We start from the raw sequence: 72089 nt of genomic DNA, 5'->3' as shown, positions 1-72089 counted from the left end.
TTGCTTCATACCTGACCACACCTTAATATGCACATGCAACTGTTACCATGAAAGGGCTCTGTGACATTTCTTATGGATCAGAAGCAAAGAAAACAATACGTTTGACTGAGTTCCTAATTTTCCACTGTTTATAATATGGAATGAATATGATTATACATAGATTTCGAAAAACAATCTAACAATATATTTGATCAGTTTCCAAATTTTCTACTGTTTATAACATGTAATGAATATAATCTTACATAGATTTTGAAAAATAGTGTGACAGTTCCTTAGGATAAATTCCTAGAATCGAATTGGATTCAGAATGGGAGACATCCACATAGCAATAACCAGAAGCCACAACCTCTGAAGGAAGCAAGGACTAGTTGAAAAACACGAGATGGCTGTGGAGGCATCCAGCAACCTACACAGCTTCGTTTGCTTGGATCTGAAACAGAATGGCAGACGTTGGTTTGGAGATGGGGAAGCAGAGAATTAGAGGAGGAAGTCAGAATGAAAGTCTTTGAATATTTCACTGGGGATGGGTAGGATTCTCCAGGCAAGAAAAGAAAATTGTTAGAACAAAAATAATTAAAAAAAAAAAAAGTTTAGAAAAAGAAAAAGAAACCTGCCAGAAAAATTAAGTTTCTCATAATTTCTGACAATCTAGTGGTTTTGGACAGGGTTTTGGAGACCTGTACACATCAGAAAAAGGGGGATCTTGGCCAGTAACTGTTACAATGAATGGGTTCCATCACATCCTCATGGATCAGAAGCAAACAAAACAATATGTTTGATTGGTTTCCAAATTTTCCACTGTTTATAATATATAATGAATATGATTTTACATAGATTTTTGAAAAACTGTGACTGTTCCTTAGAATAAATTCCTAGAACATAATTGTTGATTCACATAGCATGAATATCCTAAAATACGTATAATAGATATTGTCTATTTGCATTTTAAAGATTTTCAACAATTTATGCTCCAATAACAGTACCTAAGGAACTCTATTTTTTGATTCGTTACTCAAATCACTTATACCCAGCATTTCTGAAATTTTGTTAATTTAAATTTCGTAGAACAGAGGAAATTTCTTTTTGATGTGCTTTTTGTTTATTGACACTTCCAATTGTATGTATTGTATCTTTATATCTTTGACGACTTTTAATGGGTTGCTTAATTATTTCTTTTTTATTTTGTTGGTATTTTACATAGAAGGTAAATAAATCATCCTCTTGCAAATATAACCTCCTTTTGTCTTTGACATTCAACTTCATTTTATGCGTTTTTTTGCTATTCAGATTTTCTTCACATTTGTATGTACTCAAATGTCTCACTTTTTTTTTTTTTTTTTTTTTTTTTTTTTTTACTTTGTGGCTTTTTAGTTTTGGTTTATACTGAGAAAGACTTTACCATTCCTAATTATTTATGCTTGAAATCATGTTTTTATTCCCTTTATAATCCATTAATCATTTATTTTGATCTAAGAACTGAGACGGCCATCCAGTTTTCCTGACAATTTTCTCATGATTATAACATCTATTTTTACATACCGACAATGAATATCAGTCAGGGTTCCAGCAGTAAAACAGAACCAGTGGCATACAGACAGTGAGGTCTATTGCAGGAATTGACTTACGCCATTCCAAAATCCATAAAGCTGGCCATCTGGAGTGGCAGGCCAGAACTCTTAGGCACCAGCTAGAGCTGATCCACTGGCTGAATTTCTTCTTCGGAGGAGTTTCTGCTCTGCTCTTCAGATCTCTCAAATGATTGAATCAGATCCACCCACATTAATCTCCCTAATGAGTGTCAATTGATTGTGGACTTCAATCACACCTACAAGATCCCTTAACAGCAACACCTGGTTGAAGGTTGCACTAACTAGGAACTGTAGCCTAGACAGGTTGACACATAAAATTGCCCTTCACACTTACCTGTGCTACTTTCTAAGGGACTGTCATTTGTTATGATTCTTATTTACTATCTTTGCAATAACGTTTACAAGTAAGATATTCTATTTTGTTTTGTGTTTATTTTTGCATTTTATGCTGGGTTAACTTTTAAAAACAAACAGAAAGAACTTGCATAAAAATGAAATCATCTCTAAATTGGAAAGTTTTAAAACTTGGTTTGGTCTTTGTAGGAGTCTGGGTCTAATCAAAGATAAATCCATGCAACAGGTTAAACAGGGAAGTTTAATACAAAGAATTACTAACTACTACAAAAGAATAACTGATGTAAGGAAACTCTCCGGTACCCTAGAACCAAGAGAGTGTTCCCAAGTAAGGAAAAAGTTGGAAGGGAGGCAAACTTTGTTGGAGAAGATAACAGTTTAATTCCCTGGGTGGTGGAGAAGTTCATAGTTTAGACAGGCCCAAGTTGGCCAGCCGTCTCTGGGAAAGCAGGAGGCCTCCCTCTGAGTGCGGGATGTGGGTCCGGGGAGAAGACTGTCCCAGGGCAGGTGGGAGGGTGCACAGAGGGAGTGAGTGAGAAGCGGGTGGGGGCCAAACTTGGACGACTGCATCGGGAGTGGGAGGGAAGAGACATGGGGCGGGGAGGTGCTGGGCAAGGGACAACTGCTTTTTGTGACTGTCTGGACACAGGTGCAGCAAACAGTCTGCACAACACAGGAGTTTGCTGAGATTGTCCAGGCAGCATGGGGCAAATGTTAGTCAGTGCCTGCGGGTCATTGCCTCCCAGGCTGGGGATGTGCATAGGGGTGCGTTCAAGCTGAAGGCTGGGGCAGGCTCCCTGGGTGTCCTCACACCCCCAGACCAAAGGCCCCGCCATACTCAGGGAATCACAGAAGCCCAGCTGCCTCGCATGGCCCCTGCAGTGTCTCTATTGCCTAACACCCCTGCTCACTTTAAAAGAAAAGGAATCCCGCTGCGGGTCTAGTAGGTGCCTTTGGATCTAAGAGGCAATAAATGGATGACTGACACAGCCACATTTTGGAGAGTCTGTGTTAGTTTTCTCCATAAATATTTTTCTGCCTAGGTTTCCTTTCTCTGCATAAATCAATTTTGTGATAACCTAGAAATTTATTAACTTTACATGATCTTCAATTTGTCTATGTAGTTATTGTTTTATTAATATAATTAATAACTTATACATTTTATTAATATAATTGTTAATAATTATTGCATAATATCATTTTATAATTTGATTAATTTTTGCTGAGGCTACTTGCCCATAAATTACCTTTTCACTGGGGGCCACAGCCCACCTGCCACCCTACTCAGTGCTCTGGCCTCCTCTGTCCATCCTGCTCTCCAGCTCCAGGCTCGGGTCTTTCAAGCTGTTGTCTGCTCTGCTGGGAAGTCACTGCCTGTCTATGTGATATGATTTGGCTCTGTCCCCATCCAAATCTCATCTTGAATTGTAATCTCCATAATCCCCACATGTCCAGGGAGGTAACAGGTGAGAGATGATTAGATCATGGTGGTGGTTTCCCCCCTGCTATTCTTGTGATAACAAGTGAGTTCTCATGAGAGTTGATGGTTTTATAAGGCAGTTTTCCCTGCTCTTGCTTGCTCTCTCTCACCTGCCACCTTGTAAGATGTGCCTGTTCCCCTTCAGCCATGATTGTAAGTTTCCTGAGGCCTCCCCAGCCATTTGGACTGTGAATCAATTAAATCTCCTTTCTTTATAAATCACCCAGTCTCGGGTATGTCTTTATAGCTGTGTGAAAATGAACTAATACAGTAGATCTGTACCAGGAGTGGGGCACTGCTATAAAGATACCCAAAAATGTGGAAGCGACTTTGGAACTGGGTAACAGGCAGAAGTTGGAACATTTTGGAGGGCTCAGAAGAAGGCAGGAAGGTGTGGGAAAGTTTGCAACTTCCTAGAAATTTGTGGAATGGTTATGACCAAAATCCTGATAGTGAAATAAACAATGAAGTCCAGGCTGAGGTGGTCTCAGATGAAGATGTGGAACTTCTTGGAAACCGGAGCAAAGCTCACTTTTGCTATGCTTTAGCAAACATACTGGTGGCATTTTGCCCCAGCCCTAGAGATCTGTGAAACTTTGAACTTGAAAGAGATGATTTAGTGTATTTGGCAGAAGAGATTTCTAAGCAACAAAGCATTCAAGAGATGAAAAAGCATAAAAATTTGAAAAATTTGCAGCCTGACCATGTGATAGAAAAGAAAACCCCATTTTTTTCTAGGAAGAAATTCAAGCCTGCTGCAGAAATTAACATAAGTAATGAGAAGCCAAATGTTAATTGCCAATACAATGGGGAAAATGTCTCCAGGGCATGTCAGAGACCTTTGTGGCAGCCTCTCCTATCACAGGCTCAGAGGCCTAGAAGAAAAAATTGTTTCCTTGGCTGGGTCCAAGTCCCCTGTGGCTCTGTGAAACCTTGGGACTTGGTGCCCTGCATCCCAACTGCCAGGGTTGGCCAAGGTACAGCTTGGGCTGTAGCTTCAGAGGGTGCAAGCCCCAAACTTTGGAGGCTTCCATGTGGTGTTGGGCCTGCAGGTGTGCAGAAGACAAGAATTAAGGTTTGGGAACCTCTGCCTAGATTTCAGAGGATGTATGGAAATACTTGGATGTCCAGGGAGAAGTCTGCTGTCTGGGCTAAGCTCTCATGGAGAACCTCTGCTAGTGCAGTGTGGAAGGGAAATGTCGGAGACCTCTCACACTATCCCTACTGGGGCACTGCCTAGTGGAGCTGTGAGAAGAGGTCTGCTGTCCTCCAGACCCCAGAATGGTAGATTCACTGACAGCTTGCACAGTGTGCCTAGAAAAGCCGCAGACACTCAACACCAGCTTGTGAAAGCAGCCAGGAGGGTAGCTGTACCCTGCAAAACCACAGGAGTGGAACTGCCAAGGCTGTGGGAGCTTACCCTTTGTGTCAATGTGACCTTGATGTGAGACTTAGAGTCAGAGGAGATTATTTGGAGTTTTAAGATTTAATGACTGCCCCACTGGATTTTGCATTTGCATGGGGCCTGTAGCCAATTTATCCCACTTGGAGGGGAAGCATTTATCCAATGTCTGTACCCCCATTGTATCTTGGAAGTAACTAACTTGCTTTTGATTTTACAGGCTCATAGGTGGAAGGGACTTGCCTTGCCTCAGATAAGACTTTGGACTTGGACTTTTGACTTAATGCTGGAATGAGTTAAGACTTTGGAGGACTGTTGGGAAGGCATAATTCTGTTGTGAAATGTGAGGATACGAGATTTGGGAGGGGCTTGGGAGGAACGGTATGGTTTGGCTCTGTGTCCCCACCCAAATCTCATCTCAAATTGTAATCCCCATAATCTCCATGTGTGGAGGGTGGGAAGTGACTGGATTATGGGAGTGGATTCCCCAATGCTGTTCTAGTGATAGTGAGTGAGTTCTCATGAGATTTGATGGCTTTATAAGGCAGTTTTCCCTGCTCTTGCTTGCTCTCTTTCACCAGTTGCCAAGTAAGATGTGCCTCTTCCCCTTTCACCACGATTGTAAGTTTCATGAGGCCACCCCAGCCATGTGAATCTGTGTCAATTAAACCCCTTTTATTTATAAATTACACACTCTCGGAACTATCTTTATAGCAGTGTGAAAATGGACTAATACACTATGTCTGCATAGTTCTCTATTTCTTGCAGGTCTTTTCTCAATGGCCACCTTGTCAGAGAGAATGTGACCACCTAACTGGATCAAATATCATCCCCATCATGTTCTCTCCCTTCCTCTGTCTTACTTTAATCCTCAGCACTATTTGCTCTCTGACATATTACATGTATGTTGTCTGTTTGTATATCTCATCTACCTCTGTTACTAGGACATAAGTGAGATAAAGTGAGGACTCTGCTCCTGTTTACTGCTGTACCCTCAGTGCCCGAACTATGACTGGCACATGGGAGAGATACAATACATTTTTGTGGTTGAATAAATTTCACCTGCTCTTGGATCTATTGGGAGAACGGGGTGGATAAAAGCCATTTGGCAATATTCTATGTAATTAATTCCCTGGGGAAATTCATGAAATATTGCAGGAATAAAGGTGGTCCATGAGATGTGGCCCTAATTGTTGTGCTGATGGTTGGAGAGGAGCTCCGGGAAGCCTGATGTTGCTTAGTGCCAGGCGTTCTTAGAAGTTAGCAACCCTTTACATACACAGTGGGGCATTGTGTCTATGTACCAACCCGGTCAGACCTCGCAGCCTCTGAGCTCCTGCGTTCCCACCGTCATTTCCCTGACTGCTGCCTCTCAAGCTGTCAGAACACTCCCTTGCCTCTGTGTTTTTCCCTGGCCCCTCACTCACATTCACCCCCAGTAGCTACAATTTAGCCCTTCTCTAAAAATACCTGTGGGGCCATCCTATGGTCTGAATGTTTGTGTCTTCTCCAGATTCATATGTTGGATATATTGAATACCCAATACGATGGTATTCTGAGCTTGCCCCTATGGGAAGAAATGAGGCCATGAAGCTGGAGCCCTCATGATTGGGATTTATGCCTTTGCCAAATAGGGAAGTCCCTCACCCTGAGGCAGCAGTCATCAACAGAGAAGAGAGCTCTCTCCAGAACCTGACCAGGCTGGTACCCTGATCTCAAACTTCCAGCCTCCAAAACCATGAGAAATAAATTTCCACCATCTAGAAGTCACCCTGTTTATGGTGTTTTGTTATAGTGCCCTGAACAGACGAAGACAGGCCACAGAAAATAAAAGCACGAACGCTATTCTTGTGTGTCCTCTGTATTAGGAGAATCTCCATGGTTGGTGCTGCATGGTCTCCTCTCTCATTCATTCCCTGACCTTTCCAGCCTATGAAGCTTGGGAATATGTGTGGCGCCAGGCCTCCTGGTGAGTGAAAATTGCAGAACAGGAGTCTGGTGAGCTGTGAGCAGCCCGACAACTTCGAGGAAGCAGCACACACTGGGGCGTTTCTCCTGGTCTTCCCTCCCCAATCACCCAAGGCTGCAACTAATGTGATTTTGGAAAATGCTCTTGTTTTACAGTCCAAAACATTCACAAAAGGCATAAAATTGACTTGGTGGCTTCCCCCCATCCCTCCCCTGCTGGGAGATTCCTCTTTAAAAACTTACATATGTTCCATCTTATTGTTTTACTTCAAACAAGGGAATTTGAACTTAGGGTATTATAATTGACTTTAAAAGCTCAACTCAGAATTATTTTTATACACATATTAAACTAATTTACTCGCTGAAAGGTCTTGACCGAAGTGGCCCAGAAGAACATTGATTTTTTTTCCCACTTCAATTTCCCTCTCATTAGAATATTTCTGTTTTCTTCTAAGCAAATTATATTCAGAAGAAAATTGCAACACTATTTTCAAAATCATATTAATCAAGCATACCTAGTTTTGCTGTCTTAATTTCCATCTTTTTAGATGCATTGTAAAGATGTGAGATGCTAGCCTCACAAAACTGGGCATTGGATAAAACTTGATTTGAATTAAGCATCCGTAAGTTACCTCTAAGTAAACTGTAGTACTATTAGGTTGGTGCAAAAGTAATCGTGGTTTTTGTCATTACTTTTTTTAGAAAACAAAACGGTAAAAACTGCAATTACTTTTGCACCAACCTAATAGAATCGTAGAGTTAGGGAATTTTAGAATTCAGAGAAGAATGCTATAAAGGATTTGTGAGCTCACCTAATTCAACTTTTCATTTTACTCAGACAAGATCAAACCTTTCTCGAGCAGTAAAGGCCATGCATCCCCCACATTTCTGTCCCAATGGGTATGAGTTTGAACTGCAGATGGAGAGTAGGGTCCCAGGCCTGAGTTGGGCATATGTGCACGGGCAGGGAGGAGGTGTGTGGGAGGTGGGGACAATTGGTCTGCACAGCCAAGAGCCCAGTGTCATCCAGGATGCAGCTTGACTGACAGCCAAGATGATGGATGGTGGCCATATGTGCCCGGGACTCCTGGGAAGCCTCTGCCTGTGGTGCTTGCAGTGACATTTGAGTGGAGAGTATTTAGCACCAGGATTCCAGAGTACCTGATGGCTCAGACCTCCACAGAAAGCCCACATTGAACACACACACACACACACACACACACACACACACACACGTGCACGCATGCGCGTGGGCGCTGCTATTTTGCTCTCTGTTCTCTCCCAGACATCCCCATAACCCTCTCCAGTGGGTGTTTTCTGGTCTTCTGCGAGGTGCTGAGAAGGAAGGGTGGTGACCTGGCCTAAGGAGATTCATTTACCCAGATGTCAATGGACACAGGGCATATTCTGATTCCTTTGGCCAGAGGTAGGGATACTGTGGTCAGTAGACCCAGAGTGAGGAGCCAAAGGCAGTGTCAGGGTAGAAGAGGACCACAGGGGCCAGGCCACACAACATCAGGTCCATTTATCCAACCTAATGGCCTAGGGGTTGTGTGCTTAGTGGCCTCAAAACTTCTGGTCCTCCCTTCCCTGTAGGATGACAACCACAAGAGCTGGGGATTGGAGACCCTCAGAACACACCTTGCACTGAGGTTGAATCGGTGGGAAATGCCCATCATGTCATTGCCAGTGCCCTTGAGGAAGCTGGAGTCTGCACTGGCAATAAGGCCACCGCATCCAAGTGAAAGGACCATCTGGTGTGTAGAGTGCTTCCAGAAGGGCTGACTCTAGAGAGGGCAGGTTTTATCAGCCAATGCCCAGACAGCCAAAGCCACTGGCCTAAGGACACACAGCTGATGAGTGGTGGCCTGGGCCCTACAGAAGCTAAAGGTGATGAGCAGGGGTGGGGGCCATTCATAAACTTGCAGGGCCCATAATGAGAATCTATTAGGCTGGGCACAGTGGCTCACGCCTGTAATCCCAACACTTTGAGAGGCTGAGGCGCGCACATTATTTGAGGTCAGGAGTTTGAGACCAGCCTGACCAACATGGTGAAACCCCATCTCCACTAAAAATACAAATCAATCAATCAATCAATCAATAAAATAAAACAAAATCAGCCAGGCATGGTGGCTCATGCCTGTAATCCCAGCTACTCAGGAGGCTGAGGCAGGAGAATCGTTGGAACCCAGGAGGCGGAGGTTGTAGTGAGCTGAGATTGCACCACTGTGTTCCAGCCTGGGCGACACAGTGAGACTCCATCTCAAAAAAAAAAAAAAAAAAAAAAAAAAGAGAGAGAGAATATATTAATATAGAGGCCCATTTGACAAAAATAGTTGAAAGTTATAAAGCACACCAATAAATTGTTAACTCAAGTAGATTTGATCCACCAGTCTTAACAAATAAAACTTCATAATGTAGATGAAAAATTGCATGATTTTCATATAACTGAAATTCAGCAAAATATTAAAGATGACTGAATTTCATTTTTGCGTGTCTGGGTGTTTCATTGATAGGATGATGATATTTCAAAAAGTAAAAAGATAAACACAGATAATTCACACAAATTTAAAAGATGGTTTGCTCTCTAATGGTTGCCTCAGTTTCCCTCCCATAAACAGATGATGATACACATTAGCTCACCCACTGACCGATGCTGACTATGTCAGAAGAGGTTGCACATCACTTAATGTTGTTGTTGCAGGTATTTACAAGGTGATCAACATACCAATTTTCTTTAGACTTTGTTTATAGTACTTTTAGTCATGAAAAAGTTATTTCTAATTTTGAAAAGGGTGAACAATATGAAATATCAAAACAGCACAAAAATATAGACTCTAAAAGAGTACTGAAAGATAGGGAGGTTGACAAATATGACAATGGAATGAATGGAGGAATAAACAGGCCTATGGGCATAAGATGCTGTATTGTAAGAGTGGCAGAGGTATGGTACATTTGATAAATGTTGGGACAAAGACCATTCAACTGGGAAAATCTTCAGATTGCTACCTCATGTTTATAAGTCATGGAGAGATTAAAGGGTTAATATCTGCAAGTAAAGATAATTTTGCTCATTCCTTTGAATTTTATATGCTTTTACTGCTTCTCTAATTGAAGCAGCTAGTGATTGTGTTAAACAACACTGATAGCATTTCACTTTATGGGTTTTTAGCCAATATTGTCTAGAATGCTTCTAGTGTTTCCCCATTAAAAGATATCAATCATTATTTTAAGAAAATATCTATCTATTCCAATTTATCCATGTTGATAATAACTTACAAAGTTTAGGAAATGTATTTTTAGTGTCTATGGAAATTTCCTATAAAAGAGATTATTGGACCCTCAGGGCAGTGGTTCCCAATCTTTTTGGCATCAGGCGCTGGTTTTATGAAAGATAATTTTTCCATGGATGATGGGAGGCTGGGGCGATGGTTTCGGGATGAAACTGTTCCACCTCAAATCATCAGGCATTAGATTCTCATAAGGAGTGTGTAACCGAGATTCCCCACCTGTGCAGTTCACAATAGGGTTTGTGCTCCAATGAGAATCGAACGCCGCCACTGACCTGACAGGAAGCAGAGCTCAGGTGGGAATGCTAGCTTGCCCAGCACTAACCTCTTGTTAAGCAGCGTGGTTCCTAACAGGCCAGTGCCCAGCACTGGACCCCAGCTTGGGAGTTGGGGACCTCTGCTTTAGGGTATATTTACTTTTGAAGACTTTGAAATTTATTTCCAAAGATTCCTCCAGAATTCTAAATCAGTCTACATTCATGTCAAATGTTTCCAATGCTTTAGGTTTAGAAATAGCTAAATACTTTAGATGTCTGAAGTTTATTAGACATAATGTATTTTGATGTATATACTCTTCCCCTTGTCTGACTACACAACACCAAATAACTACCAAGTTTTCTGGGGAGATTTTTCTTTAAACATAGTAAGATACAAATGTGTATATGTATTTCTACCCCTTTGTACAAAACAGTTAAATGTATATTTGAAATATTTTTGTTTGTACCTATAGAATATCCTCATTATGTGTTTTTACAGCAGGATAGAATTCTGTGAACAGAGGCAATACAAATTATTCAAACACTACTATTGATGGGCATTTAGCTGGTTTTCAGTACCCTGCTGAAATGCAGCTGCAGATAATTCTGTAGGTACACCATTTCACATGCGTGGAAGAACTCGGTCAGAGAGCATGTGCATTTGACAGTCTGATGGCCATTGCTGGATTGCCCTCCAAAAAGGGTTCAAAATGAACAATGCTCCCATCCAGATATAACTGTGGTCGCTGACACACACACTTGTCCAAAATATGAGGAAAGTTTTGATATGCACTAATTCTGCTTGTAAAAAATGGCACCTTCAGTGTAGGTTGTCATGTGACTCTTTTTATGACAGAAATAGGACAACTTTTCTGTGCTCAAGAGACATTCCCATCCTCCTCTCCTTGGCTCATGTTCCTGTTGTTTTGTTCATCATTTTATTAAACATTTCTTGGGTTCTCTGTGCATTACAATGCAAGTCTTTTTGTAGTAGGAAGAATAAATGCTTTTTAGTTTTCTCACTTTTTTTTTTTATTTTGTGTATATTGTCCTTTTAGGCAGAAGTTATATTTCTAGCCTTTCTTACTTAGTCGAATTTGTTTTCTTGTAATGCTGATTAATTTTGAGTTTTATCAAAAAGGTTTTTTTCAATACATAACTATAACGTTCTTGTGTTTCAGCATGTTTATGATTTCATTTTCATATTTAAATATTTGATCATTTTGAAATTATACTGCTATAGAGTTTAAGGTATGGTTTTATCTTTAAATTTTCCCTTAAGATATATGTTGCTCGAGCAATATTTTAAAATTTCTAAGTATTTTTAAGTAATTATTTTAAATAACTTTTATCTTTATTGCATTGTGATTAGAAAATGTTATCTATATGATTATTCTCTGTGAAATGATTTGGAATTTATTTGTGGCCTCATATATGACCATTTGTCCTGAATACTGGAAAACCTTAATATACCAGAGCACAGTTTGGTCTGTATAAATCAGATTTACAAAGTGCACATGGCGAAAGGCAGTGCACATGGCGAAAGGCAGTGCACATGATGAAATACAATGCACAGGATGAAATGCAGTGTGCATGATGAAAGGCAGTGCACAGGATGAAAGGCAGTGCACATGATGAAATACAATGCACAGGATGAAATGCAGTGTGCATGATGAAAGGCAGTGCACAGGATGAAAGGCAGTGCACAGGATGAAAAGCCATGCACAGGATGAAATACAATGCACAGGATGAAATGCAGTCTGCATGATGAAAGGCAGTGCACAGGATGAAAGGCAGTGCACAGGATGAAAGGCAGTGCACAGGAAGGAATACAGTGCACAGAATGAAATGCATTGTGCATAATGGAAGGCAGTGTACAGAATGAAAGGCAGTGCACATGAGGAAATGTGGTGAACACGGTGAAATGCAGTGCACAGGATCAAAGGCAGTGCACATGATGAAAGTCAGTGAACGTGGGGAAATGTGGCAAACACGATGAAATGCAGTGCACAGGATGAAAGGCAGTGCACAGGATGAAATGCAGTTCACAGAATGAAATGCAGTTCACAGGATGAAATGTAGTGAACAGGATGAAATGCAGTGTATGGGGGAAATGTGGCGAACACGATGAAATGCAGTGCACATGGTAAAAGGCAGTGCACGTGGCACCTGGCTTCTTGGGTGACTCCTGACAGCGTGGATGATGGAATCTGAAAGTTCAACGAGCCGAGCTCCTGTGGGTGAACTTTGACCATTTGAAGCTAGGCAGACCAATTCTGCCTCTTTCTTCTCCTCTCAGGATGGTTCTGAGGTGTAATTTCTCCTTGAAAATCTCCTTGAGAAGTATCACATGTCGAGTGAACACAACTGCCAAACACCTGAGAGGCCAGCACCGCCTTCTTGCCTCCTGCAGTGCTGAAAGCGTCCCTTTGTCTCACTGCTTTTTCCTCTCATTTTCACAGCCTGGGGCTTGAAACAATGTCAGCACGTTAATCCTTGTTTCAGGCTCATCTTTCAAGAAAACTCAGGCACAGGAAATAATCTTACTTATTTTTTATCCATTTGATATATCGTGGCTGGTGAGATAAAAGAGAGGAATTAGTCTTTTATCCTAGTATGCTTCCATTTCGTGCTGTATCTCTTGTAATTTCTACTTTGTAAATGTTGCTGATATGATACTTTATGTATAGATTTTCAAAACCGCTCATATATTTACTCAGCAAGCATTTTTATTGAGCAATTGCAATGTGTCAGAAATTCACCAAGGACTTAGGATGTAGTGATTAAGAAAGTGGTTCTAATCCCTGACCCTAAGTATCTAGATTCCAATGTTTCTTCATTGTGGAGAGTATCATTTAAAAATAGAAGCTCATCAACTTTGGGTCATTTTATATTTTGTGCAATGAATTCCATCTTGCCTGGCATTAAGATCATTACTACTGGTTATGTAATTCTTGCATTTACCATTATGCTATGCCCACTCGTTTAGTTTCAAGTTTCCTCAATCACTTTGCTTAGATGAGTCTTATTCCACATTATAGAGTTGGATTGTGTTATGTGTTTTCTGATGCTTTCTCAAAATTTTTTCTTATAATAGGAGAGATATGCCATTTACATTTATTGATAAGAAAAATATACTTGAACTTGCCTCTTTTGTTAGTCAGTTTAACCAGAAAAAACAAACCAGCAGCTCAGATATACATGAAAATATTTTTTTGTAAGGAATTGACGTATAAAATTGTGGGAGCTGGTGAGGCAAGTCCAAAATCTGTAGGTTAGGCCACCAGCAAATACAGGTTGTGACTCACAGAGCAGCTTCTGCTACTCACAGGTAGGATCTCTTCTTCAAGAGAGCGTCCGCTCTGCTCCTGGCACCTTTCAGTGCATTGAATCAGAAGCAGCCAGATCCGCCAGGGTAATCTCCCTAATTAATGTCAACTGATTGTGGACTTCAATCACATCTACAAAATACTTTCTTAGCAACACCTAAATGGCTGAATGACTGGGGACTGTAGCTTAGATAAGTTGACACAAGAAACCCCTCTGATATTTCATGTTACCTTTTCTGATTTGTTGTTAAAAATTGTGTGGTCTATTTTCATGATCATTTTTATTTTTTGTGGTTTTTCTAACACTTGGAAAAATCTGTGTTTTTCTTTAATGTTTACCCTTATTGCTAAACTTTAATATAACACCCCTAGTCTCTATTTACTTAGAGAGTATCTACTATTTTCTTACTGTAAACAATCTTGAAAATAATGTGTACTTTGCCCTTCTGGTCACTTTTCTCTGTTCAATCCCCTAATTTTAGTTCATGAAGTCTTTGTTAGTGTGGACTTTTGTCTTGTCAAATGTGCTTATACTTCTGTTATTTGATTTTTCATCTTTAAATGATACTCTCCAATAGCCAGCTATCACGGCTAAAGTCATCAAAAAATTGACTCTACCTCACCTTTCTTCTCCCTTTCCCTCCCAATTTTGTCATTTCTCAGTTGCCTAGGCGTATGAAATTTGTAGTTCTTTATATCTCAGTAATACTCATGGGAATTTCTGTTTCATGTCTACAGTTCATTCTATTCAATGTTCACCACTAAGGTGACAGTTTCCCCCATCACTTCTTGGCTGAAGTTCAACCTCTAGTAATTTTATTGTACGAATTCTTGGCAATACTGTAGTAATACTCCTGGTGTTCTTGTTTTTCATAAAGTTTGCCTATAGTTTTAATATTTGAGAGGCAAATTGGCTAGATATCAAATCATTGGTCCTCACATTTCTTGGAGGAGTCATGTAGGTGCTGCCTCACTTTCCTCTGGTATTAAAGATTTTGGGGGGGAAATGTGAGATTACATTTTTTCCCATTCTTATTGTGATGTTTTCCTTGGCTGCCCTAAGGATTCTTCCTTTATCTTTAAAACCATTAGCTTCATTCGTATAGGTCTCAAATTTGAACATTTCACATCAATGTCCTCTAGCACACAGTGAAGACTTTCCACACATAGATTCAAGTATTCCTTCATTTCATGAAAATAATTGTTTTATTTTATTTTATATTATTTTATTTCATTTTATTATTTTTTTGAGACGGAGTTTCTCCCTTGTCACCCAGGCTGGAGTGCAGTGGTGCGATCTCTGCTCACTGCAACTTCTGCCTCCTGGGTTCAAACGATTATCCTGCCTCAGCTTCCTGAGTAGCTGGGATTACAGATGCCGGCCACCAAGCTTAACTAATGTTTTGTATTTTTAGTAGAGACGCGGTTTCACCATGTTGGGCAGGTTGGTCTCAAACTCCTGACCTCAGGTGATCCGCCTGCCTGGCTTCCCAAAATGCTGGGATTACAGGCGTGAGCCACTGCGCCCGGCCAATAATTGTTTTTTAATAACATTAAATGTTTGTTATATTCTACTGTGGCAGTGTGTTCTATTACTTCTTTGGAGACTCCAATGTGTATGTTAGCTCTATTTTCTAGCCTTTTTTTGGCTATTATTTTCTTTCTTACCCTTTTTAGTCCTTTGTTTTCATTTCTATTTGTTTTAGTTTTGTGTGTTTTTCACATCTCTCATTTCTAGCCGTGTCTTTTGGGAGATTTTGTGAAGTGTCTACTTTCCCACATTTCATTTTTATGATAGTTCCATTTCTTTTCTTCTACTTTTGTTCTCGAGTTATACTAGTAACTTTTAAAAAAATCTCCTTTTATCAGCTTTCAATTTCTTCCCTCTAGTCTTGCATTTCTGAGCTGTGATCTTTCTGCTCAGATTAAACTGCTTCAGAGCCTTGTGGTTCATAGGGAAATGGGAACAACTTTCTTTTGCTATATGGCAATACTTTTTCTGGTAAGTAATTATGTGTCAAGTTTTTTTACATTTATTTATTGTTAAATCATTGCTGTGTGTGTTAACACTTAGCATTGAACAGGTTGGATTTTCTTAAGTCATATTTATAGGAATTTCTGAGAGTGGTGGCTCTCGGGGGAGAAGCTAAGACTGGCAGGCTGACAATCTAGGGTTCAGAGCTGGAAGGTTACATAGATTCCCACTGCCACAGAAACAAACAGGTTTTCTCTAATACCTCATGTGGTATTAGAGGTTATCTACCTGTTATCTTTGCCTGTTTATCTTTGCCCTGATTCAAAATAGATACAGAAACAATTATTCCACCCTCCTTGCTCTCCCCAGTTTCCCAACCCATTGTTGCCACACAGGCAGCAAAATGTGTTCTTTTTGGGGGACCCACTTGCCTTCAGGAGTGTCTTTTGCTGGCCTGTTCTAAGGTCACCTGCTGGGTCTCTCACTACCCCTGACCTTCCCCTCCTTCCTTCCTTACACCAGCGTTTCTGCATGATCTTGAAGGATTTGGGCAAGCTTTGTATGTATTTAGAGGTCTGTGGATTTATACGTATCTTCAAGTTCCACTAAAAGTGGAGATTATATGCTTGTTTTTGTTTTGTTTTGTCTTTTAATGTTCTCCCTGCTGCTTTGGTATAATGTCCATGGGGAGAACCGAAAAATGCTGACTTGTACCTGTGTTCATCCAGGAAGCTTCTTCAGTACTTTTGACACAAAACTTTCTTCACTCATATTATCTGCTGTGTAATGTTCCAAGGATTTAAAAATTTAAATTCCTCTTGTTTAAAGAAGTACTTTTTAGACTTTTTGATTATATCTTTAGATAAAAGTATAAGTTCACTCTACCCTGAGATCCATACATTTGCAAATATACATACACATCTATAACAAATAACAACCAAATAATTCTCAGTTTTGCCAGCATACTGCACTAATATTTTCTTTTTTCCTCTGTTCTACTTTTTTCAATGTTCATAATGGCTCATTAAATTCAGTTTATGATTCGCTAGTGGCTTATTATCCTCTCTTTGGAAAACTTTCATCTGGAAGATGTGTTTATTCTCTACCTAATATTTATTGAGAGTCTTCAGTGGCTGACATACTGTGCACCTTCCAATATAATTTCTATCCTCATGAAAATTTACAGAAAGGCAACTAAATGGTTGAGTATTAATAAGACAATTGTGAAGAGGATGATAATTGCACCATAACTACTTTACATTTACATAGTCTAATAGAGTTAATAATTTTATAATTTATATCTAATTAATTTTTAAAATTAATTAGATTTGGCAGGGATTATGCTGTTTCTCAACTAACATTTTTTAAGGCTCAGTAATGTTGTGACTCACTCAAGATCACACAGTCATAGGAATGAACTATAACATTTGTGCTTTGATTATTAGTCATTGCTCTTTATACCCCATTAAACACAGAATCAATTCCAACAATTAGCTGTCAGAGAGTATTAAACATAGATAAAATAAAAATTGATTTTAAAGGGTGAAATATCAGCATTGTATAAAAATATTTTTTATTCATCTTCAAACATTAATTCTAGGAAGCACACCTTAAAATGCTTGGGTAGTTAAGATAATAACACACACACACACACACACACACACACACGCACACACCCCCCAGAGGTGCTCTCTGGAATGGAGATATGGTTAGCATTTAAAGAAAAACTTCAGCCAAATTAAATTTAAAGGAGTTTGAGCAATGAATGATTCACAAACTGGGCAGCTCACAGAATCACAGTAGATTCAGAGACACTCCAGGGATGTCTCGTGGTCAGAACAAATTTGTAGACAAAAAAGAAAAGCAATATACGGAAATTGAAAGTGAGGTACGGAAACAGCTGGATTGGTTACAGGCTGGTGTTTGCCTTATTTGAACACAGTTTGAACACTCATCAGTCTATGAGTGGTTGAAGTATGGCAACTGGGATTGGCCAACACTCAGCTATTGTTACAGGCGCATACTCCTAAGTTAGGTTTTCCATCTTTTCTTCTACCTATTAAGCTAAGTTATGGTTCATCCACAGGGAGTAAAATATAGAAGTACGGAGTCCTTTACAAGTCATATTTAGTTCACTTTAACAATTGTGACTATGTTTCCCCAAGGATTGCTACCAGCTGACAGTAAATGCTCAAGATCAGTGGAGAAAATGGACTGAGTGATATGTTCTGTGGACATGTATTTATGGAAAGTAGCTTGAAGGAGGTAATGAGAGTTGGGGACCTTTTCTAATGTAGAGTTTGATATCAGCAAGAAGGCCCAGGCCTAGGCTCTGCTTCTAGAGTCTCAATCTTCTGGGAGTGTGGCTCCTTGGTGAATGCCATTGTAATAGAGACCGACCCAAGAAAGCTGACCTCAAGCCCTCTGAGGAAGACGGGCCTATTCGAAGGAGTGAAAATGACCACATATCTGAGCAGAGGGTCTTTTAGGGTCAGGGAATGTTTGATATAGGGGGATCAGGCTAGCAGAGCCAAGACACCTGCTTGGAAACTAAGGGAGGTAGTGGAGTGATTTTCGTTGGAGAGCTAAGACTTTCCGAGGAGCAGTAGACTCTGATAAGGATACCTGTCCCACCTGCTGTGTCAAGCTTCTTAGGCCTTCCAGATCTGACTGCCTCACTAACCCGCTCCCATGCTCACATCAGCTGTGTGAATTGACCAGTCATAGCTGGGCTTCCATCCTATTTTTGCCTAAGACCAGTATCAACTCCCACAAACCAGACACCCTTGAAAACTCTAAGCTGGTGTCCTCGGCTGTCACAGTCCATCGCAGTCTAAGAGAGATTTTATCCACATCTGCAAACTGAGCTGAGGGGTTGAAAATAAGGAGGTTATGAAAGAAAACAATAAAGCAAAGATTGAAAGGCTCTGCAGAAAAGGAAAAGAGAAAACAAAGGCTAGACACAGGTTGTGTTTTCCTTCAGAGAGCCTGCATAATCATCTCAGACTTCAGCAGGACGTCCAGATGTCGCCGAATAGAATACAGCCAAATGCAGTTCATGAACTTGCTCAAGTTTTCAGTGCTGCTGCAGATGTGACCTGGAATGTAGTCTTAAACTATGGCAGTGTGACTTTCAAGGGAAACTCGAACATTTAGTTACTGGCCAACAGCTTTTTGCCAGTGATTCATTCACAGCATGGGGCTGTCCTATTGAAGTGAAATTTTATTATTTAATTGATATAATCCCAAACTCCATGAAGAGTTCATTCATTCATTTACTCATTCGCAAATTAGTTTGTTCTTCTTCTAAAATGGAATTTCACAATTATATTCCCAGAGACAGGATCAGGATCTGGCACACAGTAGGCATGCAATAAATATTTTGTTGAACAAATAAGTGAATGAACTCAAGAGATTGTTGTAAAAGCCTTTATGTGAGATATAGCCAATTCAAAATAAACCCCATTCCCAGGCTTCCAGACATTAGGTATGGGAGGCAACCACATAACTCTAGAATACAAAAGGGAAGTGTTTCTTCTGGATACAATTTGGATTCGCGTTCCCTCCTAAATCTCATGTTGAATTATAATCCCCAGTGTTGGAGGTGGGGCCTGCTAGGAGGTGATTGAATCATCAGGGCAGATTTCTCATACGTGGTTTAGCATCATCCTCTTGGTACTGTTTTCATGTTGGTGAGTTCTCATGAGATCTGGTTGTTTAAAAGTGTGTGGCACCTCCTTCCTCTCTTTCTCTTGCTCCTGCTCCTGCCTTGTGAGATGCCTGCTTCCCCTTTGCCTTCCGCCACGATTGGAAGCTTCCTGAGGCCTCCACAAAAGCAGAAGCTGCTATGCTGCCTGTACAGTCTGCGGAACTGCAAGCCAATTAAACCTCTTTTCGTTATAAATTACCCAGTCTCAGGTATTTCTTTTTTCTTTTTTTTTTTGAGACGAAGTCTTACTCTGTCGCCCAGGCTGGAGTGCAGTAGTGCGATCTGGGCTCACTGCAAGCTCGGCCTCCCGGGTTCACGCCATTCTCCTGCCTCAGCCTCCCGAGTAGCTGGGACTACAGGCGCTGCCACCACGCCCAGCTAATTTTTTGTATTTTTAGTAGAGACGGCGTTTCACCGTATTAGCCAGGATGGTCTCGATCGCCTGACCTTGTGATCCGCCCGTCTCAGCCTCCCAAAGTGCTGGGATTACAGGCTTGAGCCACCACGCCCGGCCAGTATTTCTTTATAGCAATGTGAGAATGAACTAATACAATCCCTGTCGCAAAATCTCTCTCTGTCCTCCTTTTTGCTTTCAGTTAGTGTATTTGCTATTGTCTCTAAAATCTATAACAAAGTGCACACCGTTTCTGAAATCTTGACCAATGTGTCAGGCTTCCTGTAGGGTCCCTTTTTTTTTTTTTTTTTTTTTTTGAGATGGAGTCTTGCTCTGTTGTCCAGACTGGAGTGCAGTGGCATGATCTTGGCTCACTACAACCTCTGCCTCCCAGGTTCAAGCAATTCTCCTGCCTCAGCCTCCCCTAGTAGCTGGGATTACAGGTGTGTGCCACCACGCCTGGCTAATTTTTGTGTTTTAGTAGAGATGGAGTTTTGCCATATTGGCCAGGCTGGTCTCAAACTCCTGACCTCAGGTGATCCACCCGCCTCAGGCTCCCAAAGTGCTGGGATTACAGGGGTGAACCACTGTGCCCGGCCACTGTCCCCCCCTCTTTTTTTTTAAGGCTAAGGGTTATCAAACTCAAGCAGGTAAATGTTGATTTACCTGTTTTCACTCACTACCCAGATTCACTCAGAATTTCCGCTTCTCATTCAATAGCCTCCCACCCTCATCTAATTGGTCACTAAGTTTAGTTAACTCTATTTTGTTAAGTTCTTTCAGATCTCTTCTCTTCTCTTCATTCCCACAGTTACTCCCTTAGTTCCACCTCTATTATGTAAGTTTTACACCTGGTCAGACGGTCAGAGAGCTTCAGTGGTTTTCTAAGATGTTTGACCAAAATTGGTGTTCCTTCCATAATTAAAACATGTTCTAATTACTCATGTTGGGGAAGAGAGTGTGACAACCTTAGACTTTCTCAGGGGATCCCCGTTCTTAGAGATGGGTGCCCAACCAGGACAGGCTCTCCTTAGGGATAACAAACAGGAGTCCGGTTTTGTGCCTATTGAGCGTGGGACCTCGAAATTTCATACTCAGCTACATTAGGCCAACTGACCACGAGCTGCCATGAAAGCCACTTTCTGGTTTCATTTTCTATTTCTGTTTATCTTTGAATCACCTTGTTTCATCCACCGAGCTCTCCAGAGGGCTCTGCACACGTCAAGAGGGAGTGAAACAGTGGCTTTGACAGATTTTCACTTTCAGGCTCCTCCTGGGCCTGCAGAGCTTGTGTTTCTGGTTCCTCCCCTCACCCCCATCTATTTCAGAACTGAGAAAGCGCACAGAGTGCCCAGGCCTCCCCAGGATGCATTTGAAGTGCACACACTCTGCTCTGAGTCTTCATTACTTTAAGAAGGTCTTTGCATCCCTCAGCACTGTTGCCCTAAGATAATTTGCTGGCAGCTCTGGAACCAACAACCTGTGCAGAGAACACACACTGTAAGGATCCTGCTCTGTGGTTGCTCTGTGATTTAGAGTTTAAGCCTGAGATCCTGCATCTCTTCCTCGATAGGGCAAGAAGACAGATTTAGAGTTTAAGCTTGAGATCCTGCATCTCTTCCTGGATAGGGCAAGAAGACACTAACATTTCTTGCTGAAGTCACACCCCAGACACATCTTCTCTGCCTCCACCATGGACTTCTCTTCTCCTACCTGTCAGGGCACACCTGCCCTGTCCACACCTGTCTTATTCCATCTGTTTTTGCTAACAGCTATTATTCTTCATCTGTATGTAGTTTACATTTATAAAAATATAAATTATATATATGTAAATCAATATGTACTTTAAAAATTTATTATTTGATGCTTAATCAAATGAAAGTATTCTAAATTTTATCTGATTTTAATAGACAGAAGTCATTCATAATGTTTCTTGAGTGCCCCTCAAGGTCACGGACTTGTGTAGCTGCTGTGACTGAGAAGAGAAAAGTAGAGAAGGTCCTTGGCCTAAGAGACCTCGAGTTTAGCATGTGGAGGGGCAAATCAGTGGCAAGTAAGCAAATAAATAAGCTAAATTGTGGCAGCAAGGGACACATGCTATGATGGAAATGGAGGATGCCATGGAGGGGACAGGTGACAAGCACCTCAGTGAGTTGGCCAGGGAAGTTCCTGCAAGGAAAAGACGTTGGAGTTGAGACCTACATGATTCAAAGAACAGAAATACAAGGAAAGAGACTCCCTCAAAGGGCCTGAGGCAAAGGTGAACTTGAGGCGTTGAAAATTCTTGCAAAGTCTGGAGGCTGGGGCTGGACGGAAGAGCCGGGGGAAGTGCAATGGGAAAGTCGGCAGGCTAAGAGAGACTTTGGACCACAGCACAGAGAGAGAATGCTGTGCTGATTCCAGTGGGAAGCCACTGGGGACTGTGAACACAGAGTCAGGGGCAAGATCTGATTTATATTTCCAAGAAACATCCTGGCTGCTGACTGATGCATAAATGTTAAGAGTACAAGAGTGGAAGAGGGGACAGCACTGTGAAGCTGCTATGGAATTACATGCACACACGCTCACACATATATGTATCTATATTTTATTTTACTGGACTGGCATAAACCTAGATGTCATGGGACTTTATGAAAGGATTGAATTATTTCCAGTTGAATATAGGTAGTTAGTATTTCCACCATGCAACAAGCACAGAGACTTTGGCCCTATTCTTCTGATTAGGAAATGCCCATATCTTATTTCATGGGTCCTGCCTGACTTAGGTCACCTTTGCTGAATTAAGTTCCTTTGAGGTATCATAAAAAATGTCATCTTGCAAATTTATAGAGCAATTTTTTGGGGGGAAGGTATGTGTACAAATACTCCCCAGAAATGTGCTTAATGACAAGATTTATTCAAGAGCATCCTTCCCCAGAGATAGATTTTAGGTAAAATTCCAAGCTTATTGGATGGTTATCAAACACAACCCACATCTTCTAAATTGTTGTGGCTTTGATGTGATAGTTACAAAGTTAATGGTAAAAGCCAGGAGAGTTGGGTAGTGCTCAGAAATAGGATACATGAAGGAAGATGAGGCTTTTGCTGACACTGGTCGCTGAAGACTTTACTGGCATTTCATTGTAAAGAGGCGGAGCATGGAGCTATGTGGCACCAGCAATTCACAGGCACAGCCTGAATTGATGTTCTGGGCCTTGTCTCAAAAGAAAGAACACACTTGAAGGTGTAAAGCCAGGCTTGGCTGAGACAGAGAGATAGAGACAGATCTTCTAAGCACCTGAAGCAGAATCAGATTAATGTACCAAGATAAATTTTTTTTTAGAAAAGGGTAGAAAGGCAGGATGAGTGATTACAATTTGTCTCACTTTGACCAAAGAAATGTGGGAATGGATGCATTCTCTCTTTAGTGGTTTTTTTTAATGAATAAATTGAAATAATAAAATCTGGTTTAGTTCTGGTTTGGATAAGGTAAATGAACTCTCTTAACCTTGGTTATTTATGCCATTGTTGAATCTGTAAATTGTACCTATTTTGCAAGGTTTTTAGAACAATTAAATTATATACGATAAATGAAAATACCTTACATATCGTAAGGTACTGTGCGAATACAAGCTGCTGTTATGAGCTTCTCCCTGTGTTTAGTCTTAAAATTACATACTGGATGTCTCAGTCTGCTCAGGCTGCTATAGCCAAATATCTCAGACTAGATGGTTTCGACAACAGATGTTTAATTCTCACAGTTCAGGAGGCTGGAAGTCCAAGATCAAGGTTCTGTGATAGTTGGTTTCCACTGAGGGCTCGCCTTCTGGCTTGTAGATGGCTGCCTTCTCACTGTGTCCTCGTGCAGATGTTGGAGGGAGGGGAGGACAAAGGGAGACAGAGAGAGAGAGAGAGAGAACCCTGGAACTCTGACGTTTCAGTTCTTACAATGACAACACCACTATCTGATCAGGGCCCTTCTCTTAGGACCCCATTTACTCTCGGTTGACTCCTTAAAGGCCCTACCTCCAAACACAGTCACATTAGGGGTTAAGGCTTCAACATATGACTTTTGAGGGGGCACAATTCAATTCATAACGTTGGTCAAATTACCCTCCAAATATAAACCTTCCAAATACTTGAAAAGAAGATGTACAAATGGCCAACAAACATACGAAAAAATGCTCAACATCACTAATGATCAGGGAAATGCAAAGCCAAACCACAGTGTGACACCACCTTACTCCTGCAAGAATGGCCATAAACAAACAAACAAAAAAAAAATAGATATTGGTGTGGATGTGGTGAACAGGGAACACTTCTACACTGCTGGTGGGAATGTAAACTAGTACAGCCACTATGGAAAGCAGTGTGGAGATTCCTTAAGGAACTAAAAATAGAGCTACTATTTGATCCAGCAATCCCACTACTGGGTATCGACCCAGAGAAAAAGAAGTCATATGAAAAGGATACTTCCACACGCACAATTTGCAGCACAATTTGCAATTGCAAAAATGTGGAACAAACCCAAGTGCCCATCAGTCAACAAGAGGATAAGGAAACTGTGGTATGTGTGTATATATAGATGTATACGATGGAATACTACTCAGCCATCAAAAGGAATGAATTAATGGCATTTGCAGCAACCTGGATGAGATTGGAGCTATTACTCTAAGTGAATGAAGTAACTCAGGAATGGAAAACCAAACATTGTATGTTCTCACTCATAAGTAGGAGCTGAGCTATGAGGATACAAAGGCATAAGAATGGCACAATGGACTTGGGGGACTCGGGGATAAAGGGTAGGAAGGGGGTGAGAGATAAAAGACTACAAATTGGGTGCAGTGTATACGGCTTGGGAGATGGGTGCACCAAAATCTCACAAATCACCACTAAAAAACTTATTCATGTACCCAAACACCACCTGTTCCTCAATAACCGATGGAAATTAAAAAAAAGAAAAAATTTTAAAAAATAAATATTTGACCCACACCAAGTCCCAAGGCTAACTGGAGAGCCCCACTCTTTCTTTTCTCCAACTTCATTTCCATTCTTCCCAGCCCATCTCCACCACAATGCGAAGTAGTCCTAAGCAGTTTCCATTTGCCTTTCCCATTATGGACCAGAGAATCTGTGGATATGGAGGCTGACAGCAGGTATGAGCACACGGGGCATGTGGAGGTCAAAGAATCAATGCTCCTTTATGCTTAAAAACAAGTCATACCCACAAAAACCCAGTTAGTTCTTTGCTTTGTGTTTTTATAGATGTGCCCTCAAGCAGCCCAACAGTTGCCTATTTTAATTAAAATTAAGTACTTAATTACTGGAGTCATCTCTGTTAGTGTATTTTATCATTGTCTTTATAGGGCTATGTGTTTTAAATCCTACACGTTATCTGTTCTGATTAAATCCATTTCTAAATTAGAACTCTTTTATATATACAAAATTAATATGTTACAAGTAGGAATGATCTACAGACAGAAGTGTGGAATAGGCTAACTGATTGCATGCCATTAATCGTTAACTCAACAAAATAAGCCCCTACATATCAGTAATAGTGATGGGCACTGGTAATGCAGAGATGGACCAAATAGACATGAGCCCTGCCCTCATGTGACTACACTGCACTGTGATAATTCTTCAGTGAGGGAAGTACGGTGCTTCAAGAACATAAGGGGATGCATCCAACTCAAACCCCAACTTCCTCATTAAGAAGAAACACAATTTAATGGGCTTATACTTGTAAATTCTGCAAATTTTATTCTAGTAACATCTTATTTTTCTTTTTTATTTAATTTTTGTTTTTTGAGACAAAGTCTCAATCTGTTGCCTAGGCTGGAGTGCAGTGGCATGATTACGGCTCACTGCAACCTTGACCTCCCGGGCTCAATCAATCCTCCCACCTCAGCCTCCTAAGTAGCTGGGACTACAGGTGCATGTCACCATGCTCAGTTATTTTTGTATTTTTTTCAGAGACAGGGTTTTGCCATGTTGCCCAGACTGGTTTCGAACTCCTGGGCTCAAGCCATCTGCCCGCCTTGGCCTCCCAAAGTGCTGGGATTACAGGTATGAGTCACCGAGCCTGGCCTTTAGTAACATCTTAAATGCATCATTTTATCCTAGATGCACATGTGCCCAAACAAACTATAATATTTTAAAATTCTATTAATAAATTAAGAGTTATGCTACATAACAGCAATTTACTTGGGCAATGAGCTGTGGTAAATTTCAGATTCAGTTCAGCTTCAGCACTGTATATACCTAGTAACATGGGTCCTTATTAATTATATTTAGTTGCCACTCTCTTTCCTAAATGATAATTATATACACATCCATTCATTTAGTTTTTCTAAAGTGAAATGGCAATTAGAGGGAGATAAGTCTAGTTGTACAACTGCTGGAGACACAAAACTTCTAATGCACGGCTGAGCACAAATAGAAGGTGAGCTCACATCTTGTTGACTGGAAAACTACCTCTTCTGGAGCCTGGCAATGAGACTCCTGAACTTCAGTGTCTCAACCCTGATAGTGCACACAGTCACCTTCCACTTGTCCTTGCCTTACTGAACTTCCTTCTGTCCCATGAGCACACAAAGCTTGTCCTTGCCTCAGGGACTTTGTACCGGCTTATTGTGCTGATGTCAGCTCCAGTCAAACTCCAACAGCTTTATCCCGATCTTCCTCCGCGTTTCAATGTCATCACACTATTCTGGCTTCTTTGTGGCACGTAGGACTAGCTAATATGGCATTATGTATTGACTTATCTGCACACTGAATAATCTGCTTTCTCTAATTAAAATATAAGCTCCACAAAAACTAAAATGGTGTTTGGTACATGGTAGATACTTCAAATATGTATTGAATGACTGAAGGATAATAAGAATCAATGAAATGCTACAGCTGCATCCCTTTCTCGAATTCTGTCCGATGGTCCCAGTTGTGGCAGAAGTATATATTTCCATGACTGTAATTATTTGATTTTGTTTTAAAGAAGTCTTTACCCAACAGTTAGGGAATATGTATTTTTCTCAGGCACACAGAGCAATTACAAATATTTACCGCATGCTGTTTCTTAAACAAGTCTCAAATACTGAAGCATCAGGATCATTACATATATTATATTGCATATCTAAACGCAAATATGGCTCTAAAATATAATTAAAGGACAATTACAAGAAATAACCTAAGGTATGTTTAGAACATTTAAACCACACTTTAAAATTAATCAAAGAAGATTGCATAAGGGAAATCATATAATACTTGGAAATTAATGGTAAAAAAAATACTCTATTTAAAAATTGGAAGATATAGCTAAAACGGTATTTTAGGGGAAAAAAATGTGTAGTCTGAATTACATGCCAGAATAAAAGGCTGAGATTTCAGAAAGGAGTCAAACCAAAGAAAATAGAGGTAGTAGGGTAATAAGTAAAAGATGAAATATGCAAATGAAGATCACTATAGCCAAAATCAAATCTTTCAAAAAGATAGTAAGAGAATACTGTGGATGCCTGTCTGCCCTAAAATGGGCAACTTTCCATTATACAAACATCTCAAAACTACTATTGAACAAAATTAGGTCAAGGAAGAAGAGAAAACCCAACTAGTTTAATAATACATACTTAGGAAAAGAAATCCTTAGTTAATAATCTTTCTACAGGGAAAACACCACACCCAGGCAGTTTTCTAGTAGGTTCTATAAAATGTTAAGTAGATTATTTTAGTCTTACACAAAGTCTTCAAGACAATAGAAAATAAGAGAATACTCACTATGTCCATTTATGAGATGTAAAAATTTGAGCTTTCATATCAAAACCTTAATAAAAATTATGTAAGAGAAGCAAAATAAAAGTAAACTGCAGGCTATTTCATTCCTGAATGAGGATGCAAAAAGTTCCTTAGCGAAATATTGGGAAATTGAATCTAAGTAATATACATAAAAATACAATAGACCAGCCAGGCACGGTGGCTCAAGCCTGTAATCCCAGCACTTTGGGAGGCCGAGGCAGGCAGATCATGAGGTCAGGAGTTTGAGACCAGCCTGACCAACATGGTGAAACCCCATCTCTACTAAAAATATTAAAATTAGCCAGGCATGGTGGCGTGTACCTGTGATCCCAGGTACTCAGGAGGCAGAGGCAGGAGAATTGCTTGAACCCCGGAGGGGGAGGTTGCAGTGAGCCAAGATTGCACCACTGTACTCTAGCCTGGGCGACAGAGCGAGACTCCATCTCAAAAAAAATAAATAAGTAACACAAAACAAAACAAAACAAAACAAAACAAAAATAGACCATGCCAAATTTGTTATATTTTGGGAATTAAAGTTGAAATAACATTAGAAATGTGTTAATAAACTTGCCATATACATAGATGTCAAAAGGAAAAATATTCATAGTAGATGCAGAAAAATTACATATAAGATTCACAATCCACTAGTATAAAAACTGAGTACTTTAGAAATAGGAAAACCAACAATCTATAGCAAATATCATACTTAATGGTGAAAATATAGACAGTTCCTTTTACTCAGAAATTAGACAGTGAAGCACGTATCCCTGTTCTTATTCTACATTGCTCAGGAAGATAAAGCTGGCAAAGATTGTGCCCAGAATTCCACCTGCCCATCCAGCTCCCTGGGTGCAGCTCCTGGTCACAGCTCTGAGGTCTCAGTGCCTGGGTCCCAGGCCCCAGGTCACACAGTTCCAGGGTCCCAGGGCCCTGGTCCCAGCCATAACCAGGAAGGAGGTGACTGATTGAGCCCAGGAGGGGTGTTGGACCTCCCAACTGCACCCTGTTCAGGATCTGCTCGTCCTCTAGCCTCCAGATGAGCCATGTGGCCAAGATCCAAGGACATAAGCAGCAAGGGTTTGCTGTGGACATGACAGTTGCTAACTCCTGGTAGGTCCCAGGAAGTCCAAAGCACTAATAAAGCCTCTGCCTACCCATTGGACCTGAGCTGAGCCTGAAAGACTAAAGTCCAGGATGTCCAGAACTGTCTACACTTGGTACATATTTGAAAAGGCTCCTGTAGAAGCAATCCCTCAAATCCCTTGCAAAGCTGGAGCTGTCACATGGGGGCTTTCCCAGTTTAGGAGTGTGGAGGCCACAGTCCTCCTGGACCACTGTGCCCACCTGGTGCCGAGCACCAGCAAGAGCAGCCACTGGGGACCTGACTGTCCTCCAGGGCCGCTGCCCAGCTGGGAAGAAGGGGCGGTGGTCTTTATTTGATTGCCTTTTAATCATGTTTTGTATGTACAGACATGGAGTTGCTTGAATGCTGGAATCAGGTCCCATCTTGGTGTCCTGAGGCTAGTCCAGTCCAGGTGCATAGTGGATGGATTGGAGATCAAAGGATGACGTTTCACCTTCATGGAAAGTTCTCTATTCAATTCTTCCACAGAAGGAAGATCAATTGATTGGAAGGAAGGGATCACCAGGGTCTCCAGAACTAAACCCAGTGTAGTTTTCAGATTTTGGTACCTGAAGAATCATGAAGCCAGTACAACAATGACTCCTCTGCATCTCATAGCCAGGGCATGAACATGTCTTCCCTGGGCAACAGCTTCCTATTTTCGCCTGTCAATGCAGTGTGTACCTGCTATCTTCTAAAAACATCCCTCCCCACTATAAAATCCTTTGGCACCAACCCACACTTAGTTTTCCTTCCTGACTGGAACATACAAGGGTTGCCCAATCTGCCCCTACTCCTTTCCCATCTCAATCCTAATTAATTAATTAATCCTAACAATCCTGAATTAATTTTAATTCAAAAATTAAACCCCGACTTTTGCTAATTTGGGCATTTGTCCATTTGCTCATGGTGAAATCTGGCCAATTCCTGCATATTTTTGAAGATTGGTGAGACGGTGTTAACACACTTGGCTTTAGAACTGGATGGGTGAGGGATATATTTGGGAACACTTTTGGCCCGAGTTTTACCATTTGGAAAATGGGAGTAAGGCTACCTACTGCCTAGAATTGTTGAATTCTTAAAATCTCTATGTACAAACACACTTGCAAGGTGTTAGGCCGGAGTGTTCACCAGCACAGTGCAGTGTCTGGCTTATAGTACAAATCCAGCACATGCTGGTATCTTTCTCCTTTGACCCTCCACGCTGATGGGAGGAGTGAGGGCCGCCACCCCGACCTCCATGCCCCTCCCTCATACTCCACAGACACTGGAAAGCCCTCCCTCAACCACTGTCATCGTGCCTTCGTCTTTTCCATTTTAAGAAATCTCACACTACCACTCTTGCTGTTCTTTGAGGACAATGTCCCAGGGCTGTATATCTCCAAGGGTTGAAGCAATGTTGGCATGTACCTTGTGCATAGTAATTGTTTGTTGAATGAAATAAGGAGCAAACACATCTTCCCATTGGGTGAAGAGACCTTTTATCATGGGAAAGATTCGAGTCCTTGTGTGTCTGGCAAAATGTTATCAATACATTTTCACATAAAGAGCTTTTTATCCCTTGAAATTATAGAGTGGGTTAAAAGTTTCATAATGGTTGGTTATTTTTTTTCCCAAGATTTCCAAGTTTGGATGAGATGTTATTTTGGACAGTATTTTAAATTAAGTTCTTGAGTTGGTATAAAAATATCATGAACCTCAGATGTAGCAAAGAACGCAGCTATTGTCAAAGGGTAAGCACTTTAAAATGAAACAAGTGGTATCATCTCCAAAACTCTTGTGCTAATTCTTCCAGAGCGTGTTCTGTGGGGAGAAACACACTGCTATGGAAACCACTAAAGAGAAGCAAAAAAATTCTTTGTAACTAGGAGCTGGGGCCTTTAGCTTTGCAAATTAGTGCCAAAATACCACTTATCCATCTGCATCCCTGACAGTACAAAGATAGTAAAACATAGCACCTTATCCTGTACTTGCTCATGCAGATGGAGAAGTGTCTGAATGTGATAAAGACCGTGTCTAGGTTTCTCCTGGACACCAGGATCTGGAAGGACAACCCCACTGTGATAAGCAGAGGTAGCGAGCACTGCATGCAGGCACCTGAGATGACATTCCCAAAGGGCTTTTGCAAACCAGAAAGCACAGTGGATGCGATTTTTTTACCCTCCTGTGTGCTCTGCATCTAGGTTGTGCACCATCAAGCAGAATGCTGAAAGCAACCCTTGTGTGTCCTGCATTTTCTGTGAGGAAGCTGCACCTACATTAACTTCTCTAATCTCTACTAGCACAACCTGTGGAATAAAGCAGAGCAACATGAGCATAGTTTTTTATACATAGAAAGATGGGTCAGTTGCCAGGGTTTGCCTCCTCACTTGGAGCACATACTGGTGTCTTTGTGTTTCTTTGTGTTTTGCCTAATGCACAGGATGAATAACCAAATGGGAAACATAAAGATAGACATTTCATGGCTTGTCAGCCAAACAAATTAATATTCTTGCAAACATAGATGTAAGCATGACCAAAAATAACCATGCTAGCTGGGGCCACGTGGATTTCCCTCAAGTAAAAAGTACCAATTAAATTCTATGGAGGTTATTTTTAATTCCATAGTTTATCAAACTATTTTTTTTTTAACTTCCTCAGTCATTTCTCTCTTTCGAAATGTCCTTAAATCTAATAGGTCCAGAAGTAGGAGAGGGGGACCGAGGCATTCTCTCACTAATGAGTGGGAGGACAGGAGAGGCAATCCCTGCTATGGTTTGCATGGGGCCCCTCCAAACTTCAGGTGTGGAATTTTAATGGTCAGTGTGGTGGTATGAAGAGATGAGGCCTTTAAGACATGATGAAGCTTTGAGGGCCCCTCTCTTGAGAATGGAATTGAGGCCTTTGTAGAAGAGACTTCAAGCAACATTCAGCTCACCTGACCTTCTGTCATGTGAGGACACATCCTTTGTATCTTCTGGAAGATGAACTAACAAGGTGCCACCTTAAAAACGGACAGCAGCCCTCACCAGACGCCAAATCTGCTGGCGTCTTGGTCTTTGACTTCCCAGCCTCCAGAACTGTGAGAAATACATTTCTGTTCTTCACAAATTACTCAGTCCCTCTGGTATTTTGTTATTGCAGCACAAAACAGACTAAGACAGTCTCCATACCTTCTGCTCAGCCTAAAGAACCACGTTCTTGCTCAGGTGGAATAGATCTTCTGGAGGGAAGCTGTATTTCTACTAGAAAATCAGTTGTATTTTCACCAATCACTAAGCCTCCTCCAGACATCAGGGCTGTTGTAGAAGGGCCTGGGAAATGGAAATAGGCCCTTTTCCAGAACGCCCCCACACAGGTCAGTGGGACATTTATTTCCCTCTCTGTGAGAGACCTGTTTGGTTGGGAATGAGAGGAATGCTCTCTGACTTTTATACCCACTTCCGGGGAGCAGTCAGCTCCCACATGAGAAAGACCCCCCTCTGGATGCCAGAACCTCAGGACTTTCACTACACAAACATGTACATTCTGAATCATTCCTAGCAACTCTTCATGCAAAACAAACAAGGTGAGGAAAGTACCTCTCAGATGCACAAGCCAAGAAATCTAGAAACTCACTTTCCTAACCCCAAGTCATCTGCAGAGCACGCCCACAGAAAGCACCTGGGTGTGGGGCACGCTTTTCTCTGGTGTTCACAGCTTTTAAAGACAGCATTTGGGAAAGTATGTTCTCATTCATAGCTGATGCAAAAGGTCCTTACACTTTTCTTGTAGTTTAGTCATTTTGTAATTGTAACTGATTTTTCTTTGATGTTATTTCTTTTTGAGTCATATAAAGAAAAAATAAACTTTGGTTTAAGCTTTTTTGTTAGCTTTACTTTTGTACAATAGTGCTTGTCTTACTGAACCACATAATGAAATTGGAAGCTGCCAGATGTCAATCAGCACGGCCCCAGGTACCATGTCCTTGTGTGTATCCGTGTGTATGGAATATATGTATCATGTGCTTATTGTGTGCTGGGAACTGTGTAAACTTTTTAATGCATTATGTCAAATTGTAATAATTACTCTGAATGGTATTTTGTTAACCATGTTTCAGAGATGAAGAAATTGAGGTTTACCTACAAGCAAACTTGCCCACTATCATAAACTCACGATTGGTCCAAAAGATTTAGCAATCAAATCCTTTGCTCTATCCAGGATAAGTTGCAGTTATATTTTGAGCACTTACAGAGTCCAGCGTTGGCAGATAGATACTTTTCATCATAATGCATAAGTATCCATCTATTAATACTTTAAAGTCTTTAAATTAGTTTTCTGAGACTGATGTAAAAACTTACCACCAACTGGTGGTTTAAAATAACAGAAATGTGTTCTTTCATATTCTAGAGACCGGAAGTCCAAAATCAAAGTGTCCTTTTAGTGTCTCCAAAGCAACAGACTTTCTTCCTTTGCCTCTTCCAGCTTCTGGTGACTCCAGCTGGCCTTTGGCTTATGGCCCCCTCACTCCAAGCTCTGCCTCTCTGGTCAGTGGCTTCCTACTACTGTGCCTGCCTTTCCTCTGGGTGTCTCTTATACTTGTCATTGGATTTAGGATCCACTCAAATAATACAGATGATCTCATCTCGAGGTCTTTAACTTGTTTACATCTGCAAAGAGCCTGTTTTCAAGTAAGGTTGCAGGTTCCAGGGAATAGGATGTGGACATATGTTTTGGGAGGCTACCATTCTACTATGTAACACTACGTTTTTAAACGGAAATGAAGATTTAGCAAGTATTTTTATCACTTACCGTATTTTTAAATATATGTTATCTTTCTTGACATGTATATTGTGAAATAGCTATACATTACTTAATAGAGAAGGATTATTTAATTCCTGAGTTACAAGCCCTTTCTGGTTTTAATATTTTATATGTTCTACTGTTTCATTTCATTATAGATATTTATACCTTATTGTTTAATTTCATTATAGATATTAGCATATCAAATTAAGATGATCTATAATTTTTCTATAATTTATTTTTCAGATTTTAGTATAAAGGTTATGCTGTCTTCATAATTAAATAAAATAAAATTTCTTTTTCTTTCCCTACTCGCCACCATATTCTATGGAATATGTTATGAAATATCAGATTTATCTAAAACACAAATGCATGAAAAAAATACAATTTTAGAACTGTCTCATTTTAGGACACTCATTAAAGTGAATTCTTTGAATTTTTGAAGGCCTTCCATGTGTATCGGCATGTTCAAATTATTTACCTGCTTGAATCAATTTTTAATCTATATTTTTCTAGAAAAATAATCAATTTCTAGCTTTTCAGAGTATTGGTAAGAGTTAAAGTTATTTTTTCAATTAGTTTCAACAACTGTCCTCTGTACTTGTTGTTAGAGACTCTTCTTCTATCTGACGTTTCATCTACTTTTATTGTTCAGTGTTCCTGTCTAAATATATGGATGTTGTATTAGAGTTTCCACTGGATTCATTGCTCTGTCTTTTATTCTTATTGACATTTCCTAAGTGCCTTCTTGTCAAAATACTATATTTTAATGCAATTATTATATTTAGAATTAGTAAATAAACAGAAGAAGACATTTCCCTATCATCTTACCTCATTTTTTTCCAGTAAATTTTACTGTAAAAATATAAGACCCTTTAAATTAAAATTTTTAACAAACAAAATCTCTATTTTCTTTCTTTGAACTTGGAGCCCTGGCCCAGCCCATCCTACAGACATGGTGGTGCCATTTACTTCAGCCTTTTACTTTGTCACCCCCTTAATTCTATCAGAGGTATCGCTAACATCTCCAGTTAATAATTTCCACTAACAACGCAGAACTCGATTAGCATAATAAGCATTTCCCATCTGCACTGAGCAGTCTTCCCTGCACTTCATCAGTCTGGAAACTAACTACTGTGTAGAGAAATCACGGGGAATAATTAGAATTAGCACACATGAGCCACTCAACACAAAGCTCTTGCCATCCACTGGGTATAATCAGTAGGTTATGCAAACGTGGTTATTGTCATTTCCACACAAACTAGAACATATGCATGGAAGAAGATGACTTTGGAGCTTGATAAGAGGTTCTGTGGAGACTTGTCCAGGAGATGTCAAGCAAAGCAATGGCCTCCTGAGGGAGGAGCACACACCGCAGTCAGCCTTGGGGGCCACCGGCCCAGTCGGGGCCTCTGCTCAAGAAATTTTCCCTCTTACAGCTTCGGGACCCTCATCTGGAAAGAAAAGGAGTGACTGAAAATGAGTGAAGGCGTTCCCCAGTGGCTGTTCCCAACAGCATCCAATGTGTAGACCCCTACATGCAGAGAGACCCCGATGCCTTCTCAGTTCCACGTGCTGTCGATGCCTCAGATCATCCTGGATGCTGTCCTTGTTGACAACCCAAAGATACGGACCTGCTGAATTCTTGACCTCCATAGTGTCAATGGTCTTCACCTCATCTGCATATTTGCCATCTTCTCCCTGGTCATCCCTCAGACCTTTGCACCATCCCAAAGTACACCACCTTCTCAATGTGAGTTATGCCTTGTTTACTTTTTACTTCTGATTTGATTCCTAATTAAGTTTTTATTTTATTTTGTGCATACTATGAATATAAAAGAATATAAAGAAAGTGTACATGAATATAAAAAATATAAGCATGTCACCCAGCATAATGAAAGCACCTTTACCCACGCTTTGGAGGCCACCTGTGATCATTCTCAATGCAAAACCTCAACCTCAGTACCAAAGATAAGCATCACTTTGAATATTTTACAATTATTCTCCTGCATTCATTCTTGTCTTATTATTTCCCTAAATAATTTAGTGTTGTGTGTTAGAATTTTATATGAATGGTTATCATACTGTATGGATGTCTTCTTCTGTGTCTTGTATTTACATACAATGCGGTGTTTGTGATTTGGCCATGATAATGTTATCAATACAAGTAATTCATTTTTACAGCTGTGTTTTTCATTCTGTGGACACATTGTATGAGTATATAACGATGTATTTCTTTGTTGTCCTGTCATTGAACCTTTGCACTGTTTACAATTTTTGGCTATTAGAAATAACGCTGCCATGAACATTCTTGCTCATGCACCCTGGTATGCACTGGGGATATGTCAGGAAGCAAAGTTGCCAGGCTATAGCAGATGTGCATTTTCAAATTTGCAAGACAATGCCAAACTGTTTCTCCACACTCTTGTAGGTATTTTGTACCTTTCCCAGCATTGTTTAAGAATCCTCATTGCAGTCAGGCGCAGTGGCTCACCCCTGTAATCCCAGCATTTTGGGAGGCTGAGGTGGGTGGATTACTTGAGGTCCGGAGTCCATGACTAGCCTGTCCAACATGGAGAAACCCTGTTTCCACTAAAAATATAAAAATTAGCCGGGTGTGATGGTGGGTGCCTGCAATCCCAGCTACTCAAGAGGCTGAGGCAGGAGAATCACTTGAAGGCAGGAGGCAGAGGTTGTAGTGAGCCGAGATTGCGCCATCACACTCCAGCCTGGGCGACAGAGTGAGACTCTGTCAAAAACAAACAAACAAAAAAGTATCCTCATTGCTCCACATACTCCCCAATACTTGGTTTTATTATTTTTTAATTTGTCTTGTTAAATGGTGATATCTCATTGTTGTTTTACTTTGCATTTTCTTGATTACTCGTAAGAGTGGGCATATTTTCATGCTTTTATTGCCTATTTGTTTTTTCTGTTCTGTGAAATGCCATTTGTGTCTTTTGCTCATTTATCTGTGGGTGGTCTTTTTCTCCTGTATTGCCTTTGCATGTTTATTCAGTTCTCTTCTGCCATTTAAGTATTAGTGTTCTTAATGCTCAGTCTTGGGCTCTCTTTTCTTCTTAAGCTTCTTTCTTCTCATATAATCCCATCTACTCTCAGTTACCATCTAGTCATACCATATGTATGCAAATTACTTCTGATTTTATATTTCTAGACAAGATCTAATTTCTAGCTTCACATCTTAAATCCAACTATTTCTCAGTATGCTCACTTGGATGTTTCAAAGGCGTCACAATTTTAACTTCAAAACCAAAATTATTATTTTCCTCCAAATCTGTTATTTTTAGTGTTCTCAATCTCTTAAGTGTTACACAAGGCAGAAACCTGGAGGGCATTTTGACTTTCCTCTCTCTCCCATACATAATTTCTCAGAAAGGTCTATCAAGTTTACCTCCGACACACTTCTCAAGTCCATGTTTCTTTCTATGCCCTCTACAAAACCCTAGTCTAAGCTATGTCATCTTTCAGCTACGGCTGCAGTTTTTTACTAGCCTCCCTGAATGTATGCTGTATGTGTCCATTTAGTTCTCCACACTAGAGCAAGTGAGGTATCTATTTTAACTGCACAGTTGATGATATGGGAAACATCAACAGCTTCCCATCTCTTAGAATAAAGTCTAGCATTGCTAACATGTGACCGAGAACACTGTCCATTTCCTGGCCTCTGCCTGCATCACGTCCTGTGATTTCTCTTGCTCCTTGTGCTCAGCTGCACCAGATTGGTTTCCATTCCTTGAAAATCTGTGTTGTTTTCTGCCCTCATTATTGGACAGACTGCTCTCCATTCTTGGAATGATACCTACATGGTTCCATTGTGCTTTACTTAGTTATCACCTAAGAATCTTAGCCCAAGCACAACTTCCTCTGAATGTCATTCCCTGATAAGCCTGTCTGTTTTATAAGCTCACCAAGAATTGCAGTCATTTTGTTTGGACGTCTTATGCATCCGGAAATATGAACATCTACCCTCCCCAGGGGTTCCCTGGGGGTGGGGAAGGCGTTTGTTTTGGTCCCCGTTAAACTTAAACCCAATGCAGTGCCTGGCTCATTATAAGCACTTAAGAAATATTTATTAAATTAATAACTTATGCTCTCATATCGTCTGGTTTTTAAAAGATTTATCGGGTTTTATTTTTTGTTGTTACCTGGTATCACTGGTCTGTAATAAAGCCCAACTCTGCACATGTACGTTGTAAAATGCTCGAAATAAGATCACAGGGCGCCCGGGGAGGTGGGAGGGAGTTGGTAGGCATTTTGGTGTGATTTCTAAAATAGGAAAAGACATGGTAAAATGAAACTTAGAGGCGACTAGGCTACTCATCAAGTCATTGACGCAGGAACTTGGAAGGGCATCCACCGCATGGAGCATCGAAGTGTTCAAGGTGAAATAGGTCAATCCTTGGGCTGCTTCTTGGTTTTTGGTTTGTTTTTGTTTTTGTTTTTATATAACCAACTTATTCTCAAAATTCTCTTATACATGATTCTGTTTCATTTCATTTTGTTTTCATTCTCTTTTACAATTATGGAGATGATTTGGAAAGAAAAAGTAAGAAGAGATATCCTTTTCCAATTCAGAGTCTTACTTGAGACATCTAATAACATTACTGTCCTGTGAATTCTAAGCAAATTAGAAATAAAATAAGATGATGAAATTTGGGATGGCAGAGAGTCAAAAACTGAGATCCACTCTGGGTCAGAAGAAATACCTGTAGAATTTCAAGATGTATCAAAGGGAAATCATAATAAGATGCACATAAACAAGACAAAAAAATACCAGGTATTGCAATTATGCTAACCTAATTAGGGTGAATAGTTAAGACAAAATATTTAACTGTTAAATGGGTTTGTAAATCATAAATATAAATATTGTGCCTAACAAAGGGAATGGTGTGAAAACAATATAACAAAACTTAAGTGGGTTGCCATATTCAATAATTTCCTCAATCATAAATACAGATTGTAAAGAAGAAGAAGATATTCTTTGAAAGACTTCAACTCATTTGCAGTAAGAAGACTTTGCAAAATTGCATCTAAAAGACTCTACTAGATTATAATTGGTCAAGCTGGTGCTTTACAACCAATCAGAAGTGATAGGCTTCATAAAGTTCTGTAATTTCAGATATTTCAGAGGAGACTATGATTTCCAGCACACATACATGCACCTTTTCAAGGACACATACTGGCTGTGTTACCAGAAGGAGTGTGGAATAATGAAAAATAATATTCTCTGCCATGTTACTCCTAAAAGATCCTCTGCAACCCCAGGCCATGTATGCCCAGTGCGTCTCCTCAGCACAATGTGAAATTGGCTTTTATTACTAAAGGGCATGGTTCAAGTAGAACACATAGGACATCCCCCGGGTCAGGGCAATTAAATTGTCCTAGTCAGGAGAAATGAGTTTCTCCTGGATGATGGATCCAAATTTTAGTTCCAGTTTCCCCAGGTGCCCCCTCTTCCTAGTGATCTCCCTGGAGAATGCATTCTTATTAAATTTCTTGTGTGCAAGTTCTCATACCAAGGTCGGCTTCTAAGGAAACTGCTTTACAAAAATGACCTGAAAGTCTTATCCATCATACCAATTAGTATTTGTTTTAGGTCAAAGAAATGTATCTCTAATTGTGGAATTGGGTCTATTCACAGAGGTAAAAGAAGGGGTTCCCAAAGGTCCAGAAAACCATCTGACATAACGATTACCACATACAGGTAAAAAGTTTGTCCCACGGGGGCACAGGATGGAAACATGGACTCTGAAGAATAACAAAAGAATAAATAAATAATAGCTAGTCCCATAGTCCAAGTGTCAAATGTTAATAAAATATCACTCAGCACAAGCTGGGCTTCAGTGTGCGGCTGGTACTGTGTTGGTAAAACCTCCCGTGCAGAGTCACCCTGCCAAAGAGGCAACGTGGACATGCTGCATTTGAGCAAAGGGTGCTTTGGACAGACTCAGGTCCCATCAACGCCATCACAGTGAACCCTGATGGGCTCATATGACAGAAACGAAGGAGACTGTTAGAAGAACAAAAGAATGCTTCTCCAATAAGGGATATACTATGTGTGTGGCTGAAATCCCAGAGGTTGAAGAATAAACCTGCCTGCCCATCTCACATAGACCTGAGAATGAGAATGAAAATAATGGCCTGAAAGGGTTGAAGTGAAAGATCCCCCATAACAAATATGGGAGCAAAAGGAAAATGGCCCATGTTAAGCAAAACTCCGTGGTGCAAGTCATTTCTGTGCAGGAAGCGAGCCCCTGGGTTAGAAGCGACAAACAGAGCCTTGATCTCCTGTTGGAGAATGGAGAAATGACCAAAGATCAGGAGCCAGCGCTATGCAGGATGCAAGACACGGATGTTGTCTGCTGTGAATACTGGTAGAAAGCAGCGCTGATGTCCTCTGTCAGAGACTGGAGCTGATACAGCGTGGGAATATCAGAGATGTTAGAATCAATGAGTGCACTGAATAAGAAGTGTGGAGGCTTTAGACAATTGGCAAAGAAAATTCCTCAATAAACATTTGTCCAACCGTAGTGCTTTTCTTAAATTAAGGTAAAAAAGGAACTTTTGATGGCACTCAAGGGGGAAATTGTTTTTACGGGTGTGGTTTTCCAGCCCATCGCCCTTACTCCCCACACATGGGAAATAGAAGCATGATTTCCTAGTTAACCATTTGATGAAGGATTCATTTTCTCAGTTGACTTAAGCTCATAAGTCTTCATCTATGTATGTCAAGTCTGGGCTGACCGGCACTTCGTTTTGCTGAAATGAGAAGATATACATTTTCTTTATATCTTCCCCCCAGGGCAACTGACTGAATGTTTGTGTCCCTCAAAATTCATGTGTTGAAGTCCTAACCTCAGTGTGATGGTATTAGGAGGTGGGGCCTTTGGGAGGTAATTAGGTCATGAGGGTATAGCCCTTATGAAAGGGATTAGTGCCCCTGTAAAGGGACCCCAGAGAGCTACTTTGCCCTCTTTTGGCCATGTGAGGGCACAGTGAGTAGTTGGCAGTCTGTGACTCAAAAGAGAGTCTTCATTAGAACCCCACTATGCTGGCACCCTGATCTTGGACATCTCAGCCTCCAGAGCTCTGAAGAATAAATTTCCATTGTTTATAAGATGCCCAGTCTATGGTATTTTTTTATAGTAGCCTGAACTCTGACAATAGATAATATTAACTCTCCACTATGGTCTGTAGCTGAAAACAGCCATGTGGGTCTAGGTTACTGTTTCTCCAATATTGCCTGAAGACCATCTGCATCAGCTACCTGCATAGCTGGAATGGGAGACGTTTGACTCCCTTCCCAGACATAATGAAGCAGAATCCACCTACGCGGGCTCAGAGCTCTCCATTGTTAATCAGAACAGAACTCCCAGTTGATTTCATGGATTAGGTTTTGGGAATTTCATGTCTATCTGAGAAATATTATTACATATACCTGGAAATTGGCATTTAGCTTGCAAACCGCTATAACGGTAACATATGAATATGACATCTGTTTATATTTTCCACATTTTGTGGATAGGATCTGTTAACTTCTAACTTCCCCCAGAAGGGCACCAAAACAACCCACTGATTTAGTAAAGCTGAGTTTACTGCTTGCTGTAGCAAGGAATCCACTAAACCATTATGACAGCGTCTTAATAGCATCTGAGGGGAGTTCTATGGTTTTGGTGAGAGTTGAGTTTCTGTTTTAAGATAAGTCTTTTCATGCTATTAGGAATGGGCTAACTGGGCTTATGTAAAGTACATGCATTATAGTTTGGGACTGGTGGGTGCAGCAAAAGGAGACTTTGAAGAAAGTCTCCAGGAATAGGCCATTGTTTGGTGAGAAAAGAGTTATTTACTGAGACTAGTTAAGCAATCTATTGCCTGAGATGGGGATAAGGACTCAGTTGACAAGTCTATTCTCCAGATAAATAGATTTTTGAGAAGATTCAGATACCACAGAGTTATTTGTAAGTTTATCATCTCGGCAAAATTTTCCTAGAATAGAAAAATTACATTAACACAGACTGCCAAAGGCTAAAGTCTCACTAATGTGGACAGTGAGCTGTGTAGTTGCAGATGCTTTAAGTTCTTCAAATTGGGAGTCTGAGTTTCCTGTGTCTTATTGACTCTGTGGAATGTTCTGTTGGCTCTTTGTCAGCGTCAGTGGAGGACGACCCAGACTGCAATTTCAGGAAGGAAATCAGACCTGAACCTGGCACTCAGAGATGCTCTTCCAACTGGGGTTAAGCAAAAATACATAGAAGACAGGATATGCTTCATTGCATCTCACAGGTCTAATGTCTGTGGCAATAGGATAAAGGAAATTGAAATGTTTGGTCTCTGATTTCTCTGTGGGAAAGGCTGGAGAATATTTCATTTTTGAGATGTGCTACTGGTCAAGGATTTGCTTTGTCATATCACTAGTGTGGTTGCAAATTTCAGGGTTGATATATTTTTTAAGCAACATCATCACCCACACCTGGTACACTATTTATCACTGCCTGTGAACTTGGATGGACAAGAGCGATCTTAGTTTATTTTTTGTTGCTATAAAAAAATACCTGAGGCTGTGTAATTTAGTTTAGAAAAGGGTTTATTTAGCTCATGGTTCTGCAGGCTGTGCGAGAAGAATGGCAGCAGCCTGTACTCGGCTTCTGGTGTGGCCATTCGTGCTGCACTGACACACGACAGAAAAGTTCAAAGGGGAAGTGGGAGCATGCAAGTGCGAAGATAGACAGCACCTGATAGGCTTCCTGCCTTTATAACAACCCACTATCCAGGAATTAATTTGTTTCTCAAGAACCAATCCAGCCTTAGAAGAGCCAGAACTCACTTACTACCCTGAGCCAACACCTCCCACCACACTGGGGATCAAATTTCAACATGAGATTTGGTGGGGACAAACAAACTCTATCCAAACCACAGTGGTAGCTAAGCATATTATCGAGAAGGGAAATAAACCAAGGTAACTAATCAGCTAACTTCAGAGTGGGCTTGATGGGTAAACTTAAGTAATATTTGGTCCTCACTTAGTTCATAACTATAGGTCATAACATCAAATAACCACTAATTCACAAAGGCGTGACCTGTACTCCCCATGTCTGAACTTTGAATGGCAATTACAAAGAAAAAAAACCAGAGTGTTCTTGAAGAATGTGTCTATGCAGATGGCGATATGATTTTTTTTATATTCCAGAGACCTTCTGACCTACATGAGGATAGCAGCACTTTGATGAATCCTGGATGTGGCAGCGGAGATAAACAGGATGGCAAAAAACAAAAATGCTGGAAGGTGTTTGCAGGAACAGTGCTACCTCAAGTGTTCATGTTATGGCGCACATAGAAAATAGTGGTATTTATAAAATATACTGGTCAGGTTCAGGAATTTCTGCCCTGAGAACAGAGGAGAATCAATAGCTCAACAAACCTATGCTCATTCAAGAACTCAGGTTGGAAAGCTCTGATCCAGAAAGAAAAAGAAGCTTCTCTCTGGATCTGCATCCACATTTCGTCGTCAGAGAACTGGAGAGGAGATAGAATCTCAGGGTCAAGAACATTCGCGGAGCCCCATTTTTAGGTGGAAAATAGTAACTTGGTTGCTTTAAAAAGGACATAATTGGAAGAAAGGTTCTGCTTCCGGTTGACTGTGTTACTTTTTTTTTTTTTAAAGTTGGCCTTTCTCTATCATTGGAGAGGTGAGAAGGAAATTCCACTGCTGTAGTGGGCTTAGGGAAGAGGGGAAAATACTGCCTTGAGCTTATTCCACTGCTGAATAAAAGAAGAAACCCCTTTGTGACCATTGAGATTTCATTTGGTTTGGGGGATTAAGGCCTCAGCTTGTCATCTAAGTTGCCATTGTTTGGTGCAATATCAGATGCACAGCTGGATAGTTTGGGAAAACTGAGGCAACAGCTCCACGTCCTCACCTTCTCACCGAACACTGGCTTTTACAAGCACTCATTGCTGCTTGGGTTGGGAGGGGTGGGATTGGTGCAGAAGCAGTGCTGATGCCTACATATCCGAAGCTTGACCGAGGGAGGAGACGTCATGCAATTACCAATAAGCTTCTTCAAACCGAGAGCCTGTGGGATGCCACCATCACTGACAATGGCTCCTTGGGTTCTCATTGCTTGGAGAAGATAATTACAGCTCATTGTGCCCATTGAGCAGACACATTTGTGGGCATACAAGAAACAGCAGATAGTAATCCTTGGACTTGATTATACATACATTCTTTTTTTCTTTTTAATTACAGTAGTCTTCTGTGACACAAGTGGCACTTCTGTTACTCTCCTGAAGGAGGACCCTCTGAATCACCCTCGAGGACAGGCACTTGCTCTGCACAGAGTTCCCTGTTTGGAGAGCCGTCTGTGCATCCAGCTTCCCACTTTCCCCAGGCACCAAACAATGGGGTTCTGTCTAAGGCTTGTTGAATTTGTCAAACCAGGACAGTAAGGAATTGAATTCTATGACAGCAAGTGTTTTTAGAAACAAAAATGAAGGTCAAACTTGGGTGTTCTAATTCATTTTCTTCAAAGCAACTAGACATGGTAACAAAGATCTCTCTTTTTCTCCTAGACACACACAGAGACCACACTTAGTGAGAAGCAACATTAAAATTGCTAGAGAGTCTTACACAAATTTCTATAAAAGCAGGCTTTGAAGCTTCAAGTCATTGCACTGTCCTCAGTCCATAATATTTCATTCCCTTTTTCTTTACATACGATTTCAATAAGTAAATTTAGTATATATCCACACACACATATTTATATATTTTAATTCACACAACAATCCTGTGAGCTGGGTGTAATGATTAATTTTATGTGTCCACTTCACTGGGCCACAGACTGCCCAGACATTTGGGTAAGCATTATTCTGGGTGTGTCTGTGAGGGTGTTTTGGGGTGAGATTGACATGTGAATTGGCAGACTGGATAGAGAAGGTTGTCCTCCCTACGGTGGGTGGGCTTCATCAGTCAACTGAAGACCTGAATGAATATCGGAGTAAGAAGGAATTCCCCTGCCTACGTGGCTGATTGGGATGTTGTTTTTTTCCTTCTTTCAGATTCTAATTGAAAAAATGGCTCTCCTTGGATCTCAAATCTGCCAGCTTTTGGACTAGAACTCACAACATCAGAAGGCTCTCCTGGTTCTTAGGCCTTTGGATCCTAATGGGAACAACACCACTGGACTCTCCTGAGCCTCCAGTTTGCCAACTGCACTAGCCAATTACATATGTGTATATATATGTAATTGGCTACTTGGGTTTTCACACACACATATGTGTGTGTGTGTGTCTGTGTGTGTGTGTGTGTTTCTCTGGAGAACACTGACTAATACAGTGGTATTATTCTTCCCATTCTAAAGGGCTCAAAAAGGCTTTATGGCACCCTAAAGTCATGTAGCTAGAAAGCTACATCTAGTATTCAAATTCAGTGCTTTTCCCTTTTCACTTCAGCTGCCATGATATGAAAGCCCCAGCCCCTCTACTGTAAAGTGTCCAGACCATGTGAGTCTCTGCAAACCTGGTACAAATGCAGGGTTCCCTGAAGGCAGATGTCTACAATCCAACAGCTCCCCTCTCCCCAGGCATCTCCTTTAGAAACGCATACCCCTACTCATCAAGAATGATTGATTTGCCTTCTCAGTATCTGCATTTTCCCTGAGCATGTGTCCAGCTCTTACTCATAAATCCTCAAACACCACCTCTAAACATAAGAGAGGGGCCCCACTTCCTCACCCCAGAGGAATCCCAAGGCCTAACTGGGCACCAACATGCTTACTAACCTCATGCACAGTTACCACATGATTCATGATCCAGAACAAGACCCTTTGGAGAAGAGAGTGGAGAGGTGCTATAAATCCCAACACTAGGACAGCAGATATAAATGGTGACTCTCCTGGGTAGACTGGGAAGTATGGTCAACCTATTTATATACCTAACGCCTATTGAACATCATTTTAGCAAATGCCATGGCTTTACCATCCCTGAAATAGAGGATCAGCATGTTCTGATAATTGACTCTCACATTTTCTCCTTTTCTACCTAAAAAATAATGTACCAAACTTCAGGTGGTGTTGCTCTAAGGACCTAAGACATTTTTAACAATCCAGTCAAAATTCATGTGTGTGACATACACACACACTTGTTTCTTTCTATCTCCTTTAAGTTCAAGGAAAGTGCTGTATCTAAGGCAGTTGCTTTGGACTGTTAGAAAATCATCAATTAAAGATAAATGGTCAGGAAAGAAATTTCAGGGCTTGCCCATTCAGGAAAACATGTATAATTTGGTGAACCTAAAACTTCTTGTGGAGTTGTAAGTCTTCCTCATGCTCCCCAGACACCTGGTCAAGGCTTCTGGTGTCCTGTGTCTGAGAGAGGGTGGAAAAGATTTTTTCCCATTTGTTATCCTGCCTTTGAATGTGAGAATAAACAGGGCTAAAATCAAACATCAATAATTTATTCAAAAGGTTCAAATTTCAAAAAGAGGATTGACTTATTAGAACCAGTTTTGGCAGTAAGAGTGAAACTTGTTGCTGGATTTTTTTTTTTTTTACATTGTACAAAGAAAATAAATGAATATAATTCAGTTTCTCACTTCCAAACATGTTTACACAAAAGTCACGTTGTAATGTTTTTCCATAGTATTTAAAAAAGCACTGTAATAGCACATTAATAGAAAATAGGTCAATGGTCATGACAGATTCCAGAATACTCCACAGGTTTTACATAGATGATAATCTATATGGAAAGTAGAAGCTATTCTAGAAATGAGGTTTTAAAAAAGTAATTATTAATTCAGAAAAAAGTCTTGAGCTATATTTCTACATTGTACCATTCACAAAAAGTTGTTTGTAAGAAATCAAATAAGTAAATCAGTAATCAAATAAGTTAGTAAGAAATCAAATAAGTAAATTAGAATGTAGAAACATCCAACAAATATAAAAATAGACAAATATTAAAAACATGTTTATTATGTTAGTTTAAAAAAGGGATTCATAATTGAAACAATAAGGTATTTTCATTCTAAAGAGTAACAATTCCTTTGTCTACATTAAAAGATAGAATTTTTATATGGCTAAAGATGTCACAAAATATTTAAGTACAAGGGAGAGAGCAGGAAGAGAAAATAAAAAGAAATATTGGTTATTAATAAAAAATACATAAAAGACTCAACAGAAAAAAAAGTGGGCAAAAGAAATGAATAGGCAATTGTCCAAAAAAAAAAGAAGAAAAGAAAAAAGACATACAAATGGTTACCAAATATATGGAAAAAAAACCCATCTGAGAAGTAAACAGAAAATTTACTTATAAGTCTAATCTAAAAAGCAATTTTAGATCTATAGAATTGATAATTTGAAAGGGCTGGTGATGTTTAATGTTGACTAGGATGAAAAAACTACTGTTACTCTCACACGATACTGGTGGAAATGTAAACTGGTCTTCAGAGAACTTTCAGGTAGATTGCATTAACATTTTCAGGCAAAAATACCCTAGCAGAAGGCTATCTTTGCAGTATTTGTTGAGTGAAGAGTTGTAAGCAACCTAAATATTGGCCTTAGGTAGAATAGGTTAACTGCTATAATAAATAAAACCGAATGGTAATGACTCAACAGACAGTTCACTTATTGCTTAGTGACTGTCCTGATAAATGTTTCGTCAATGGACTGAACTCCAGCTTTTTTTGTTTGGCTCCTTTTATTTTAGGGCTCAGCCAACCTGTGGAGTTTTCTGAGTCTATATCCGGCTGGGGGAGAGGACAGACCATGGAACAAAAGCCCAAGGGGGTGTAAAGGGGCCAGGCCCAGAAGTAGCATCTACAAGGTCTCCTCACACTCCTCTGGCTAGAATTCAGTCACCTCCATCCAACTGCAAACATGCTGGGCAATGTGCCCATGGCCAAGGGAAGTAACATTTGGTGAACTCTAAGCTGCCTGTGCCTCAGTGTCTAATCGGGGAGAAACATCTAACTGTAGGACAACATTCCATACATAGAGATTGAGGTGAATGTACCTGTATCCTTTCAAGTCAGAAATAAAAATGAAAATGCACAAATAAAGAAAATGATAGCATTTAATGTAAAATAACAACATCATTATCATATTTATTCAGAGACACAAGAATGCATAGGACATAGTGAGTAAGAACGTGCTCTTGGCACAAGGAACTGATTTTGTGGAAGATAATTTTTTTATAGACTGGGTTGGGGGGATTGTTTCAGACTAGGGTTGGGGGATGGTTTTAGAATGATTCAAGTGCATTACATTTACATTTACTGTGCACTTTATTCCTATTATTATCATACTATAATATATAATGAAATAATTATACAACTCACCATAATATAGAATCGGTGAAAGTCCTGAGTTTGTCTTCCTACAACTAGATAGTCCCATATGGGGGTAATGGGAGACAGTGACAGATCATCAGGCATTAGATTCTCATAAGGAGTGTGCAACCTAGATTCTTTGAGTGCACAGTTCACAATAGGGTTTGTGCACTCCTATGAGAATCTGATGCTGCCACTGAACTGACAGGAGGCAGAGCTCAGGCAGTAATGCTTACCCGCTGTTCACTTCCTGCTGGGTGGCCCAATTCTTCCTGCTGAGCCGCCCAGTTCCTAACACGCCACAGACTGGTACTGCTCTGTGGCCTGGGGCTTGGGGACCCCTGTTCTAATGGGTAGCAGGGGTTATCTCAGAGACTTTGTTGGGATTCAGATTGTGGTCAAAGGGAAAAGGAGAGTGTGTACTTAGAAGTGATATTTGAATAGTTTTCAATAAAATGAGTGTGTTTGTTCATTACTAATATAATAAAAAATAAGGTTGATAATGAAGATGGTGTTCCACAGTTCTGATTTTGGGAGAATTTTGATGCCATTGGGAAGTGATATGTGGATTTTTTTCTTTTCTTTTTCTTTTTTTTAATTAAAATTTTATTTTTATTTTAAGTTCTGGGGTACATGTACAGGATGTGTAGGTTTGTTACATAGATAAATATGTGCCATGGTGGTTTGCTGCACCTATCAACCCATCATCTAGGCATTAAGCCCAGCATGCATTAGCTATATTTCCTAGTGCTCTTAAGAAACAACAGATGTTGGTGAGGTTGAGGAGAAATAAGAATACTTTTACACTGTTGATAGGAATGTAAACTAGTTCAACCATTGTGGAAGACAGTGTGGAGATTCCTCAAAGATCTAGAACCAGAGACACCATTTGACCCAGCAATCCCATTACTGGATATATACCCAAGGGAATATAAATCATTCTATTACAAAGACACATGCATGTGTATGTTCATTGTAACACTATTCACAGTAGCAATGTTATAGAATCAAACCAAATGCCCACAATGATAGACTGGATAAAGAAAATGTGACACCATGGAATATTATGCAGCCATGAAAAGGAACAAGATCTTGTCCTTTGCAGGGACACAGATGGAGTGTATTCCCCTTTTTTTAATTGCCTTTTTCTCTTTTCTCTTCTGTACACAAGACTGTTAAAACAAGTGCCTCAAAGATAAGTTTTGCTTTCTATTACACCACACTGTTTCTCAAAATATTGTTTCTAGGACTCATCAGAGCTCTATCTGTGGTTTCCAAACTTCAGTATGCCCCAGAATCATAGGGGGGCTTATTAACACAGATTTTGAGTCTCACTTCACCAGTTTTCGATTCAGTAGTTGGGGTTGCACACGAGAATTTGCATCTTCAACAGGCTCTTGGGTGATGCTGGTGCCACCGACCTGGGATAACACACTGAAAACCATGTTGCATAGAAATGTGCATGCTCTTTGCTTTAGGTGTCTTGCTTGTATACCACCAGCTATGTTTTCATGAACCTTTCATGAAGGTTATTTACTTCCATTACATCTGTATGGTGTAAATACCACATAACAGTATTTTTCTGAGCATCTCTTCCCAACCACCTGTTCAGTGACATCACCTTGATAGGTTGAAATCAGCCGAAGCAGGGTGTTTATAGCATGGAAATCAGCAAATACTACAAAGTCAGGGTTCCCCTACTACCTTCCACAAAAGCCAGTTGTTAAAGATTTACTAACACACTGCTGATTAAACAAAACCATCATTGCCACATAACTCTTTAATATACACGTCTGGGGTTCAAATGAGTTCTGGCTTTCTGGCTTAGACACCCTGAATTCTCCTTACTTCACCTAGAAAGGAGGCTGTTGTCTGGCTAGGATCTGTTTTTGAGCTTGGGAAAGCACACTTTCTTGAAAAAAAGGAAGGGAAATAAAAACCGGATGCCCTCCAGTTTGAGGTTCTGGAGAGTTCTCTTTCTGCACAGTGTGGACAGGGTCATGGTAGGAGCAGCCATATTTGTTGCTGTGGTCTACACATCTTCTTCACCATATCATAGAAATGTAACTGAACCATCAGGGATGTCCATGCAAGCTTTCACAGTCCTCATCTCAAAGCCAGTTCTTCCCAGGGAAAGCTGTCTCTGCTTTCATTGTCTTGGCTCTCTTCTCTACCTCTTTGTCTTTTAATAATTGCTGAGCACAAAAGCATTGCTCTAATACCAGCACTGATGTTTCTGGCTCACTGGCTGGATAAGATGACCAAAGGCTTTTTAAGGTCCAGGAGGAAGATCCTGCCTGGGTGTGGACATCAGACAGCTCGAACCAAATACCAGCTCACTCACTGTCTACACCATGGCATTGGCCAAGCAATGGATCTTCAGTTTCCTCCTGCGTAAGATGAGGATAATAGTACATAACTCAAGAGTTGTGGCAAATGGGATAGCTCATATAAAAATAAGCTAGTAGAGAAGCTGGCTACATTAAAATAAGCTTCTTATTATTGCCAAAATATATACTAGAGTATCTCCTTTTGACAAACTCAAGAGAATAATTTTCTGAAGAATGAAATTAGGATAGCCCCTAGTAGCTTCTGAAACCCGAATGCTAAATCCCATTGTAGTATTTAAGTTGCCCACCTTTATTCCTGTGTGGCCATTAACTTTCCATGTATAAAGTTATAGAAAAGAGCTTCTTGCTGAGGGTCTGGCTAATACCTCTTTGTGTCTGAGCACTGACATCTGTGAGCATCAATAATCACTTTGTTCACTCACCTTATTAAAGGAGAAATTTGCCTATGAGAAATCCAGAAGGTTTGCTCTATTTATTTGGAAGACAGAGAATGCCTTCTCGCATCTTGAAATTTTAATGACAGGATAATATCATATTATCCTACCCAACTTGTCGTGACTCTTTCTGCTTAGTTTCAGCGGGAAGAGCCCACTGAACACCAGGAATACAGCTGTATCAAGCTGCTCTGCACGCTCTGTCCAAATCAGGTTTGGAGACATCCAAAGCATTTTTCCTCAGAGATCGCATTCCTGTTTTGGATCCCAGTCCTCATATTCTAGAACTGGCACAGATGGTAGAAATCACTCAGCCCAACCAGATCATTTTAAGGAGGAAGGCACAAAGCAGAGGGCAGGAATAATCCCTCCCCTCCCATCACAACTAGGGAGCAGCTGAGCCAGCACTTCACGCCAGGCATCACTACAATAGTAAACTTCAACATTTTGTCAGCCTTGTTCAAATTTCTAGAAATTAGTACTGGCATTTTTACATCAAACAAAGCAAACTCCTAGGCTGAGAAAAGCTAAGACTAACGTCAAGAACGATAAAGGTCTTACGAATTGTATATCCTGGTAAACTGTTCGAGAACATAGATAGGAATGATTATAATGGTATTAACTGATAAGCCTATGTACTTTACATATTGTATGTAGTGTACAAATATATTGTTATACTGTTCTGGACTCATTCTATATAATAATACACTTTAATTTTCACAATAATACATAAGTTACGTATGATTATTTCTATTTTACAGAGAAAAAGATACTAGTAGAAGTCTACAGAATTGAAACATCAGGCTGGTGAGTGGGAGAACCAGGATGTGAACTTGGCATTTTTTGGAAGCCAGAGCCCATTCCTTTCTTCTGAACTGTCAAGGACCAACCTTTCCATGACTCCCCTCGGAACTCCATCTCAGAGTGAGATCTGTGTCCAGGCAATGCTGATCTTTCCTTTCGATTTTTATCCTGCCTCCTTGCCTTTCAGTAGCTGACAGCATCCTATTACTCACAGAGCCTGACTTTGAAATGAGTTCAAATATCCGAAGCACTTCTGAGGCATGCAAGGTCTTTCTGTTTAAAAGATTGTATGCTTAATCAGTTCCATGAGGCTGGGACATCTTGCAGAGGACACGCCAGCTGAAGTTAGAACACTGATCAGACCTCAGAAACCAGAACAAGGGTCTCCAAGGACTAGGGTGTGGAGTGAGGGATTGGAGTGCAAAGGGGAATTGGAAAATTTCAGATCATCTTGAGACAAATACTCTACATTTTTATTGTGTTACTCATTACAGGACTATTTACATGTGTCAAAACTAATCAAATTGTACACTTAAAAATTAATGAATTTTATTGAATGTAAATTATGCTTCAATAAAGTTTATTAAAAACAGTCTTCAAAGTTATAATCCCTAGTCTATAATTCTTAACTGCCTTTGAAAATCCAAAACAATATACCTCTGTAACAGTCAATATTTCTGCAGAAAGTAGACGGCACACCCAAATGAGATAATTTTAGTATAATTCAGTAAAGGGTCTGTTTATAAGGTGTAGGGTAAGCACGAGAACCGTCCAATATCCTGGGCTAGTAACATCCTAGGGCTGCCAACCCTTCCAGGCTGAGAGGGGAGGGGCGGGAGCAGCCACGCCCCCGGAGAGGTCAGCAGTGTGGGAAGGCCACCAGGCAGGGGTGGGGGCCTCAGGGGAGTCAAGAGATGCAGCCAGACCCTGAGCCCATCAGAGAGAGGACAAGGGCATAGAACTATATATGTGCAAAGTTATCACGTGTTACAAATATTAAGTCACTAATTATTAGATTGTGATGAGTTAAAGACATGTATTGCATTCCTTTAAGGAGCCAGTATATAGAGACATTAAATTTAATACATTACCTAACAGTATACTGAAAATAATTTGTTTTACACAAAAGAAAATGTCAAAGGAGTAACAGAGAAATAAATAAGATGAATAAACAAATAGATAAACACCTGACCCTTCTCTAACTCTCCTTATGCGGGTGCTCCTCAGTACCCAAGTTCAACCTGAAGCCAGAGGCCCCAGATGCAGTCCCTAAGGGTGTATCCTGGGGCACGGGCTGGACTCGGAAGGAGGCAGAGGGGTCTGAAAGGCAAACAGAGGGTGGCCAGCATGGCCTCGCTGAGCACCGGCCACTATTTGATTTCCAGTGTTCTGGGGGCATCAGCTCTCCCCCGGCCGCCTACCCACCTCTTTCCAGTCCTGCCTTTAGTGAAAAGGTATGAGGGGTGCTCATTTCTCTGATAGAGTCCGTTCAGGATTTGGTTATCAGGACAGATCAGTGGGTGTGGGATGTCCCCTAAGTGGGCCCTCAGCCCCATGACCCCTGCAGAAGGTGACCACCGGAGCCAGGAGCCTCCTCTGCAGGGAACGGCTCCTCATGGGCATGGACCACAAGTGTGAGGCCACTGCTGTTCACCAGCTTCCAAGATCAAAGCCGCTGGGGTGCCAGGATTTTTAAATACAAAGAGATGGAGAGATTGCTTTGGAAATCAGTGTCATCCATGGTTCCGTTTATTCTACGACACTTATAACCTATCCATCAACAGTTCTGGTGGCTCCACCGAACACATCCAGAAAATGACTTTGTCTAATCTCCTCCATGGCTTCTAGTTTAAGTGAAATCCCCATAATTTCTTACCTCAATGATTGCAATCATCCCTTGATCAACCCTGAGCCTGTCCCCCAACCTCCTTACTTATATTCTCAACAGGACAACCTGTGGAATTCATTCAGAATGAAAATCCAATCACGACACTTCTGGACTCAAAAGCTTCCCTTAGCTTTTCATCTCACACAGACACAGAAGCTGAAATCCTTAGAATGGTTCATCAGGCATTTTTTTTTCTTAATTGTTTTGTAGAGTCAGGGTCTCACCATGTAGCCCAGGCAGGTCTGAAATTCTTGGTCTCAAGCTATACTACCTGCCTTGGCTTCCCCAGTAACTGGGATCACAAGCGGGAGCCACTGCACTGGCCACCAAAACCAATGTGTGATGGTGTGTAAGCCGTACCCACACCATCACACATCAGTTCTCTCTCTGGCCTCATCGCCTACAACTCCCCTCCTCACTCACGCTGCTCCGTCCACACTGCCTTCCTGGTTATTTCTGGAGCATCCCAGGAACATTCCTGACTCAGGGCTTTTGCATTTGTTGTTTGCTCCAACCTTGTAGAAAGCGTAGCTCTCACCACCTCTTTCAGGCCTTTTCTCCAATAATGTAGGCAGAAGTGCTTTGTATATTTACTTGTGTCATTAATTAGAGCATGACCCTGCTCTCCGGTACACATTTTAAAAAGCCACAGATGTCTTCTATACAAATGCATGAACTTCAGGGATCCCTAGAAGCTTCCTCTGTATTCTCCTAGTTTCAAAAGATTTCAGTAAAGCATAAAATCATAAAGACATGTACATTCACAGAAACACACACACACATAGTTGTGTGTGTGTGTGTGTGTGTGTGTCTTCCTGAAACCTTGCCCAGAAGCAACTACTCTCATCTTCATAACAAAAGTGAAGGGGAAAAGCCTGACTCACCCTACAGAAATGCTTTCCAAGCAACTATTCAGAAATACCTGAATCAATAGCAACCTCAATGATTGGGTAATGTTTCTCAGTATAAATCTTCTTGTTTCCAAAGAAACTTTCTTTTTCAGTAGCTCTCTGCAGCTGAACAAATGCTAAAAGCCATTGGTGAAACCTATTACCTGACGCTAATAGGGTTTGAGAAAGAAGCAGGCAGTGTTACTAATACCCTCATTCTGGACTCTGAGATAAGAGCCCTTTCTATGCTGAGCTTTGTTGTGAGTGAAATTTCTCATCCGTGCTGCAGATAAGATGTCCCCGCTTGTTGAAAGCATTCCTGAGCTTCCATTTAACAAGTTATGAATGGAGCCGTCTGTGCTGCAAGCTCTGAGAAGCTGTTTATCACCTTCTTCCCCAGATGCTCAGTCATCTCTGCTTTTTATCCTCCTTGGGTCCTGAAACCACAAGTGTGATTGCTTCTCCTTCACCCTCCATACACCCACCCTATAAGTGGGGGCATTCATTGGAAAGGTGTTCCACTTGGGGCCACCAAGACAAGGACGCCTACCTGCAGTTATCCAGGAGGCTCCAATGCTGGCCTCTGGATGATGCAATGTTCTCTGCATGATGTTGAGGCCTGGACCTTGCTGTGAGATAAGAAAGAGCGACCATGAACTAAAGCATTAAATGAACACAGGGTATCATGCCTTTAATTAAGCAACTTCAGGGGCATGAATTCCCACCAGCCACTCTCCACTCCAGGTTGACTTGGAGAATTAGTTTGATATTCATAAAAAAAGATGTTCCCAGTAAGCAATTCTATCAAAATGGGTTATTGTCTTTTCTTTTTGTCCCTACACACCAGCCTGCCCCACATCCAGTGGCCTCCTAGCTTGTCTGTTTCCATCTCATTTTCTTCAAAATACCCTTTATCCACAGCAGGATCAGTCTACTGGGGCATTTCCCATCATGGGGTGTTAGTGGAGACCACAGCATGGGCATGTGAGGGCAGAGGTCACGGCAGCCAGCCACCTAGCAATTACCTTCATCCTTCTCCATAATAATTTTTAATGTGTTTGTCCTTTTATGACAGTCCTCCTGATGTTAAGCTGTATCGAGTTGCTGAGCCACCATTCCCACTGTTGGACTGAGATGCCAGAGGTTAGAGATCATTGAAAAATTTGTATCCACAGGCCCTCGATCCTCAGGAAGTTTCTTATCTGTAATAGTTTCTCAGTAAGTATTTGTTGTAAGGGTAGATGTGTATCCAGAGGATTAAGTGAGCTAAACTCAATGAGGGGACAAATATAAAAAGCTTGATTTCTTTCTCCAGCCTGTGCCAGATCTCAATTATATATAATTATTTTAGATAATTAAGAGTCATCGTCAGCTATTTTAAAAGACTAGTACTGTCGAAATGGAACCTTCCAGTCCAGGGAGCTGTTCCTCTCCTGGAGCCTCGGAGGAAGGAGGAGTGTGGTCTCTTCCATCTTTCCTCCTCCTCCTCTCTCCCCGGCTTTATGCTGCCTCTGGATGCTCCAGGATCTGCACAGAAAGCTGGGAAAAGAGAGCAATGCAGGCAGAGTACGGACCTGACTGCTGGCATTGGCCGTTCTCTCTTGCCACCCTGGGTGGAGAATGGGAGCCACTCTGGGGTGGAGGGTGGGTTCCATGCCTTAGCTGGCCACCTCCTATGGCCCCGCTTCCTGATGGAGACTCATGCCTCCTCACCGTGGCAAGACAGTGGCCACAAGCTGCCCACTGTGCCCACCATCCCTGCCCTGACACCTTGGCGGCTCTCCCCAACTCACTAATGCAAATTCTCCAGGCATGGAATAGAAACTAGGCAGGCATCACTCTTGACACTGGGTGCACTTATTAAAAGGACATAACTCTTGTCTTTAAAGTGTTTTTACTTGGTTGGGGCATTAGGTACATGATCAGATCATTACAGTAGACTGTGATCCACATTGTGATGATTATAAATGTGGGTCTGGGGAGATGAAGGAGGTCACTAACCATATTTAAGTCCCTTCGGACACACTAGCTGCCAAGATCTTGAAATGCATGCTTTACACAGCTTGGCAAATCACCACTTCTCCAAGCTCCCTGAACCCCTTCTCCCTAGCCCCACAGCCCCTCGTCTCTCTCCTCTACCTGCCTTGGAAATCCCAAACGGCACCTAAATCCACCAACTCAATGGTTACATTCCTGGTACCACACAGGCCTCTGGGACTCCACATCAGGACAAAGGCTGTGGTGTATTCTGATTATTTGGCTCCTGGGCCTCAGTGGCTGATAGATATTTTGAACATCACTCTTAAACCTAACCCTATAACCCTATTCTGAGGGGCCTGGGAGCCTGTGCATTTTGTACCACTTCCCCAGGCAAGCGGTATGGTGGGACTGTGCTCCATCCTGTTTCGTCTTCAAAGCATCCTTCTGAAGAGCTTCACGTCCTCGCAGAGACAGGGCCTTTGTGGAATACACCATCAAGCACAGGTGAGAATACGTGGCTTCCTAAACTTGCTGCTGTGTCTCCCAACAGGTAAAAGGCCACAGGATAAAGAGCCCTGGGGCTGTCCTAAGGGATGCTGTCCTCCCCTGCAGCCCCCCCGCCGTTAGATCCAGACAGTCTTCTTTCCAGGTGTGGGCTCATTTTCTCTACATGCATGATTTCATCTCTCAAATTCATAATTGGAAATATTTTTCCATTTCTAGTTTCTGGGAGACTTTTTATTAGCAGGGCTGGTGCAAAAGGGCTCTGTTTAGTTCCCAGCTGACCAAGAAACCCATCAGGGACGTGGTCCCCAAGACACCTGACAGCGAGCCCTGACTATCCAGACTGCGCCAGGAGGCGGTGAGCAAAAGGACTGCCTTCCATCCCGTGGGTCCTTGAGATTATTCACTTTTTACTTGGAGGCCCAGGAAGGTGAGAGGCTCGCCCGAGTTTTCATAGGAAGAGAAAAAAATGAATTCCAGTCCCCCTGGTTCTTTAGGATTTGGGAGAGGAAGATGGGCCCAAAATGACAGCTACAATTTTCTTCTTACTTTAAACATAATACAGACTAAGCATAAAATTTGGAAAGCACGAAAGAATAAAAAAAAAAACTTGTTAAGAGGTAGATTATTGAGATTATTAAGACACACATAAAGATATAGATATTAAATGGACATGGCTTATTAAGACAGATTTAAAAGGATATTCAGGTCATTTAGTTTTTGAATTTTTTTTCCGTATTTCAGTTTATAGATCCTCTGGTCGTATGCCTATTTAAATGTATCATGTTTTCTTTCTATTTGTTTTGCTTAGTTAGATCTGTCAGGATTTATGTGCTTTATTATTTTCCTTAAAGACACAACTCTTGATATTTACATATTTTACATTTTTTTTTCTAATTTGTTAATGCCTGCTTTTGTCTCAAATATATTCTTCAACTTTTTTTCATTAATTTAATATTGCTCTCTTATCAAACATCTGAGTTAAATGTTTTATTCATCATTAAGGCTTAATAATAAAAATACTTAGGATTATAACTGTAACTTGGAGTGTAATATTTATGTTTCTCCAATGTTTATACATAATAACCTCAAGGATGTTATTTTTTAAATAGTCTGTATTAATTTTTTTAAATCCTTCTTTGATCCAGGAGTGATTCCAGGGGCAATTTTTATATTTTTAAAATGTCTAATGATTAAGACTTTTGTTTGCCCTTTTGTTATTAATATTTTCACTTACCCATTTTGGCATCGTTCATTTCTATTCATCTTTTAGTTGACTATGATAATGTTTAGTTTTCAAAAATAATTTATGATCTTGTTTGTTAATATTATTAATTTCTGTTATTGCATTTGTAATTCCTTGTATTAGTTTTTCATTATTGCCAATAGAAATAGAAATTGCCACTAATTTAGCAGCATAAAAGAAGAAACACTCATCATGTCAGTTTCTGTGAGTCAGCGGTCCCAGAAGCATGGCTCAGTCAGGTCCTCTAACCAGGTTCTCCCAAGGCTGCTGCCAAGGCGTCTGCACGGGGCTGGGTCTCATCTGAGGCTGGAGCGCCTCGCCATTTCCCGTGGCTGTTGACAGGATTTGTTTCCTCACAGCTGTGGAAGTCTTGGTGGCATGCTTTTTACAAAGCCAGCAGGAGAAACTCTAGAAACGGGTAAGACCTCTTTTTAAAGATCTTCACCTAATTAAGTCAGGCCCACCCACAATAACCTCTATTAACTCAAAAAGAACTGATTTGGAACTTCAATTATATGTGCAAAATTCCTTCCCCTTTGCTATCTAACACAATAGAATCCTGTGCATGACATCTCATCATAGTCACAACCTACCCCCTCCAACTCACACATCTGGGGCAGGAGGTCGGGGGATTACAGAAAGTAACAGGAACCTAGAGGCCATTCTAAAATTCTGCCTACTTCATTCCTTATTTTGCCCATTTCCATTGTAATATGTCTCTCCTTTCATTCAGCTTTGCCTCTTCCTTTGGCATTTTATTTTTTTTTTTTTTTTTGAGACGGAGTCTCGCTCTGTCACCCAGGCTGGAGTGCTGTAGCCGGATCTCAGCTCACTGCAAGCTCCGCCTCCCGGGTTCCCGCCATTCTCCTGCCTCAGCCTCCCGAGTAGCCGGGACTACAGGCGCCGCCACCTCGCCCGGCTAGTTTTTTTTTTTTTTTTTTTTTTGTATTTTTTAGTAGAGACGGGGTTTCACCGTGTTAGCCAGGATGGTCTCGATCTCCTGACCTCGTGATCCGCCCGTCTCGGCCTCCCAAAGTGCTGGGATTACAGGCTTGAGCCACCGCGCCCGGCTTCCTTTGGCATTTTATACCAGTTTTATAGGTCCCATACATTTCCCTAAATGTTGATGAAAATCAGCCCACACTAAGAGAGTAAAGAACATGTCTGTTCTGACCCTGGCAGGATTCCTCTCTCACACAATTCTCCTGATTCCCACCATAGTTCCTGCATTGCTCTTACCCAGACATGCCTTATGGAGAAGGCTTCTCCACGTTTTAGACTTCATCTGACTAGTCCCAGCTAATCTTTGACTATTGATTATTACTACATAAAGATATTTCTAAATCTTGTTTCAAGCGTGCCAATTTAGTTGTACACAAATATGAGGTAATTTTCAGTAGATACGGCCAGACAGGTGAATTTTCTCTGCAGCCATAACCTTTCTATCAAGTTTCATGGAAGTACATCAGCATATAGATTGGCTTTTATTACATGCAAACACAGAGCAACATTGCTACCTGCATTCAGGGTTCAATGGAATTCCAGCTCTGTCTATTGTGTGCCCCACTAATACTCTGCATTAAAAGCTTATATGAGGCAAAAGCAGTAATATTCGAGCCACAGGAATGACCTGACTATAAAGATGAACCAAGTGACCAAGAGCTTTTTTAACTAATACCTGAACATAGACACTTAGGAAATAAGCTGGGTTGCTATTCCTAATGATGAAGACCAGAGGGCTCCCCAGCTACTTAACTGTGTTCATATAAGGAGGGGGAATGTCTCTAAAACATCTTAGCTAATTCATGTATCTTGAATACAACAAATTTCACTAATAAAAACAATTTTTGACTTTCTTTTCGAATAATGGCAGATTTGGTAATTCAAAATGACCCATTTACTGTAAAGAAAGTAGAAAAGCTGGAAATATATATGTTTTTTAAGTGTCTTGGTAGCATTAGAAATTTGTAAGAAAGTAAAAAAAGTACCAGGTCCAGATTATGGAGAAAACAGATATACAAAGGGATAAAAGCTCAACTTCTCAAGCCACTTCTCCTTTAGGAGTTTGATCAATATGGGAAAAGGTGGCTCTGAGGGCAAGAAATTGAACAGTACATTTGACCAATTCATATAACTAACATGCAGATTACTTGCATTAGAACCCAATGAGCTTTTCACAAGAGTAAGGATGCATCGCACAGAGATCCTCTTTGTAAGAAGAGAATATCATCTTAGTCTCAAAAAATTTATACAAACAATATTTCAATTTAAAAAAAGCAAGTGAAGAGACAAGACAACATGTACAAGAACTAAAGAGAATACAGGCCAATTATAAAACCACAGAGCTTCCAAGTATTAATCAGACACATATTTTAAAATAATTATGATTACTATGTTACAAAATGCTAAAACAAACAAACAAATACATAGACACAAAAAAGGACTGAGAGTTTTGGTAGAGAACTGAAATACTATAAAGATGACATAGCAGATTTATTAAAAAGAAACAAATAGAAAGTTTAAAAATCAAAAATATTATAACCAAAATTACAAACTCAATGTATGTGATTAACAGCTGATTAGACATACTGAACAGAGAATTAGTCAACACAGAAAAGATAATATGCAACAAATTAGACAAAATGAAATTAAAATAAATTCATGAAGTAGGAATCCCAGAAGACAAGAGAGAGCAAGTGACAAACTCAATATTTGAGGAGATAATGGATGAGAAAATCTCAAAAGTGAAAAAAGACATGAAGCAAGAGATTCAAGAATCCATAAGAACCTCAAACAGAATAAATAAAAAGAATGCACCTTGAAGACTTTCACAGCAAAACTGCTAAAAAGCAAAGCCAAAGAGGAATTCTTAAAAACAGATTTAAAAGGAGAGATTACTTTCAAATTACTTGAAAAACGGACTGACGGTTGACTTTTCAGTTAAAAAAAGGAAACCAGAAGTGACTAGAGTGATATCCTCAAGGTACCGCAAGAAATAACTACAAGGCCGGGCCGGTGGCTCACACCTGTAATCCCAGCACATTGGAAAGCCAAGGCGGGCAGATCATGAGGTCAAGAGATTGAGACCACCCTGGCTAACACGGTGAAACCCTGTCTCTACTAAAATTACAAAAAATTAGCCGGGTGTGGTGGCTGGCGCCTGTAGTCCCAGCTACTCAGGCTGAGGCAGGAGAATGGCGTGAACTCGGGAGGCGGAGCTTGCAGTGAGCTGAGATGACACCACTGCACTTCAGCCTGGGCGATAGAGCAAGACTCCATCTGAAAAAAAAAAAAAAGAAATAACTACAAACATGAAACTTTATATCATGTAAGAATTATCCTTCTAGAATGAAGAGAAAATGAAGAGATTTTCATTTAAACTGCATCTGAGAGAATTTGTCACTAGCAAACCTGAAACAAAGTAAGTGCTAAAGATGTCTTAGGGAAAAGAAAATCCTACGTGGAGAGGTAATGATTCAGACAGGCACGAAGAAGCACAAACATTATAAATATATAGATAAATGTGTCTACACAAAAAAGTGATAAAAAATTACAAGAAACTCTTCTGTAGAAAAGACAAAGTGAAAGGTCACCTCAGCTTGTCTTAGGAGCCACCATAGCCTTCGTTCTGAAACAAGGACATAGCAAGAAGGAAAAAATTGCAGGTCAATTGCACAGTTGAATATAGATGTAAAAATCCTAAATAAATAATACAAAACAGATCCAGGAATGTATAAAAATGATAATATATTACTACTAAGTTATTTGTATTCAGCATGTGAGATTTAATATATTAAATCAATTATAATTGATCACATTAAGATAATCTAGGAGAAAAATCATGGTCATCTAGAGATGTAAAAAAATGGACAAAATTCAACATCCGAAGGAAGGAAGGAAGGAAGGAAGGAAGGAAGGAAAAAGAAAGAAAGAAAGAAAGAAAGAAAGAAAGAAAGAAAGAAAGAAAGAAAGAAAGAAAGAAAGAAAGGAAGGAAGGAAGGAAGGAAGGAAGGAAGGAAGGAAGGAAGGAAGGAAGAGAGAGAGAGAGAGAGAGAGAGAGGGAGGGAGGGAGGGAGGGAGGGAGGAAGGAAGGAAGGAAGGAAGGAAGGAAGGAAGGAAGGAAGGAAGGAAGGAAGGAAGGAAGGAAGGAAGGAAGGAAGGGAAAGAAAGAAAGAAAGGAAGGAAGGAAGAAAGAAAAGTAAAGAAGGGGGAAAAAATATCTGAGCAACCCAGAAGAAATCCTGATAAAGGCTTATGCGAAAACACTAACAGTGAATATTGCCCTTATTAGTTATTGATTGAAAGCCTTCTTTTCTGACCTAAGGGAAGTTCTATTGAACTTTTTACCGTAGGTTCTAGTCTATGTCAAAATGAGAGGCAAGAAATTAAAGTTATATTATTTGGGAAAAGAATCAAAACACCACTTTTTCAGAGACAATTTGATTGACTGCCTACATAGGAAATTCAGAAGAATCTACAGATAGAATATTATAACAAATAAACTTAGTGAAGTATTAGATATAAAGTAGAAACATACAATCAATTTTACTTTTGTGTATCAGCAATCAGGATACAATCAGCAATCAGGATACAATACGATCAGGAGTTAAAAATACAATTTTTAGAGAAAAGTTATAATTTATAATAGAATAAAAATTAAATACATAGAAAAATAACAAATATATACATATACAATATCTGTACACTAAAACACAAATAAAAGATATGGTAAAGAAATTCTAATGGGGGGATATACCATGTTCACAGATTGGAAGACTCAAAATTTTAATTAAATATGATGATTCTTCCCAAAATATCTGAAAATTCAATGCAGTTCCAACAAAAATCCAAACAATATTCTTTTGTGGAACTTGAAAAACTGATTCTAAAATATATATGGCAATGAAGTGGAAGAAGAATAAGGCATTCGTGAAGAAAGAACTGCACAGAAAACCTTACTCTAATGGCTATCACAATTTGTTAAACACTTACAGTAAAGAAGTGAGGGTGATATGGGCACATGGATAGACAAGAGACCAGCGGGACAGAAAAATCCACCAAAATTAATGTCTACTTATGTGTACACTGATTTATGTTAGAGGTGAAACTTTTAGAAGAGGGCAAAAAAAAAATGGTCTTTTCAATAAACAAAGTTGAGACCAATTATAAAAATAGATGAAACTTGATTCTATCTCATACCATATTAAAACAGAGAATGAAAGGTAAAACCAAAGCAGTCTTCTAGAAGATAATACAGTCCATAGGACAATATCTTCATGTCCGTGGGGTAGACAAGGCTTCCTTAACTAGAATACAAAAGGCACCAATCTAAAAGAAAAGGATGATAAATTAGCCTACATTAAAATTAAAATTTTATGTTAACCAAAAGAAACCATAAAAGGAATTTTAAAAGATTCGCTTCATATAAGCAATCATCAAAAGTTCATACCCATTATATGGAGATACTTCTTACATATTGGTAAGAAAAGACCATGTGATGGAAATGTGACTGTGGGACTAGTGGGTGTGGCTGGTCCCACCTGCTCCAGTTACCACAGATACTGCTCAGGTAGGCACCCATTGATGGTGATTGAAAATCTTCCACTGTTCTTGTTACAAGTTTCCTGTTCTTGGGAACCTTCTTGTTTAGACCCCTCTTGTTGACCTGTCTTCTTAGCAGCCTGTGACCCTTTGGGAATCCCACTTACTCCTAGCAGCTTTCTGCACAGCTGTCTTGTGAGACTCTGGGAAGACGATTTCCCACCAGCTGACTGGACTTCACTCTCAGCCGTGGCTCAGTCGGTCCCTTCTACCACCCGCTGGCACCACAGGAAGCTGAGGCTGGCAGCCTCGCAGGCTGTGCTCAGGGGTCCGGGGCCCACCTCAATGGTCCCATATACATCTCCCTCCCACATTCATTAGATAGTGTCTGCCTTTCAGAAGAGTCCTGGCTCCCAAATGGAAAGATGGACCAAAGGGTCTCATCCCTGCCTTCCTCACCTTCCTCTCACCTCCATCCCTGTGAGTTATTCCATGATAAGTTTTAACAGCCTTGAGTCCTGACAAGCAAAATTCAAGAATTGAGAGTTCCTAGCTAAATCCCTTTTCCTGCTGAAATAACTATTGCTTTGCTACAGAATTCTAAAAATCTCGTATGAAATTCAAGCTGAGCAAAGGTTCCTGGTTCTAGGTGGCCTTGGTTATCTGGGGCAGGAAGGCAGGTCTTTCAGCTCAACTCTGCCAATGAAATGGCTGCAGGTGTGTGAGGGTTGGGGGCAGGGGAACTAAATATAGAAAAAGGGAAAACTATGGAGTGATATTTCAAATGACCATGCTCTCTGAGAATGTATTCCACAATATACCCTTAGACTGCTTTACTTCAAAGCTGAAGAATGACAGAGTTTGCCTACGTTTTTCTGACTGCTGTCATCTGGAAAGTTCATGGAAAAAATGCAGCACCAGCTAGAGGTTAGCAGAACTGACTCGACTCTGGGTGGATACTTGCTCTGTGGATGTGCTTGCACGACTTGCTTAATCTCTCTGTATTTCAGTTACTCCATCTCTAAAGTGGTGACAATGGGATGCACTGCAGAGGCCTCCTCTGAGGATTGATGATGTAATGCAGGGACAGGAAGCTTGCATACCTCCCGCCAGCAGACCCCAGCGGGTCCCTTTGTGCCTGTCTTGCATCTTGACCCAACTCTATAATGTATTAGCAAGTAATGTAAACTCCTTAAAGATTTCCAAGACAGACTTTTAAAACGAAGCTTCATATCACATGCAGCAAAACTTTTCCACGTCTCCACCATACCATTCTCCACCCAGCAGCGAGCAGCTCATCCTTAAAGCAACTCCCACTGCATTCCCGCCCCCCATTCTTCTTCCACTTCAGTGCTCACAGGATACCCCCATGGATGGCCAGAAGAATGACGCACAACATGGAAATAAGTCTAAGTCTAAGACTGTGGCCTCTCCATGTCATATGCCAGCAGAGGCCACCTAAACGTGACCTAGAAGGATGTACTGAGTTTCACTGTTTCCTTTCAGTTAGAGGCCTCGACTTTGTGAAGTTGCATATTAACTTGCAAATGTTTGCCTGTTAAATATATAAACAATTCTTATGTGGAGGAACATATACTATAACTTTTTAAGCTGGTGGCTGTGTTGGACATTAGCCAGCTCTGTCCTCCAGCTGTGTCTACATTCATTTTGAGCTTCTTAATGCTCTTTGAATTAAGTGTAGCATCTCACTGTTCACCCATTCAATAATGGGTTAAAGAGACTCTTTGACATGTGCTTATTCTATATTTACTTGAGAATAGTGACTTTAACTGTTTGAAGATTATATGTCGATATCCTTACATAACATTAAAAACCCTTTAGGAAATTAGTCTTACCACCTCCATTCTTACAATCTATTTCCTCAACAACTATTGTTTTAGCAAGCAGCCATAGCTGACTCCAGCTCTCTTTTGGAAGGCCTTCAGGGATCTGTAGCTAAGGGAGGAAAGTCATCTCCTTATCATTATCCTTTTCTTTCTCTGTCATGTTTCCATATCATCCTGTAACATGAAAGGTCTCACCTTTCTAAATTCCCCTTTTACCTGTATTTATTCCCTATTGATGGCCCTTTCCTTTCTAAAAGGAGATGGCTGGATTTCTACATTTGGGAAATGGGTTATATTTCGACTTTTCTGGCCTCCACTCTTGCTTTTGGACACTACGCATTGCCAGGTGGCATTGGCAGCTCAGAGGTCATTCATTTCACGTTTAGGGAAGATAAGCTGCATGCTTGTTGGTAGTGGGCTTCTCGAGGTAACCCAAGTCCTTGACTTCCAGCTGGCTCTGGTCCCTCTCTATGTGAAAGGGCCAAACTACAGTCAATGGCTACAGCACAAAAACCTAAATTATTGGAATAGTTAATTATCCGTGGGAATTGTTGGTACCCTAGGGTGTGTGTATGTACGTGCATGTGAGCATATTTCAACTTTATAACCTGGGGCCAGGGTAGAGGGTAAAATGAGTTTTGTGTGCGTGGTTCAGTCTATTTCTTCAAACATTCTGAATGATAATTAGCTTTGATTTTTCCATCTATTCATAATGATAGCAGAGGGCAACGCACAACAGAAAGGGGGTTGCAAGCTTTCCACTTAGCAATTAATTCTATTATTAAATGCTAAGAAAAAAATAAGTGCCTGCCAGCTGTAGCTTTATTATGTTTTCCCAGAAATAATAATGAGAAGGCTGTGAAAGTATATTATTTATTTCTCCCTTTCTCCTCCACCCTTGTAGGAGAAGGAAAAAAGCCACGGGTGGTTGTTTCTTCCCTGTGAAAATAAATTTCTTCATTCTGCCATGAGATAGTGGCTTAGACAATGTCTAGAGAAGGGGGTAGGTGCCCCGTGGAATGCTTGTCTTGTCTTTATTCATTTATTTTTAAAATGGAGCCTCTACTCGGAGCCAGAACAGGGATTAGGAAACGTGCATACTTGGAGCCTCCTCTGTAGTGGTAGGTACACACCTGAATTCAAGTAAAATATGGTCAATGCCAGATTAGTAAAATAAACAGCGCCCGGGGCACAGAGGAGAGGGTGTCTAGTTGGTAATAATATGTGAATTTTAGTGAAAATGTCAATCATCAGTCAGAAAACAGCTATTGATTCTCTTCTGCTGACATTATGCCTGTAAGGAGTAGGTTCTCAATCAACACGAAATGAATGAACCTCAGTCTGACCTAGATCTATCTTTTCTTCAGCACATGAAGAAACGGAGTGAGGCTACTCTGCACATCTCAATTCAGCCCTCAGCTTGACTCCACAGGGAAGTGGGCAGTGGTTTTCGCCAGCTGAGAGGTGCACATTAATGTTTGCAAAAGGAAAGCAAGTTCAAACCAGAGTTCTTACTAATTTAGGCATAACGCCAGGGGGTTTAGATTAACACTGTTCTATTCTCCTGGGACGTAAGCAGGAAACTGTAACATATTGGGACTAGTGTTGGACTTGGGTTGACTAAAATCTGATATCCTGCATACACTAGCTTTGTAACCTTGAGTACATTACACATCCCTTCGAAGCCTCAGTTTTATTATCTATAAAATGGATGAAATGATGTTTCTTTTACAGGGATATTATGAGAATGAAATTACATGTGGAAGAATTTCTGGCATATTGTAAGTCACCAACAACTATTTTTATTTTTTTAAGTCTTGTATTGTTATTGTGGTTTAAAAATCAGTTTTTTTTTTTTTTTGAGAGAAACTGGACTTTTTCCATTTCTCTTTCCTGTTATTTGCAGGTGCTGCCAAAAATCATGCTCAGTGACACAAACTCAGGCCTCCATCATTAAATCCCTTAATTTAGAGTATTTCTTCCTCTGGTTGGTTCAATTCAATGCCCGTCATGAAGCTTGTAAATGAGTCAAGAATATCTAATTTTCTCTGTTTCCAGTTCAACCTGTGGGGGTACAAACCTCCGTATTCCTGCACGATGCGCGTCACTGTATCTGTTTAAGTGAAAGGTTACTCTACTATTTGCGCTTGGAACCAGTAACACTGGACAAAATTTGTCCCGATGCTCATTCTCATAGGCACAGCATTTCATATGTTGTTTTAAATCAAATTTGCTTGTCTTTGTTGGGGAGAGGAAGTGCACCCTTCATTTTGCTACAGTCCCACTACTCACTGTGCTTCTAATCTGACTTGATTCCCATAAGATATCACCTTCCAGCTTCTGTAGGCCATTGGAAGTTATGACCACTGCTCTAAACTATGCCCGCATCTAGTCACACCTACCTGTAACACAAGAGCCTAACGCATGAGTTTGGGAGAGGGTTGATTTAATAACAAGACGATCATCTACAAATTTATCTACCTGCTTCAAGTCTCTATTGGTTTAGTGCCTCCTCCTCATGGAAAGTGATTGAACTCTCAGAAATGAATGCATTGATTCTGTGACTCCTCTACTAGAAGCTTTTGAAAATTCCCTGTAACCCACAGTTTCTGCTTCCCTGCCCACCCTCAGGCACTGCTAATCTATGCTTCAGATATTCTAAATGAGTTTTCTTTTTCAAGCATGCTCTGGACATTCACAACTACATGCCTTTGCGAATAGTCTTTCCTGTGCCTAGAAGACCCTCTCAGAATTTTTCAGTTAGCAAGCCTCCCTCAAGATGCAATTATAAGCTTTGCAAAGTGTTTTCTGATTGACAGCCCAAGCATCCAATAGCTCCTTCTGAGTTCTCACAAGAGTTTTGGTTTCCTTAGGATGATTATTTTTACTATCCATCTTCTCTACAGCACATATTCCTTGAGGGAAGATATATCTGTAGTGCCTCGTAGCACAGGGCCTGGCACCCACGGAGCTTGTAGCAGACAGGGCTCCTTGTGGTTCATTGCCTGCAACTCCACGTTTTCCCTTTCTTCCCTCCTAACAGAGTTCAGCTTTGTCAGAGCAGAACTGAACTTCAGCTGCAAACAGGCCCAGCTCGAGTTCTGGCTAAGAAAAGATAGAAACCCTTTGCCAAATAAAAGAGCAAACTCTTCCTAGGAGAAGGCTCTTTTCCCTTTAGTCCAGAATGTGGTGCCCTTCCCAGAAAAGCAGCATTGCATGCAGAGGACAAAAGCCACAGTCAGGGACGGTGATACAGGAGGGCAAGGATTACGGTCCCTGGTGACACCTGAGCAGCTGCACTCAGCTTGGCCTTTTACCTCCAGACTTTTTATTTTATATTAAAAATATACCATTAGAGGCTTAAACCAGTTTTGGTTGAGTTTTCAGTTACTTGCAGTCATGTACTTTCCCCACTGATAAAAGGGTCAGCACCTTTTTTTGAAGAAATGATATTGATCACTCATTCAATAGACACGTGTTAATTCTTGGGGCAGTGAACAGGACCAAGTTCCTACCCTCATGGAGTTTATGCTCTAGAGAGGAGATAGTGAACTATCCTGTTTGTCAATGCATAACACAGGAAATCAAATGACGCAGTGGTTCATGCCTGTAATTCCAGCACTTTGGGAGGCTGAGGCAGGCGGATCATGAGGTCAAGAGATCGAAACCAGCCTGGACAACAAAGGTGAAACCCCCTCTCTACTAAAAATACAAAAAGATTAGCTGGGCGTGGTGGCACGTGCCTGTAATCCTAGCTACTCGAGAGGCTAAGGCTGGAGAATCACTTGAACCCAGGACGCAGAGGTTGCGGTGAGCCGAGACCACACCCCTGCACTCCAGCCTGGGCGACAGAGGGAGACTGTCTCAAAAAAAAAAAAAAGAAAAAAAATCAAATGTCAAATAATTGTTAATAAATGTCGCATAAAGAAAAGAAAAATAAGCAGGATAGGAAAGGGAGAGTGAGAGGAGAAGAAGGATGGCAGGAGGAATTCTAGAGCAGGGTCACTGGAAGGCAGAGAGTGAACTCTGTATCTACCTTTGGAAGCATCCATGCAAATGACTCGTTGCAGGCCTTTGCTCCAGGAAGAGTAAGAAGGACAATTCACTAGAGAGCAAAGCCTGAGATGGAGCCAGGGAGAGATGACATCAGAAAGAAGAATGCAGGCGCTGGGCTATAGATTCCATGTGGGGTCACAATCTATGCGTGATTAGAAGCTGGGGAGAGTATTGATGACCTGTGGCCTAATTAGCTGACATATATTTTCCCATTGATTATCCTGCTATGTGGAAAATTGATGGCAAGGGGAAGCAAGATTGGGAGCAGAAGACGATGGGGGAAAAGTGACCTCCTTCAAGCTGTATTTTGGAGGTAGAGTCAGTAAGATCCACTAACGTGGAGTTTGAGGAAAATAGAGGCATCAAAAATGATGCCCAGATTTTGATTTGAGCTCTTCAGTGAAAGTTGGTGACATTTTCTAAGATATGGAAGAAATCAAGAAGTTAAAAGTTACTTTGGACATGCTGAATTTAAGATATCAACTACATACTCAAATGGAGACATCAGGAAATCCGAGACCAGGAAAAAGTTTGGGGCTGAAGATGGAATTTGAGAATCTTCAGCCATAAAGACAAGGGACTGGGATGAGGTCACCTAAAGAGTTAGTATTATGAACACTCACATATACTGTGGACCCTGAGTGATAATGATGTGCCAATGTAGGTCTATTAATTGTAACAAACAGACCACGCTGATGGGGAAAGCTGATCTGAGGTGGGGTAGGGGCTGTGCCTATCTGGGGGCTGGGGGCATTTGGGAACTCTCTGTACCTTTCATTCAATTTTACTATGAGCCAAACTGCCTAAAGAATAAAGTCTATTAAAGAAAATTCAATTAGGCCTTAAAATAGTGTCAGAGGAGAGTATCGGAGGAGAGAAGGATAGGATGAGTCGTGTGTTATGGAAAGCTTCAGACATCTGAGAGAGAAGTAGCAGCTAAGGAAGGAAGCTAAAAAGGAAAGATCAGTGAGGGTAAAAAGAAAACGAGCGAGTACAGTGTCAGGAAGCTGAGTGAAGACAGCACTTTAGGAATAATAAAATAAATTCCTTTTTCAGGTGAAAGAGATGAGGATTGGGAATTGATTATTGTCTCCTTAACAAGGAGCTCCTGTTCAGTGGAGTGATGGGAACCAAAGCCCAGTAGAAATGACCTGAGATGAAAATGAAAGGGAAGGAAATAGAGAAGCAAGTGTAGATACAAGTGTAGAAAGAAGAATGCAGGCTGCTGGGCCACAGATTCCATGTGGGGTCACAATCCATGTGTCATTATGTCATTATGCTGGGGAGGGCACTGATGGGCTCTGGTCTAATTAGCTGATATGTATTTCCCCAATCACTATCCTGCTATGTGGAGAATTGATGATAATGGGAAGAAAGATTGTGAGCAGAAGATGACAGAGGTGGTGAAAAGTGGCCTCCTTCAAGCTGTATTTTGGAGGTGGAGCCATTAGGATGTACTAACGTGGAGTTTGAGAAAAATAGAATAATTATTATCAAGGAATTATGTTGTCTAGGAGAAAAAAGAAATAAAGCAGTAGTCAGAAGGATATGTGGACAACACAGCAAGACTCCATCTGTCCAAAGAATACAAACATTATCCAGGCATGGTTATGTGCAACTGTAGTTCCAGCTACTCAGGAGGCTGAGGTGGGAGGATCACTCGAGCCCAGGAGGTTGAGGCTGCAGTGAGCTGTGATCATGCCATTGCACTCCAGCCTGAGTGACAGAGCAAGACTGTGTCTCAAAAAAAAAAAAAAAAAAAAAGAAAGAAAGAAAAGAAAAGAAAAGAAAAAGAACAGAAAAAGCAAAAGAAAAATATTGAAAATGTTCTCTACTACTAGGAATGATCCAGTAGAAGATGTAAAAATAGTGATGTAGAGGACAGGGCACTATTTCAAGAGCAGAGTCAAGATTTACAGAACAGGATGAAATCTCATACACAGGAGCAGGGTCTGTTCGTTCATTATAAAAGGAGAGTGTGTAGATGTGAGCACAGGTGGATTCATATGCTCCATACTGGCATGGCTCAGTAGGTGTTGCACAGTGATGAGTGCATGGATGGAGGGATGGATGGATTGATGGATGGATGGAAGGACAGACAAATGGATGGATGAATGGATAGATGGATAGATGGATGAATGTGGCTATATTTTCTAACTCTCAAAAAATATTGTCTTAGGATTTGTCTCAATGAAGCAAAATACTTCCCCAGTTATGCATCTCCAATTAGCAAACATCTTCAAACAAAAAAGTTTTGAAAGAGGATTCTTTTTAAGAGATTTCTAAAACAAAAAATGTTATGTGTGTTTCCTGAGGTTTCAACTTCATCTCTTCTGACAGGGAACATAAAAATATAGTGAAAAGAAGAGAAGGAGTAATCAGAATGGAATTATAAACACAATAAAACTCTAAAAAAGGAGAAAATGTGTTGAGACTTCAGGGCTAGGTGATTTTTTTGTACCATTGTTCTGAATGGAATATTATGTAATTAGATGTAGTGCCAATACATTTCTCAACTACAGCTTTGAAAAAAAAGTTATAGAGTAAAAATGACCAAATTAGCATTTTATGATTATTTCCAAGAGGGAGAAAAATTGTGTTATGTGGTTTTGTGGAATAAATTTTAGAAGTGTTTATTGAGTTTTAAGGAGATTTTGTTTCAAAATAACTGAGTTAATGGATAAGTTGGGAAATATAAAGTTTTGTTCAGGAAAATTTTTTTGAATTAGTCAATAGCAAGAGTAACCTGAAGGGAATTTTCAAACTTTCAATGATCTTTTTTTGGAAAAAAAATTAAACAAAATCAACACAC

The sequence above is a fragment of the Macaca mulatta genome, chromosome 13, assembly GCF_049350105.2.
Source record: "Macaca mulatta isolate MMU2019108-1 chromosome 13, T2T-MMU8v2.0, whole genome shotgun sequence".
NCBI classification, from domain to species: Eukaryota; Metazoa; Chordata; class Mammalia; order Primates; family Cercopithecidae; genus Macaca; species Macaca mulatta.
This window is presented reverse-complemented; position numbering follows the sequence as displayed.